Genomic DNA, 67,599 nt, shown 5'->3' on the forward strand with positions numbered 1-67,599 from the left:
AAGAGAGAGACAGTTGCATGCCTCTTAATTTCTTGTGGAAGACTGGACATGTCACATGATATATTGTTGCAACTCTGAATTCTGATTTCCCCAGGAGGGGTGGTTGTTACTGCTGTTATTTGGTTATTTCCTGGATTTGGCTGGATTAATTCTGTGGAACCTCTTTCCCTAGCACTGGGTGAGGGCTGATGTCTCTGTGGGTTTTTTTTGGTTTTTTTTTTTAATTCTTGTTTTTATTATTGTCTGACTTCCTAGAAGTCACCCCTGAATTAGCATATGATTAGTCAGAGGTTGTGCTTAATCACCTTGAGCAAATAAGCTTTCCATCCTTTGGTAGATTTTCTTAAATTAATGTTCCTCGATTTGTTGTGTGTAATTAATAAATCCAAAATGGAATTCCTGATTCTTGTCCCCTTTCATTGTCAATGAAAACTCTATCACTTTAGCTTTTTAGGTCAAAACCCTTGAATTATTCTTTATCCCTATTTTTCTCCCTCACCTCATTAAATCCAACTTCAAACCCTGCCAGTTTGACCTTCAAGAGGTACCCAGAATCCATCTGTCTCTCAACACCACCACCAACCCCAGCCTGATCCAAGCCCCCATCATCTGTTGTTTGCAATATGGCCGTAGCCTCCTCGCTGGTCTCACCGCTCCTGCTCCTACCTCACTTTCTGTCCCTTCTGCTCCTTTTAAGCAGCCACAGGGAGCTTCTGAAAAAATCTAAGTCACATCATATCATTCCTTTGTTCAAATCCCCTCCATGGATGACCCCTCTCACTCAATGTCCTCCAGGAACCCTAGCTCCTCTCTGACTTCATCTCCTACCCTTTATTCTCTTACTCCTTTAATGCCAGAGTGACTGTATCAGTCAGGGTCTACTAAGATAGAAACCATACAGTAATTTGTGGGAGAGAAATTTAATATACAGAATTATTTACCATAACAGGGGGTTGGAAGAAATGCAAGGTGTTGAGGTCAAAATAAAAATACAGAGATGAATCTCTACATTTAAAACATTTTATTTGGAAAGCAAGAATTGCAACTCAGTACACACACATAGACCAGGGTGTCTTTAGTATGTCCAAAGAACAAAGAGAAGGTTGGGAGTTTAACTGGAAAAAGTAATGTTGCGTATTGTTTTGAAAGAAAGTTCATTGGCATTAGAGGAGCTTTTGGGAGCTGGCAAGCTCTGACTGGTGAGTGGCGGCTGTGGGTAAAACCAGTCTTAGAGGCATGGCATGTTGTTTCACCAGCTACTAGGTAACACTGGTCTTAGGGTTACAATAGGACATTTTAGCAGCTGGGTGTGTGGAAAATTTAATTCTTGGAGTACGTGCTATGTGCCCAGTGTGATTTTTTCCCCCTGGCCCCTCAACTCAGATTTAGCTGGATATGACAAGAATGGCCTCAATTTGTATAGTCAATTTTCACAGGGGTGAGCTAATAAGAAATAAAGAGAATGCCAAAGAATGCAGGAATTGCAGAATTAAGGAACATCTACTATCCCTAGAGTGCCCAAGGCAGAGCATACTCCCCTCACCCCAACAAGGTTGAGGGCCAGGCTTCGTTGGACAGGGCATGCTGTGGTTCAGTGGATCTCAGAGAAGTCACTGTGGTTCCTCACTGGTGGAATTGCTGGAAATATGCCCAAAGGGATAGCAGGGAAAGCCATTCATGGTAAGCCATTTCCCCAGAGGCACTCTGTTGCAAATATTATCCCAGAAGGTGCCAAAAGCAGCTGCTGGTTGCTGGGTGCTGATGGCCATCGTGCATTGCAAAAGCCAACTTCCTTACAGAAGTCTGGTGCTGGAGAAATCACTGAGGCTGTGAGCCAGGCCCTGGGGAAGCAGGGCAGGCTGCAGAACTGCTAAGACCTGGAACTCTAGACTCCAGAACCTGGAAAGAAAGCCTGTCTTCCTCCAATGTCTCTCCAGCACCCTCTACCGGCCAACCTTAACATTGTGCCGGCTGGCAAAAACTATTACGAGGCTTACATATTAGCAGAGCAGGCGCTGAAGGGTGGATTTGGAGCTGAGATGCAATAAATTGGTAACTAACATTGTGACCTTCTTGATAGTCTTTGAAAAATAAAGCTAGTTCCCACCTCAATGCCTTTGCCGTTGGTCTACTCTCTACCTGGAATTCTTTTTCTCAATTCCCAAACATATCTGTGTGGCTTTTCCCCTTATCTCCTACAGGTTTCTGCTCAAGTTGATCTTTATCACTAGAGCCTTTCCTGACCACCCTAATGGAATAGATCCATCTTGACAGCACTTTCCATCTCCCTCTCTGTTTACTTTTCTCCATAGCGATTATTACCATTTGACATCGTTTATTTACATGTTTATTGTTTACTGTCCATCTCCCATTTCTAGAACGTAAACTATCAAGGACAGAGAATTCTTCTATTTTGTTCCCTCTTATACCCAGGAGAGCTGAACAGAACAGTACCTAGCACATAGTAGGCATTTAAATATGCCTTGGATTAATGAGTGAATTATAGTAAACTGGAAGCATACAGGAAGAGAAGGGAAACCCCCAGCCACAGTCTCATCACCTGGACACTACCACAGCTAACATGATGGCAACTTTTCCTTTAGGTTTTTCTCCACTGAGGAAGTTTGCTTTTCTTTTTTTTTTTAAGACTAGTCAAGATCAGTAGTGAGAAGGGGGGAAAAAGTAGACCAAAGAATTCGATCTTTGTGAACAATCAACGGAGATATCTCACTACCTTCAGACTAGTTCATTTTAGCTTTCTTTTGTTTTTTTAATTTTTATAGGGGCTTAACATATACACTGAAATGTATTTATATCAAAAATGTGCAGCTCACTGAATTTTTTCCACAAACTGAACCCACCCAGGGAACTAGCCCTCAGATCAAGAAATAGAACATTATCAGCACCCTGGAAGTTCCCTTTGTGCCCCTTCCAGGGTAACCATTATCCTAAATTATAGAAGCAAAGATGAGTTTTTGTACTTTATATGAGTGGAATGACATAGTACGTATGCTTTTGTGTTTGTCCTTTGGCTTCTGTCATTGACATTTTGTATAGTATATTCATTCATATTGCTGTGCTAACGTTATTGTGGACCTTTTGTGCTCTTTGATGTGTAATATTCCATTGTTGGAAACACTATAATTTGTCCATTATACAATGCTGTTTGGGCAGTTCCCAGTTTGGAGCTATTATGAATAGAGTTGCTACACATATTCTTGTACTTGTTTTTTTCGTGAACACATGTCAGTATTTCTGTTGGGTATGTATCTAGGAATGGAATTGCTGGATCACAGGATATGCAAATGTTCAGCTTTACCAACCAATGCTTCCCCCAAGGATATATTCTTTCCTTCATGTCAACTAGTATTTGCTGACATAACCTACATGAAGCATTGTGTGTGGCCTTCAATACGAGGCATCACTCCCTCAAACCATTTTGGACCTGCTAGGGAGCCTGCCCTGCTCTCCCCAGAAAGCCTCATGATGTCAGTCTTTTCATGCCTCTTGGTACATGTGTAGAATCCTCCGTGGCAGATGACCAACCACATTTGGATGGAGAGGGAGGGTCAATGCCACCCTCGGGTGAGGCAACTACAAGACACGCCCCCATTCTACAGCTGAGGAAACTGGAGCTCAGAAAAGTTATTCATCATTCATTCATTCAACAATATGTATTGTGGGCACAGAGCAGTGGGAGCAACATAGACAAATTCCCTGCCCTCCTTAGAGTGGGGGAAGTAGTTCACAGAAAAATACTGCTTTTTAACTGCATAAAAACATAATTAGCCTCCTTTATAACTAAACATATACAATTAAAACAAGGAGTTTTTTTTATCAGATTGAACAAGATCTAGCAAAATAACAATACACTGTATTGGCAAGGATGTTGGGAACAGGCATCGGTATACACTGTTATCAATAGCATAGAATAATACAACTAGAGGGCTGTCTGTTCAGCGTAGCTACCAATATTTATTGTATTTTATTTATTTATTTATTTATTTATTTATTTACTTTTTATTTACTTCGAGATGGAGTCTCGCTCTGCTCTGTCACCCAGGCTGGAGTGCAGTGGCACAATCTCAGCTCACTGCAACCTCCGCCTCATGGGTTCAAGTGTTTCTCCTGCCTCAGCCTCCCAAGTAGCTGGGATTACAGGCATGTGCCACCATGCCGGGCTAATTTTTGTGTTTTTAGTAGAAATGGGGTTTTGTCGTTTTGGCCAGTCTGGTCTCAATCTCAAGTGATCCGCCCGCCTCGGCATTGCAGGCGTGAGCCACTGCGTCCGACCCTCTACCAATACTTTAAATGTAACCCCGCCCCCGCTCCTCAGAATTCTACTTTTAGGAATTTAAATACAGGGGGATGGCTACATGGCTAAAGAGGGACAGGGCCTGACACTTCCTCCTCTCTTTAAATAAAATGTATTTTATTTCTATATAGGTCTTAGTAGAAAATGGGGACAATACAGAAAATAGGAAAAAAATGTAAGTCACGATCCCAGCACCCATGCTAAGGCGGAGCCCACGCACTTGCGGCTTCCTTCCTCCCTGCAAAGCAATGCTGCCCCCTTGTGGATTTGATGGAGGTTTTTAAAAACACATTATTTCACACTTAAATTTTTTTAATGCAATTAATTTTTTTAACTAGGTAAGGCACTTAATGGTTCAATATTTATTTATTTATTTATTTATTTATTTATTTAGAGATGGAGTTTCACGGTCTCGGCTCACTGCAACCTCCACCTCCCGAGTTCAAGCGACTAGCCTCAGCCTCCCAAGTAGCTGGGACCGCAGGCATGCGCCACCACCCCCGGCTAATTTTGTATTTTTAGTAGAGACGGGGTTTCTCCATGTTGGTCAGGCTGGCCTCGAACTCCCGACCTCAGGTGATTCCTCCGCCTCGGCCTCCCAAAGTGCTGGAATTACAGGCGTGAGCCATCTGCACCAGGCTCAATATGTAAAAGGTTCTAACTGGTATTCCGTGAAAATTCTCCCTATCTTTTCTACTCCTTTCAAACCAGGTTCCTTTCCCCACAGGCAATCAAACTGGCCAATTCGTCATATACAGACTTCCAGAGATAGGTCATGCACATGCCTCGGTTCAATAAATGACAGTTTTCTTCTTTCCAGCCCCTGCCTTTGAATCATGACTGTTGCTCCTAAAAGCCTAGAAACGCCAAATAAAAAATACTTTTATGCAAATTATCCAGCATTGCCTGATTTACAGTTACGAAAAATCAGAAATATGAATTCCCAAAATAAGAGCAATGCCCAAGTTAGATTGCATTAAGTAATCATTAAGACTTGTATAACAACATGGAAAAATGTCTATCACAAGTTTTGTGTTTTTTTTAAGACAATATACAAAAGAGGACATAGGTAATTTAAAAGTAGAAACAAGAAGCCTGGGCAAAAAAGTGAGACCCTGTCTCTACCAAAAAAAAAAAAAAAAAGAAAAGAAAAAGAAAGTGAAGGGAAAAGAGAAAAGAGGAGGGGAGGGGCAAGGAGAAGAGAGGAGAGGAAAGAAAAGGAAAAGGGGAAAGGAAGGAAGGAGTCAGGGAGGGAGTGAGGAAGGATTAGCTGGGCATTGGTGGGGTGTGCCTGTAGTCCCAGCTATTCCGGAGGCTGAGGCAGGAGAACGGCTAAAGCCCAGGAGTTCAAGGCTGCAATGAGCTAAGATTGCACCACTGCACTCCAGCCTGGGTGACAGAGTGAGACTCTGCCACTCCATTTCCTGCTGCTCCCACCCCTGGAAACCTCTAATCTGCTGTCCCTACAGATTTGTCTATTATGGGTAGCAAATATCCCCATAAAAGCAATTATATAATAGGAGATTTTTCGTGTCTGGCTTTTTTCTACATGGTAACATGTATCAATATTTCTTTCCTTTCGGCTCTATTGTAGTCCATTATATGTATTGTGAAAGTTGTCAGAACCAAAATGGAGTCACCTGTATGTCTTTTTAAAATCCCTGACAAGGCCGGGCGCGGTGGCTCAAGCCTGTAATCCCAGCACTTTGGGAGGCCGAGATGGGCGGATCACGAGGTCAGGAGATCGAGACCATCCTGGCTAACACGGTGAAACCCCATCTCTACTAAGAAATACAAAAAATAGCCGGGCGAGGTGGCAGCGCCTGTAGTCCCAGCTACTCGGGAGGCTGAGGCAGGAGAATGGCGTGAACCCGGGAGGCGGAGCTTGCAGTGAGCTGAGATCCGGCCACTGCACTCCAGCCTGGGCTACAGAGCGAGACTCCGTCTCAAAAAAAAAAAAAAAAACTAGCCGGGCGTGGTGGCGGGCGCCTGTAGTCCCAGCTACTCGGAGGCTGAGGCAGGAGAATGGCCTGAACCTGGGAGGCGGAGCTTGCAGTGAGCCGAGATCGCGCCACTGCACTCCAGCCTGGGTGACACAGCGCGAGACTCCGTCTCAAAAAAAAAAAAAAAAAATCCCTGACAAAGCCTAAAAAGGCTATGGAGGATTCTGATGCATAAATAACAAAAACTATCACAAAAGACTGTAAAAACATAATCTTGCACAAAGACCATTGCAACCTTATATACATACAAAAATATTTCTGCAAGGACTTCTGCCTGGCCACCGCTTGTCCAACCTCAGACTGGTGCCACCAGGACTTATTATTAATCCTTGGAGTTAAGGTTATCCCAAGACAATTACATAATCCTTGTTTTTCCTTTTAATCTGTCTTCTTTTACCTCCCTGAATACGCATAGTTTACTATGGCACACGGACTCCCATTGCAATGCCCTGTTCATGAATAGGTATCATTTTCTTTTACAGCCTCTGTTTATTTAGGTTGACAGTATATACCACAATCTGTTTATCCATTATATGTTGAATACTTTGGGTTGTTTCCACCTTTGGGCTGTTATGCATAATTCTGCTATAAACACTTGTATACAAGTTTCTGTGTATGGAACTGCCTTTGCAAAAGTGACAGTAAGAGAAATCTGACATGGCTGACTCTGTCTTGCTTCTGAACTCACAGGCCTGCATCTTAGTACAATTCAGGCCCCTCTCATCCTCCTAACTTTAGTGCCTTTCACTAGTTTTAAAAGGGCAGTTTAGCTTTTGGGAAGAGCTCATCAAATCTCATTGTTGATGAGTTTTTATAGAGCTTTGTCTCCAGCCACCTCTACTCCAGGAGGCTGGGGGTAGTTGGGAGTGAAAGTTCCAACCTTCTCATCACTGGGTCTTTCTGGTGGCTGGCCCCATCGTGAGGCTAGCTAGGGGTCCCACTCTAAGTCATCTTATTAGCATGAATTCACGTGGATTACAAATAACAGATACTCCCATTACATAGGAAATTCCAAGTGTTTTTTAGGTGCTGTGACAGGAACCAGGAACAAAGGCTAAATATATTTCATATTATTACCACAGATAAAAATACCTAGGAGTGGAACTGCCATATTATATGGTAATTCTGTTTAGCCTTCAGGAACTGCCACTGTTTTCCATAGGGGCTACACCACTTGACATTCTCACCAGCAATGCATGAGGGCTCCTGTTTCTCCACATCCTCACCAAGAGTTGTTTTTTTGGTTTGTTTTTTGTTTTAATAAATGAGCCATCCTCTTGGGTATGAGCTGGCATCTTATTGTAGTTTTGATTTGCATTTCTTTAATAACCAATGATGTTGAACCAGTTTTCATGTACTTTTCGGCCATTGTATCTTCTTTGGGGAAATACTTGTTCAATTCCTCTCATTTTTGAAAAGGGTTATCTTTTTACAAGAATTCTTTTCACAGTTCACATAGCAAACTATAGATATCAGACTATCAGATCGTTTGCAAAAATATTCACCCCTTCTGTAAGTTGTTTTGCACATTCGTCACCGCATTCTTGGATGTACAAGTTTTCAATTTTGATGAAGTCCCATTTGCATATTTTTTCTTTTGTTGCTTGTTTTCAGTGTCCAATCCAATAATCCATTGCCAAATCCAAGGTCATGGGGACTTACTCATTTTCTTCTAATAGATCTAGCTCTTATAGATTGTTTACCAATTTTGAGTTAATGAGTGATAAACAAAGGTATATGAGGTAGAGCTCCAACTTCATTCTTTTACCTGTGGTCATCCAGTTGTCCCAGTACCATCTGAAAAGACTACTCTTGCCCCAATAGATGGTTTTGGTACCATTGCAGGAAATCAATTGACCATTTATGTAAAGGTTTATTTCTGTACCCTCATCTATCCATCATCTATCTTTGTCAGATGCAGCTTTGATTAGTTTTCTAAGTTTTGTGAGACTTCTACTAATGTGATCAAGATTGTTTTGGCTATTTGGGGTCTTTTGCAGCTTCATATATATGAGGATTAGCTTCTCCAATTCTGCAATGACCACTGCAATTTTATAGGGATTACATTGAATGTCTGGAGACTATTATTTGCTACTATAATAGTAAGTCTGGAACCATGAACATGTTGTCTTTCCTCATCTACTTAGTTTTCTTTCAGGATTTGTAGTTTTCAGTAGTCTCATTACCATGGTTTGATTCCTGGGTATTCCAGTATTGCTTGCTTTCTTAGGTATTCTTTCGATTGCTATCCCAACTGGAATTCTTTTCTATTTCCTTTCAGATTGTTGGTGGTGTATGGAATAGTTTTTATGTGATCTTGTACCCTAAAACTGCTGAATTCATTCATTAGCTCTAGTAGCTATCTTGTAGATGGTTTCCTATACACAGGATATCTTCCGCAGAGATAGTTTTACTTCTTCCTTTCCAATTGCAATTCTTCTTTTTCTTGCCTAATCGCTCTGGTTAGAACTTCCAGTACAATGTTGGAAGTGGCCAAAGTGGGAACCCTTGTCTTATTCCTAATTGTAAGGGTAAAGCTTTCAGTCTTTCACTATTGTTAGCTATGTTTCATAAATCCCTTAATCTTGTTTAAAAACTGCCTTCTGAGCTGGGTGCAGTGACTCATGCCTGCAATCCCAGGCAGAGGCAGGATACCTTGAGGGCAGAAGTCTTGAGACCAGCCTGGGCAACACAGTGAGACCCCACTATCTCTTAAAAAAAAAAAAATCCCTTCTATTCCCAATTTGCTGTGTGTATTTATCATCAAAGGGTATTGAAATCGTCTCAAATGTTTTTTCTGCATCTGTTGAGAAGATCCTATGGCTTTTTCTTCTTCTATTAATGTGGCAAGTGCCGCTGACTGCATTTACAATTATCTCCCCCCTACACAGCAACTTTAGAACAGTGTTCACCTTATTTTTGTACCCTTAGAGCTTGATGCACTAAGTACTAGAGTGCTGCTCAGTGAACACAGGCTTTGGGTGGAAGAAATCATGAAGATACCACAACTCAAAAGTTATGTTAGGCTATATGTTATGTGTGTGACCCTGGCAGAAAGTTATGCCAAAATTCCTCTCCCAGTAGAATTTTCATTGTTAGCATTTGCTTCATGGAGGAGCTATCCAGGTAAGTGCCTTCCCAAGAGGATATTATGGGTACTGATTTCAACAAAACTATCTTTGAATTTGATTAAGTGAAAATGTCACTTTTCAATTGAAAATGTTCAATTTTTAATTATCTTAGTGTACAAGGATGTACAGATGCAAATGGGTAGTAAAATGTTTTATAGGGAAGAAGCTGAGGGATTTTTCCAAGGCAACCCTTCTTGACTCTATTAAGCACCCAATATATCAAAGATTTTTCTAAAAATAAAGACACATAGGTGCAATTATAATGTTCTCTTAAGAGTTTATTATAAACCAGTTACATAGGCCACAAGGAAATAAAAGGACTATGTACAGCCTTACGGGAAACAGGCAGGGAGCTGAGGAGGGCCAAGATGAGTCTAGGGCCTTGGTGGGCGCATTCCCGGGGGAGGGGGCCCTGTAAGGGAAACCAGACAATCCCATGAGACTCCGCGAACAACAGCATAAGAAACAAACAGGTCTGTGGTAACGTGGCCCTGAGGAATCGAGCCCACGCCTCTGCGGAGCTATTTCCATACTCTGTGGCCAAGGGTCAAAGAAGGCCTGAAGTAAGAGTAAGAAGTTTAGTCAGTGCCTGATCTGCAACTTGAATCCCCAACCCTGCCCCAGCCTCCCAGGCCCTGCAGTAATCAAGTGAGGAGAGGGGTATACATGGCATATGTGCTAACTAGGGATTTCCCTGAGGCTGACTGGGTTCCTATGCCTATAAAAACCCATAGAGGAATAACCCAGACTAAAGAAACAGGGGTCACCAAGTTTGCCAATGGGTTATTTTATGGGGAAAGAACACTGGGCTTGGAGTCCAAACTCTCTGGGGGCCTATTTTCTCATCCATGTGGGGACTGATCTCAGAATTTCTCCAACTGAAGTTAAAGAGAAATCCATAATAATAATATAGCAAAGCCCAGAGCCCCCTCTTAATTACTAGGCACTGTCAAACCAAAGAGCAATAAGACAATCTCATAACTTTTGTTAGGGATCCTCAGAATGCATTATTTCATAGTGTCCTGAGGCCACTGCCTCAGATAATGAGAAACACTTTGGGTACAGGGATGCTCTAACTGTTCTAAGAGGGGTGGTAAGCCCAATTTAAGAAATGCATGTTCCCTCTTCTCTTTCCTTTCTGGATTTCCCTAGACTTAAGGCTTGAAAGCCCATGGGATATGGTCTAAATGCAATCTTCCCTCCATTTCCTATCCCACTAGGCTCTAGGGAAAGAAGCCGAAGTTTTACCACTGCAGGCACTTACCTCGCATCCCAGGGGGAGGAGGCCGCATTCCCGGAGGGGGCATGCCCATTGGAGTCCCTCTTCCAGGGGGGATCCCCATTGGGGGACCCATAGGAGGCCTCATACCAGGAGGTGGGCCCATCATGCCTGCAAGAGAAAAGCCCCAAGAATATAGCTCAAGTGTCTATCTTGAAAAGGTAGCAAAAAAACTACCAAGCTTTCAACCAAGTTCTGAGAAACAGGGACCATTCTACCCTCTCAGCAGCTCCCAGAAACTGACATTGGGAGCACCTAGGGCTCCCAATGGTTCTTGTCCTACTAGTTTCATCAGTCAGCCACGCTGGATCTCAGAGTAATCCTGCTTAATTATATAAACTCATCATCAGTTTCAGTGAAGTTATATCTCATCATTAATCCAGCTAAGGCATCTTCTATCAATTAGCACTGGTCTCCTTATGGGCTCCTCACCTGGAGGGGGTGCTCCTCGGCCCATTGGTGGGGGAGGACCCCCACGGCCAGGTGGGTACTGGGTCGGGGCCCCGGCAATACTGGCTGTGGCAGCAGCTGCAGCGGCTGCAACAGTACCTCTTCCTTGTGGGGTCATCACCTAACAGGATATAAGAAGAAAGAGTTAGAAGAGTCCACTACAATGCAGCTTCCCACTCTCCTCCCCAACCGGGGGAAGGACAGAGGGAAACAGCAGACACCAAATCCCTTAATGCCGCAACTCTCAGCACCAGACTTCCTATCCAAAACCATATGTCAGGAAAGATCAAGCTTGAATGCCCAACTCCCATCTTCTAGACCTGAATGTAAGGATGTCCAATCCAAGTGAGAGAAGGCAACTGCCTTTCAAATATGACTCATGATTTCAAATGTTGTCATGAAAATATTTTCCTTAAATAAAGTTGGCTAATTCGTACATCTCTTTGATAGCATCAACATAATTTACAATGGCAAATTATCATTTTTCACTTGATTCTAGGGCCATGTAGAAACCACAGTGAAACACTGATAGTCTGACAATCATAGGTTGGTCACTCTGGACCCTTTTGAAACTATGGGCCCTCCCCTTTATCCTTTATTTTAGCCACCAGGAGGTGGTACCCTTTCCCCAACCCCTCACCTGTTGGGATGGCCCGCCAACCCCACGGACTGGCCCAGCAAGTCCTGCAGGAGCCTGAGGCATGGGAACCCCAGCCGGGATTCCTCTGCCAGCAGCCCTGCCGATCCCTGGGCCCCCAGCAGCTCCAGCAAGCGGCACTCGAGCAATACCAGTCTGAAAAATAAACAAACACGCTCTGACGCCCAGTGGCCTGAAGATCAGAAGCATACTTTGGAAAATCATTGCCAAGAGAGCCCCTCAGATTTAGAGGGCATCGAAACAGCTTATAAATACTACCTCTCCATGTGTGCCAACACCACTCTTCCTCCATCAAGACTACGAGTGATCCCTGAAGCAGGGTAGAACTTAAGAGTAAGTCTAGAGAAACATGCCACAACTCAACCACCTATATGCACTCCTGTGAAAGTTCAACCAAGAGCAAAGGGCCAGGGTTCTACTCAGGGTTCAGCAGGCAAGGCATTAAAGGGACATGAGATCCATTCCCAGCTGATTCTAATCCGCTAGGTGACAATGGGCAAATAATCCCACAATCCCAGGCTGAGTTGCCTCATCTGCAAATGACATGGTTATGGTAAAACTGGTTGTGATCACAAAGGTTTACAATGGGTTACGTTAGACCAGCCAATTCTATTGGAAGTAGGTACTAAGAAATTTGAATATGTACATGGGCTTTGAACCAAGATATGCTAACATCCCTTGCAGACATTTATAACTGGAAAAGGCAGAAACGTAAAAATCCCCAAAAAAGAAAATGATGAGGATAAACTACTCTGTACTCACTTGAGAAAATCTTTCGGTCGTTAACTTGACTTGGTGTAGAGCAATTAGAAAAATGCTAACATTAAGTGAAAACACAGAACAACATAATATATGCATATTATGTGTTAAGTACAAAAAAATTCAGATAATCTATGTGGACTTGTAAAAAGTTAAAAGGATTATTCTCTTTTGATTAAAATAATGTCTTGGCAGGGCCCGGTGGCTCACACCTGTAATCTCAGCATTTTGGGAGGCCAAGGTGGGCAGGTCACAAGGTCAAGAGATCGAGACCATCCTGGCTAACATGGTGAAACTGAAACTAAAATACAAAAATTAGCTGGGCGTGGCGGCGCACACCTGTAACCCCAGCTACTCGGGAGGCCAAGGCAAGGGAATCGCTTGAACCCAGGAGGCAGAGGTTGCAGTGAGCCAAGATCACGCCAGCCTGGCGACACAGCGAGACTCCGCCTCAAAAAAAAAAAAAAAAAAAAAAAAAAAAGCCTTCAAATGCAAAAGGGAAAGGGAAAACAAATTTCACTAGGTCTCTAAAGCCTGTTCTATTTCTATGTGTAGCTTGGTGTTTACAGAATCAAGATTGTCTGAGATCAAATGTCAGTTTCACCACTCAGTAGCTGTGGCACCGTGGGCAAGTTACTAAGCCCTGTTTTACTCTATTTATAAGGTGAGAATGTATCTCTAAAGACTTACGAGGATCAAATAAAATACTGAAGTGGTTGGCGCAAAGCAGATTCTCAGTAACTATGAACTGTAACTGTACAAAAGACTGTACACATATTCTACTGTTTTGGAGTTACAACTTTTTAAAGTCCACCTAGGCTTTATCATCACATTAAGGACTGACCCAGATGGCCTCAGGTGCTTCCTCCAATGACTCACTATGTACATCATCTGAGAAAGAAGTAGAGCTTTAAAGTCAGAGATACCCAAATTCTAGTTCCCTTTTTCCACTTCTTTCTTGCAGGGTAACCTCTTTAAGATTCTATTTATTATCTGAAAAAGGGGGCAAAATCCAGAGGATGCCTGTAAGAACCACAGTGAAACAGAATCTAACACAGAGCCTGGCTCACGGTAGGGCCTCCCTCCTCCACAAGGCTTCCTGCTCTGACTTACATCTTTGGGAGGAGGTCCCTCTACTGTCATTGAGACCAGATTCTCCCCTCGCAGCAGCACCAGACCGAGGACTCGCTTCTCTTCCCTTTCTGCTTGTTTGGAGTTCTTTGGCCTAAAGAGAGGTTTAGAAGAAACAAAAAAAGTGTTAGAGGTAGGTAGTTCACCTGCCTAGTGGCCTCCAAGATTTGCTTACACTGCATCTCCTAACAAATAGTACACAAACTTTCCCAAGATAGCCCTCCTGGATAGTCTCTGCAGGCTGAACACATAACCTCTTAGGTGGCTATCTACCTGTTTCCTACCACAAGAGGACACACTGACCAAGAGATAGGACAGGGCCAACAAAGCCCAGCTCTGGCCCATATACTATTCCACAGCAACTGTGAAGGCCCTTCCCTCAGCTAAGTCTTCTTTCTTATGACCCTATTACCTCCCTTCAGCTTAAGGCCTTGCCAACATCAGGAGGCTGCCTAAACAATTCCAGTCCAATGACTCCCACCCACCTCACGTGCAGTGTCCTTCCAATATCAATTCAACCTCACAGGCCTATAATTCTGCCCCTTATCTTACATCAGAAATAGAAGCCATAGAAGGAAAAGGTTAAGAGAAATTTCACATACACAGAAATTGAAATTTCATATCTGTTCCTCAAAAGCACAAAAACAGAAACCCCCAAAAAGCAACAACCAGAAAAAGATGAACGAAATATAAATGTGAAGTAGGAAAAATAACTGCAACAGGATAGGAAAGTGGGGGAAAAAAGCTAAAGCTAAGATCCTAAAAATAAAAGGGAAAAAATAGCCTGATTTAAAAAAAGAACTCAAAAGATTTTGTTCTGATATTTTACAGTACATCAACTGGTTGTCTGCGGATGGACAGTTTTTCCCTTTCTCGGCTCACATTTTCTTATTTTTTAAAATAACAACCATGTATTGTCCTTTCATAATTAGAAAAAAACCCTTCTGGATATTTTAGTTTCTACTCATAGACTTCTTTGTATTTTCAAAAATATTTTCCAATAAATTTTTTATTATCAGGAGGGAACTTTGGAGTAGCTCCACACTCATCTGTTGGTCCCTCTAATATGTACCTGGCACCCAGGCATCCCTACCACATTTTTAAACTATACTTCTTGACCTTGGGCCACAGAAGAAATCAGCCCCAAGGAGAATCAAAGGGAATTCAAAGCGAGGGACAACATAATATGGACACTGCATATGACAAAAGAGCTGATAACCACGGAAGTCACATCATCTTTTAGTGCCTCAAGTAGCCTTGAATGTAAAACATGATGGGAAGCTAGATCTTATCTTTTAATGGGCCAAAAGCTTAACATCTGTGAGACTCAAGACAAGGGAGTTAGCCAATAACTTATGTAATTGTAGCGAAGTAGAAAATATCTCCAATTGTTTGTATAAATGCCAACAAAAATCACTGGCCCCAAACCCACATGGGGAGCTGAGCACTTACCCTGAAGAGGGTCAGAGGCTTCTTAAAGCAGTTTCAGACCAGGCTGCATTGGGAGAGCCCTTTAGGCTACAGCTTTACAAATAGGCAATGAGGCCAGAAACTCAAGCTCTCCCCCCTCACACACCTGTGGGGAGAACATGAGAGCCCTTTACCCCAGTACCCAGGGGCACACAAAGTCAGAGAAACAAAAAGCCTAGCAGCCCTTCACAACTTGTACTTTGCTAGACCTAGAGGGCAAGGTTTGCTGGACTGAAAAAGATTTCTTAGTGTTCAATGTCCCCATTTAAGTCTGCCCTCTAAAACTGGAGAATAAACAGAGAAGAACCAACTAGCTACATCACCACCTCTACTGCTTGGCCCACCCACTCAATCCATTCCCATCCTCCAGTCTCCGCCCCCCACAGTCCACTCCTCACTTGATCTTCCTGAACTCATCACAGTCACAGAGGATCAAATTCATGTGCTTGTCAAAAGCCTTGAAGGTGCCGATGAAGATCCGGCCGTCCTGCAGGATGCACCTCATCCTGTAGTCAATATGCTGCAGCATCTTGCTGCTTTTGCCCACCGTCTGCAAGGAGAAATAGACAGGGATGAGACTCTGCTCTTTTGGACAAAAGCACCTCTGGCCCTCCCCAAAACTTCCCATGGCCTTCTTGTCCATGTGTCCATCTTTCTCAACAGATTCTTAGCTCAGTCTTCTACCCACAGCCCTTTCCTTGGAATTCTCCCATGCCACCCTGTTTTAGGCCTGACCTCTACCCAGTAATCTGCTATTCTCTCTTCCCTTAAAATAGGTCTTTCTCATATTATAATCGCCTTTGTCTATGTCGTGTCAGTTGCAGGGATGAGAGTATATAGTGTGTCCCCAAATGAATCCAATCCATACATACTAGAGCCATTTACCATTGTGCAGATTATAGGTATGTGACTCAAGTGCTATGGAATATCCAAATCTCATTAAAAAGACTGAGTAAAGGAGGAGCTAGAATGGGGCTAAAACTAAAAATCTAATCAACAAGAAGCTTGTTATCAGGAGGGAGATGAGCTTCAAGGTGAAAAATGAAATCCACAAATCAAGAATTTGTTAGTGTGCCTCCAAGACTACATTTGGCAGACGGAAACTCTGGTGGTTAGGGTGCTAATCGGTTTGGACATATAATGGTCTTTAACCCAACAAACATTTGTCTTTATAACCTGGGTTCCAATGTGCTAAAATAAAGAAGTAACTATAGAGGTATCACTTTGTGAACTGTCAGGTACCCTAAGCAGTTGTATTTCTCTCTATAAACAAATCACCTGGCATTTGATCTGTGTATCATCCTCCCATCAGTCTGACTGCCATACCCCAGTCCGACCCCCAAGTGCCTTCTATGGACCTCTGTTCATCTCTGTGAGCTCAGACAACAAAGTTCCGAACCTGCAAATATGCAGATCAAAACTTTGACTCCATGGCTGAGCTCAGTGGCTCACTCCTGTAATCCCAGCATTTTGGGAGGCTGAGGTGGGCAGATCACCTGAGGTCAGGAGTTCGAGACCAGCCTGTCTAACATGGCGAAACTCCATCTCTACTAAAATTAAAAAAATTAGCCACGCATGGTGGCAAGCGCCAGTAATCCCAACTACTCGGGAGGCTGAAGTGGGAGAATCGAATCGCTTGAACCTGGGAGGTGGAGGTTGCAGTGAGCTGAGATCACGCCACTGCACTCCAGCCTGGGTGACAGGGAAAGACTCCATCTCAAAAAACAAAAACGAAACTTGACTCCACACAAAGATACTGGAGCCACCCTCAGGTTAGGTGGTTCAGTTTCCCTTCAATGACCATTTTAACCAGCTTTTAACCACAAGGGATCTGAACCTTTAGGGCAACATTCACCGGTCCAGTTGAACTAATGTTCACTGTGTACCTGGCACTGTGATAAGCACTGTAAATCTCATTTAATCCTCAAAATTGGACCCATTATTATCCCTATTTTACAGATGAGGTCACTGAGGCTGGGAGAGGTTAAGTAACTTGCCCAGTTTCACAGCTGGAAAGCTGTGTTGGAACCTAGACAGAATGAATCCAGTGCCTATTCTAACCAATTATCCAAACAATATCCTACCAGGTTTTCCTGCTTCCAGTCCCATCGAATATACATGCCAGAGCTAGAGCAATCTTTCTAAACACCACTACGTTTATGTCACTTTGCTGGTTAAAATCCTTCAGTGGGCAGGGCAAGGTGGCTCCCGGCTGTAATCCCAGCACTTTGGGAGGCCCAGGCGGGTGGACTAACTGAGGTCAGGAGTTTGAGACCAGCCTGGACAACATGGTGAAACCCCGTCTTTACTAAAAACACAAAAAATTAGCCAAGCGTGGTGGCGGGCGCCTATAATCCCAGCTACTCGGGAGGCCGAGGCAGGAGAATCGCTTGAACCCGGGAGGCAGAGGTTGCAGTGAACCGTGATCGAGCCACTGCACTCCAGCCTGGGAAACAAAAGCAAAACTCCCTCTCAAAAAAATAAAAATAAATTAAATTAAATCCTTCGATGACATGCCTCACCACCACCAAGGTAAAATAACATGCAAGGTCTTTAGCCTCCTGCCAATTCTTCCCGTCTTCCCTACTCTTTCTTCCTTCCTTCTCCAGCAACTTTTTCTCAGTCAACAGACGCAGAAAAATCCAGTAACTTTTTAAATCTTGCTACTCTTCAGCCTTTGTTCCTTCAGTTCTCCGGGTTTGTAATACTGCCCCCATTTTCGCCGCGTACATTCTTGCTAATCTTTTAGGAATCTGCTCAGGAACCATCTATTTGAGAAAACATTCTTACCCCGCCCGCCGCCGTTACTTTTACCGAATGACCATAAAATTATATTATGTGTCCCCAACTACCTCTGTGAAGGAAGCAAACATATTTCAGAGAGCAGCCCCAGCGCCTGAGAAGTCAGGCACAGGCAAACACAGAAACATGATGAACAACTGAGTGGAACTCTTCCTCCAAACATTCCCTATCCCCTCCTCCTCCCTCCTCTCCATCAAGTAGACCTAGCAAGACTCTAGCGTGGTCCACAAGCCCCTTCCTTCCACCCACGTCCGTAACTCTTTCTCAGACTCACAACCTTTCACAAGTCTGAGCCGTTTACCGGGTCCCCCTGCGGCTCCAGAGCCTGCTCCGAAGCCCGGGACATATATTTATTCGGCAAAAGTTAACTTAGTACCTACGGGGTCCCAGGCATTATGGCTACAGCAGTGTCGAGAGCCGCGGTTCTACCCTCGCCCCTGCCGAACGACCTCGGCCTCCGTTCCCGGTTCCAACCTTTTCCTCGACCCCATGCCTAGCCGAACCGCCAACGTCCTGGTCTTTCCCGCCCAGACCGAGCGGCCAAGGCCCAGGCCTTCACCGCCGTAAGTAGCTCTAACCCACGGCTTCCTCCCCGATCAGTCGCGGTTCCCACTCCACAACAGACTCGGAAGTTCCCGCGCCGCCAGCCTGTGCCCTCCTCACCATGGTGGCGGTTCTGATGGCTCTGATCCCCGCCGGATTCGCCTCCACAGAGGCCTAGCCTCTCTCCTGCAGCCGATTTCCCGCCGCCGCTACCGGAAATGCAGCAGCACGTAAAATGCGGTCGGCTGGAAATCTACTTCCGGTCCGGACACTGAGCTCTAGAGTTCCGGCCCCAGAGCGGAGCTTGTGCCGAGCAGGGGCGGGGCCTGGGGACTGGGCGTTAACATCCCGCTTTGAAGTAATAGGAGAGCCTTAAGTTCCTGTTTGGACACCTTCCTAGCTTAAATCCGTGCTCAGGGCTGCTCTGTGTCACACTCATTTCTCTTCGCCCCACCTTTCCCATTACACGCTCGGTCCTCATTTCCCCATCACCCTCCCCGGCTGTCTCCTCTACAGCCACTATTCTTGCTTTTCCCTCCACTGGCCGGACGTGCTCCTTTTCAGCCCCTCTGCATTTGCTTTTGCCTCTGCCTGGAATGCTAGTCCTCAAGGTATACCAAAAGGCTGCTGCCCTCACCTCTTTCAAGACTTAAGCTTAAATAACACTTTCCCAGTGAGGATTTCTCTAGCCATCCTGTAACCTTCCCACCCACCTCATCCTCATCTCTCCTGTATTTCCCTCTTGCTATCTCACACGCTGTATATTTTTGTTATTTTATTATCCCCTCCCCATTAGAATGTAAGATTCATAAGGGTGTGAATTTTTCTCTTTGTGTATTACTCATTGCTGTAGTGCCTAGAATACTTTAGTAGCACAAAATAAGGGCTCTACCCATATTTGTTGATAATCGCATCCAGTCATATGACATTTTTTTTTCTATGACTTTTTTTTTCTTTTGAGACAGACTCTTAGTCTGTTACCAAGGCTGGAGTGCAGTGGCGCAATGTCCGCTCACTGCAACCTCCGCCTCCCCGGTTCAAGCGATTCTCCTGCCTCGGCCTCCCGAATAGCTGGGAATACCGGCATGTGCCACCACACTCGGCTAATTTTTGTATTTTTAGTAGAGACGGGGTTTCGCCATCTTGGCCAGACTGGTCTCTGAACTCCTGACCGCAAGTGATCCACCCGCCTTGGCCTCCCAAAGTGCTAGAATTACAGGCGTGAGCCACCACGCCGGGCCCTTCCTATGACTTTTAAATACAACATATACACCCAGGGTTTTCAAGTTTGTTCCTCTAACCTTGGCCTCATCATTTAACTCTTGGCGCTTTATATCCAGCTGCCAGCGTGATGTGAATGTCTAATAGGTCTACCAAATTTAACATGTTGAAAACTGAATTCTTGATTCTATTCACTGTTTCTAAAACCACTTCACCAGTGTTCCCCATCGCCGAAGTTTCTTGGATTAAAAAAGGAAAAAAAGAAAATGACAAATTTGAAGCATATTTCATTCTTCCCTTTCTCTGCCATCGAATAATCAAATTCATCAGCAAATCCTGTGGCCCCCACCTTCAAATTATCTTGAATATGACTGTTGTCACCCACTCCATTGCTTCCACTCTAGTCATAGCCACCATCATCTCTGTCTTGGATCATTGAACAAGCCCATAACTTGTCTCTTTGCTTCCTTTCTTGTTCTCACAGCAGCCAGAGGGATCCTTCTAAATGTACTGGGATATCAGATGATGTCATGCCCTGGTCTCCACTTACCAAAAACTTCCCAGCACACATGGAATAAAATCTAACTCGGCACTCCTCTCCAACCTCACTCATCTCCTTCAACATTCCCCTCATTCATCATTCTCCAGTCACACTAATCTCCTTGCTGTTCCTCAAACCCAGCAAGGAAAGCTTCCACCTTGGTGCTTTGTCATTTTCACACTATCTCAAAAAGGTATGTTCTGTTATCTGGTTTCTGTCACCTGTAGATGAAGAGGTGAAGCCTCATAGAAATGAATTATATTGCCCAAGGTGGCAGAGTCAGAGTGGGAATATAGGTCTGTCTGGCTCCTCAGCTGTTCATTTGCCCCCACCTCACCCAGCTGCCTAACTCATCATTCATGCATGCATTTAAAATAATTTTTATTTAGCATCTACTAAGGCCATACACCTTATTGGGATAAAGTCCTTTCCCTCATGGAACTTTACATTCTAGTGAGAAAGACATAGTAAATCAAATAAATAAGTATGCAATGTAACATTAGAGTGATATGAAAAAAATAAATAAAGGCAGAGGACTGAGAGGGATGGGATACGATTTTGGCTAGGTGGTCAGGGAAAACTTCTTTGAGGAGTGGTATGTGAGCAGAGACCTGAACCTACACTCAGGTCTATCAGAAGGGATGAATATTATGAAGGACATTCTAGAAAATGTATATAAAGGGAATCATATAATAATATGTGGTCTTTTGTGACTACCTTCTTTCACTAAGCACAGTGTTTTTAAGGTTCATCCATGTCATGACACGTATCAATACTCCATTCCTTTTTATGGCCAAATAATATTCCATTGTATGGATGTACAGTAGTCCCCCCATATCCATCTTTCACTTTCTGTGGTTGCAGTTACCTATAATCAACTGCAGTATAAAAATGGGTGAGTAGAGTACAAGATATTTTGAGACCACATTCATGTAACTTTTAATACAGTATATTTTTATAACGGTTCTATTAGTATTGTTGTCAATCTCTTACTGTACCTAATTTATAAAGTTTATCATAGCTATGTATGTATAGGAGAAAATTGTATATATAGGGTTTGGTAGTATCTGTCATTCCATGAATCCACTGGGGATCTTGGAATATAACCTCCTCAGATAAGGAGGGGACTATCATATTTTGTTTTTCAGTTCATCAAATGATGAACATTTGGATTGTTTCCACCTTTGGCTTTTATAAATAATGCTGCTGTAAACATTCATGTACAAGTTTTCATGTGGACATGTTTTAATTCCTCTTTGGTATCTAGCTAGGAGTGGAATTTCTGAGTCATATGATAATTCTTATTAATCATTTGAGGAACTGCCAGACTGTTTTCCAAAGTGGCTTCACCATTGTACATTCCCACAAGTGGCGTATGAGGGTTCTGATTTCTCCAAATCTTCACCCATATTTGTTATTATCTGACTTTTTGATTCAAGCCATCTTAATGAATGTGAAGTGCTATCAATTTCATCGTGGTTTTGATTTGCATTTCCCTCATGACTAATGATGTTGAACATCTTTTCATGTGCTTGTTGGCCATTTATATATCATCCTTGGAGAAATGCCCATTCAGATCCTTTGCTCGTTTTTTAATTTGGACCATTTGCCTTTTATTATTGAGTTGTAAGAATTCTTTCTACATTACAGATACAAGTTCCTTGTCAGATATATGATTTATACAGGTTTACTCCCATTCTGTGAGTTGTCTGGGGTTTTTTTGTGTGTTGTTTTTTTTTTTTTTTTTTTTGAGACAGAGTCTCGCCCCATCACCCAGGCTGGAGTGCAGTGGTGTGATCACAACTCACTGCAGCCTGACCTCCAGTGCTCAAGCAATTCTCCCACCTCAGCCTTCCGAGTAGCTGGGACTACAGGTACATGACAGCACACTGGCTAATTTTTGTATTTTTTTATAGAGACAGGGTTTCGCCATGTTGCCCAAGCTGGTCTTGAACTCCTGGGTTCAAGCGATCCACCCACTTCAGCCTCCCAAACTGCTGGGATTACAGGCATGAGCTACCATGCCTGGCCTTTTCACTTTCTTGATAATATCCTGTACAAAAGTTTTAAATTTGGATGAAATCTAATTTATCTTTTCATTGTTGTTGTTGCTTATGTTTTTGGTGCAATATGAAAAATCTCTTTTGGCAAATCTAAGATCATGAAGATTTACCCCTTTGTTTTCTTCTAATAGTTTTATAGTTTTAGCTCTTACATTTAGATTTTTGATACATTTTTAGTTCATATTTTATATATGGTATAAGGTGGGGTCAAACTGTATTCTTTTGTAAGTAGATAGACAGTTGTCACTGCATCATTTGTTAGAAAGACTCTTCTTTCCCCCACTGAATAATCTTGGCACCCTAGGGGAAAATCATTGACCACTGACACATGGTTTTATTTCTGGACTTCCAATTCTATTCCTTTGATCTATATGGCTATCCTTATGCCAGCACTATACTATCCTGATTGCCATTTGCTTTATAGTAAGTTTTGAAGTCAGAAAGTGTGAATCCTCCTCCCTTTTCTTTTTCAAGGTTGTTTTGGCTATTCTAGATGCCTTGCAACTCAATTAGTTTGCCAGTCTACAAATAAGAGAAAAGAGGTCATGAATTCAGAGCCGGGGATTAAACAGGCAATTCATTTGGTCTTTACTTGATAAAATGGTCCCAAGTTTCAGTCTAGATCGGGGCGAGCCAACTTTTTTTAAATATGTATAAGACTGGTTAGTTTCCAATACATTTTTTGTTAAGGGCCAGAGAGCATTTTAGGGTTGGCGAGCCATTTGGTCTCTGTTGCAATTACTCAGCTTTACCATGTAGCATGGAAGCAGCTATAGACAATACCTAGCAAATGACTGTGGTTGGGTTACAACAAAATTTTATTTATGGATACAAATAGATGTCACAAAATATTATCCTTTAAATTCTTTGCAACCATTTAAAATGTAAAGACCATTCTTAGCTCAAGGCCACACAGAAACATGTGATCAGCAAGGATTGGTGTTTAGGCTGTAGTTCGCCAACCTCTGATGTAGACCATCAGATTTCTGTGTCTAGATTCAGGATCACAGCCCCAGCTGAGTATTCATAATTAATAGTTTTGACTTGTATTATTTCTTTGGCTTATCTCTGGGCTTACTAAATATATGCAGTCAAAATTCATGTCTTTGCCCTCATTTTAAAAACACACACATATACTTTCACACCTGTATCAATCTGTGTTCGACAAGGAGACAGAAACCATACAGTAATTTAAATTAAAGAATTATTTTGCTGGGGATGGTGGCTCATGCCTGTAATCCCAGCACTTTGGGAGGCTGAGGTCAGGAGTTTGAGACCAGCCTGGCAACATGGTGAAACCCCATCTCTACTAAAAATACAAAATTAGCTGGGTGTGGTAGTGGGTGCCTATAATCCCAGCTCCTTGGGAGGCTGAGGCAGGGAGAATTGCTTGAACTGGGGAGGTGGAGGTTGCAGTGAGCAGAGATCATGCCATTGCACTCTGGCCTGGGCAACACAGCAAGCCTCCATCCCAAATATATATATATAGAGAGAGAGAGAGAGCGCGCGCGTAAACATAAATATAAATATGAAAAGAAAATCCTACAGCTGAGGGGGATTACCCAAGGATAAACTTGGAAAGAGGGTTCCCTCCCCAAGGCTAGGGTTCAGTCCTTCTTGGAGTTGTGGTTGCAGCCTATTGGATAGCAGAAAAGTTTGAGGGGGAAGGTTGTGCAGGCCAGAGTTGGTCCACAGCCACTAGGCAAGCAGGAATAACCCTCTGGGGCACAAGCAAGCCAAAGCTGGCAAATAGTACACAGAGGGAATTGGGAATACAGAGAGAGCTGGGGTGTTGATGTTGATACAAGGCTTGGATCACATGGTGTCTGTGTGGGGAAGGCCTAAGGAAACAACAGGAGCCAAGGTTAACGGGTGGATGAGCAGAGGTGGCCAAGGCACTGCTGGAAATGGAGGCTGGAGAGCTGCAAGAACCTAGTACACTTCTGTGCACAGCTTGGGCTGGGACAGCCAGTGGTGGCTACTGGGGCCCTGGTGTGCATGCACTAGAGCTGGGGAGAGGGTCAGTGTGGACTGGGGAGGCTCGAGCCTCTGCACAGGAGGAGGTCAGGTGGTCTGCTTGCTAGACAGCCAGTCCTGTGGGGCCCCCAGCATATGTACCAGTGGGACTACAGAGAGGGTATAGCAGTGGCCTGGGCTGGGGCACAGGCCTGTGCTGTTTCGGCTCCCAACTGAGCCACCAGTGCCTAAGTGGAGAGCTGTAGAAAACGTACTCCTTTGGTGGCCAATTGGTAGAAAAAGCTGTGTCCTGCAGGCATTTAGCATGGGAGAAAACTTCACTGGCCCTGGAGTGGAGTAAAAATGGGTACTCTCACAGAGGTTGCAGTGAGCCGAGATCGCGCCATTGCACTCCAGCCTGGGCAACAAGAGCAAAACTCTGTCTTAAAAAAAAAAGAAAAGAAAAGAATAAAACAGGTACTCTCCAGGGACCTGGTGAAAGAGCCACCTAACCCAAGAACGAGGGCCCTTCCCCCTGCAGTGTTGTTCTGGTGCCCTCTACTGATAAACCTTATGCCAGCTGGCAAAGGAAACACATAAAGAGCCCAGATCCATTTTCACAGACCAGGCAACAAAACGAGAATTTGAAGCTCAAACAATAAATGGATAATTGGCACAATTCCACATACACACACAGACACACTCTACCACATACAGAGGCATAATCCTGGATGCAGATGGGAAAAAGAGGAGACCCAGTTTGACTTACCCTCTAGAGAAGAAACTATTCTTATGGTAAACACAGATAAGAGGGGTGTTGACTTTCTGCTTGGATTCCTGGAGTGGTGAGAACTTTTTCTCTTTTGCAAATGTGTTTACTGTTCGAAAGCTGTGTTTGTGGGAGTATTCTTTTACATTCTCACCTGTCTTCTACATTCAGGCAATCACCAAGTGCTTTGGAGACAAACCCTATGAAGTCTATCTTCTCTTTCAGTCCACTCTGCTATTGCCATAGCTTGTTATAAATTTTGCCTGGACAACTGCAACTTTTGCTATTGCCATAGCTTGTTATAAATTTTGCCTGGACAACTGCAATTTTGCCTGGACAAGCCAACTTCTGGCTTCCCAAATTTATACTGGTCTCAGTGCTGTTTATCACACTTCCTTTCATTCTCTTAAGTTTCCTCTCGGATTCTCTGCAATATCTCTTCCAGATCTCCAACCCCATATGAAATTCCTTTGTCAATATATTCAGCAGAAAATCTGATTGGAAATGTTTTCATATTCTTACTAGCTATGTCAAGTGTACCTCCAATACTGCACAATTTATTTACCCTAAGATTTTTACAGGTTGAGCCTTTCTCTCAAGACAGGTGATCAGATACAATGGCTCATGCCTATAATCCTAACACTTTAAAAGGCCAAGGTGGGAGAACTGCTTGAGCCCAGGAGTTCAAGACCACGACCACCTGGGTAACATAGTAAAAACTTGTCTCTATTAAAAAAAAAAAAAAAAAAAAAGACAAATAAGCTCTTTTAGTGGCCGTGACTTAGGAGAAGGTACAGGCCCTTCTTCTTTAACCTAGGTTTCAAGTTACTAGAACAGACACAGAAGAGAGGAAGCTAAGACAAAAACAATTTTAAGTAGCATTAAAATGGACAAAACTCAGCTCTCTTTCTCCCTGCCAAAAAATCGCTTTCTAGTTCCCAAAGGAATTGGAAAGCAGGGAAAAGGTAAGAACTGATGGCTGGCAGCAGCAAGGGCGCTGCTGAGCCAACTGCTCTGCCTGAGAGCGGGCCGAGCTGGGGAAGCTGGACTCGGCCTTGGGGTCTGCATCAGTAGCAGATAAGAGCATCACCTATCGTCATGTGTAACCTGGCTTTGTGAGATTTTTCTAGTCGTCAACTATTGCCCCATAACTCACAGAAGGAATGCTTTTACCCTTTAAGAACACTGGTTAGGTAGAACTCTAGGAATCTTGTTTCGCTATTTTTTATTTTTATTTTTTTTTTAGGATTATAGAACGTCATGCTTCAACCAGTCCCAAATTTCTCTTTAATCAAAGAGCAGCTGACTGTTTGGCTATTCTCCAAAATGATTTCTAGGTTAAAATTAATGAGTAAGATATGGGGCTAGATAAAAATAATCTTTCCACAATTAGAATGTAGATTTTATCCCTTACACATTTCATGCATATTAGAGAAAATAAAAAAGCATAACATGATATTTACTCATGGAAAAAGATTATGCAATGAGAGAATCTCATGTCTGTCAAGAATCCTCTACCACTTGCTCTCTTTTAGAAAAAATGATTTTAAAAATTATATGTGCTTACTCTGTTTTTGTTTGAAATGGAGTCTCACTCTGTCGCCCAGGCTGCAGTGCAATGGCATGATCTCGGCTCACTTCAACCTCCACCTCCCAGGTTCAAGCAATTCTCCTGCCTCAGCCTCCCAAGTAGCTGGGATTACAGGCATGTGCCACCACACCTGGCTAATTTTTGTATTTTTAGTAGAGACAGGGTTCCACCATGTTGGCCAGGCTGGTCTTGAATGCCTGACCTCAGGTGATCCACCTGCTTCGGCCTCCCAAAGTGCTGGGATTGAGCCCAGCACTTTGGGAGTTTTGGATTTGAGCCCAGCACCAGGTATGAGCCACCACGCCTGGCCAGCCTACTTTGGATATATGAGAAATATATGCACAGATATTTTGAAATTAGGTTAGATTGCATGTATACATTATTTCACCTTTAATCTGAATTACTTTACCTAATTTCACAGCTGGGTGCTGTCAGATTGTCTGCCATCTTGAAAGTCCCTTCAACCCAAATCCTTTCTGTGGACTCATCACACAAGGTACCACCTTATGACTATTCCAGGTAGTCATATTTCTGTAAGTTTTTTGATCAGATTTCATTGTTTCTGCTCATTGCGATTACTGGGTCAAATGTTTCCAAACTAAAATTGATCTTTTTTTTTTTTCGCCAAAGAGACAAGGTCTGACTATTTTGTCCAGGCTGGTCTCAAACTCCTGGGCTCAAGTGATCCTCCCATAATGGCCTCCCAAAATGCTGCGATTACAGGCATGAGCTACCATGCCTGGCAATCCACTACCAATTTTTCAGAAAACTCAGCAAAAATCAATATGAAAAAAAAAATTCTAAAACTAAAAGTGAGGAAGAATGATGGTGGGTTCTGAACTCAAGATCATGGTTTGAAGAAATGGGTAGGACATTTGGATAGCTAAATTAAAAGGCCAAAAAGAGGTGCACCTCAAGACTTCTTGGAGTGAGGCTTAAATGGTGAGGCCAGGAAGGATGCAGGTAGCAATTTGACTTTAGTTTGAGTCCCCCAGTTCTCTAAAGTACCCCCCACCCCACCCAATCTGGGCTTGGTCCCCTCATTAGTAGGACTTGTTTGGATGCTGCAGGCATTTGAACACCCATCTCATGTTGGAAATAAGCTGATACATAAAGACTGAACTCTTCTTTCTTAGGCACCAAAGCCATAGTCCTAGAGTGGAGAATCTGTACCTCTCTTTCATCTGAGAGAAACTCTAGTACATTTCAATTCCGTTTCCTGCTGGGATGGAGTAGAAAGGTCCTGATAGTGACCCTTCCTAGAAACAAAGGAGGGGAGTGAGCATACCCTGGGGAAGCCCCTTCCAGGGCTGGAAAGATGACATCTTTGCCCCTCTCCCTTTGCTGGGCTAGGGGGAGCAGTCCTTTCCCTGGGCCATGTCTGAGGTCGCTACAGGTTATGGGGGATTTCAGTAAAAATCAATAATAATTCTGCATCATTTTTTTTCTTTCCACTCCTTTTTTCAAAGGTAAGAGCTGGTTTTCTTGTTTGTTTTTTCTTTCCCAGCAGTAGGAGGAATGTTGGGATTGTCTGGAATTGGGAGGGCCTACCCTTCATTCTTCAAAATCCTAGAGACTATATACCTGCATATACTTTTCCCTCAGTGGCCTCCAATTCTGATCAGAAGTTGGTGTTATAGGGGTAGTTCTGGCAAAGGGTGGGGGCCCACACTCCCAGACATGCACATCCTTTTCCCCCATCAGACCTGACTCTAAGGAGCCATTGGAAAATTGATGCTCTGGTGTGAATGTCTCCTCCAAAATTCATGTTGAAATTCAATTGCCATTATGATGAGATTTGTGGATGGGACCTTTAAGAGGTGTTTAGGTTATGAGGGCTCAGCCCTCACAAATAGATTAATACCAATATCACAAGAGTGGATTAGTTATCTTGGAGTAGGTTCCTGATAAAAAGGGTAATTCCAGCCCCCTTTTTCTCTCTGTCTCACATACTCGCTTGCTCTACTGTCTTCACCATGGGATGATGCAGCATAAAGGCCCCCACTGGATGCTGGCACCATGCTCTTGGACTTCCCAGCCTCTAGAACCACGAACCAAATAAATTTGTGTACATTATAAATCACTCAGTCTGTGACATTCTGTTATAACAGCAAACAGATTAAGACCGCTAACCTCATGCCTGGGGCAGGCAAGTGGGGAGAGGCCTTGGAGCCAGTAATTCTTTCTTTTTTTATCCTCTCCTTGAATGAGGTGTCCAAAACACTTCGTGCTGCTTCTGATTTTCCAAGCCTGATATGCATTTTATGGATCTTGCAAACTCCAGTTGGGCAAACAAATTTGCTAGAGCCTAGGAAGGCCCTCTCCAGTGAATAGTTATTGACCCAAGACAGAGAATCAGAGCCAGAGCATGCGAAGTTTATTCAAAAGTCTGGGCAATTTGGGCTCTGAGGGAGGAAGATTAAAAAAGGGTGTGGGTAAAAGATCCTTGGCCTGAAAAACAATGGACAGAGTATGACTAGGTTGTCTCAGACCAGTTATTAGAGGGATGATGTGTGGGTATCATTAGCAGGACTGGGCCCTAGAATTAGAGGGCCAAGGGGACATGGTATCGGAGCTATGTTTAGGAGTCTTTACATCTATTATTGTTGATCTGACATGGGGAGGAGCTAAGAGGCCCAAAGCAATGACTCATGACTCAAGAACAGTGTGGGCATGGTTAAAGGACCTGCCCCTGCAATCTAGAAGGCTGCGGGGGGGATGTGGTTAAAGGGTCTCTAGAACTGGAGGACTGAGCAGATCATTAAGGACTGCAAAACTTCAGTGGAGTAGAGAAGTATTCAGCAAAGACACCTGCAGAAAAAAAGAAAAAGAGACAGGGCGAGGTGGGGAGAGAAAGAGAAAGACACAAAGAGAGAAAGAGAATACCTAGGGAAGGAAGCTTTCACAGAAGCTGAAGAAAGTGACCAGTCTGGAGAAGAGGCAACCCAGCCCCTGGAGACCTGGAAAATCCCCTCCCTGCAACTGGCCTGTCTCTAGAACCTAATCACTCCTCCACATGAAAAGGATCAGATTCTCCAAAAAATCTATTAGATTGATTCTCAAGGGTTGAATTCATGCAGGAAACCCTGACTGTGAATTTGAATTCCTTGCACCTTTCCGGTCAGCTGAGTGGCCAAGCCACACAGCCTGAACTTACTAAAGAAATTTTGAACTAAAACAAAGGGATAAGAAAACATGGGAAAGAACTGGTATATGAAAATAAAACGAGTTGATCATTTTTTGATTACTTAAATAAAGCCTACTTTTTTATTCCGATTCCAAGAAGTAGAAAAGAATGCTTATTTAACAGTTACTGCCATCTTCGCTCACATTCAGAGTACATGGGGGAGTCAAGACATCTCCTGAAAACCCCTCAGAGGTGAGTGAGGTAGTGACTTGGGGTAAAGACTCTGTCTTCCTAAGTCAGTTGAGGAGCGACATCGGGATGAAGCTCCACCCACAAGCCCTGCACACACAGGTCTTCTCCCTGAGTGTGTCCTCCTTTAGTACAAGATGAGGTTGAACTTATTGCTAGTGTGTTTCACATTTTCCCTCCCCACCCATGTAAAGCTTGTCCCAAAAAAGCTGTTCTTTGCTGAGGTGTGCCTTTTTACTAAGTCCTTGTCCATTCTCCCGACATGTGCAGAATTTCTATTCTATATACTCTGGGGCTTATTGAGGGGTGACTTGTGGCTGAAGCCTTATCTACACCCCTTATATACCTAATGTGTCTTAGAATCAATTCTCTGGAGAGACAATGAGATGGAAAATTAAGGATTCATTGGGGAGTGAGGGCAGGACTGGGCAGAGGAAGAGCTGATGTGCAACGTGTCTGCAACCCAGTGATCCTTCAGTTTGATGGGGATCTCTGGATCTGGAATGACCTTCTGGAATTGTCCGCATTGAGTCAAGGGTTGGGGCCAGAAGCTATCCCTGCAAAGAGGCATAGCCCCTGTGGTGTGTGCAGTTCCCTGTGGCTGAGAGCGAGTTCCGGAGTGGAATGCATCACTGCCAGCAGCAACGCTGTTCTCTCAAGCAGCCGGGGTGTTAGCCATGAAAAGGTCATCTGGGCAGAGCTCCACAGTGTCCCCACATGCAGAGTCTCCCTGTGGTGTGTGATCACAAAAGCTTTGCCCATACATCCTGCAAACAAAGACCTCCTTCCGGAGGGCCACCTTGTGCCTGACTGTCCATTCTTTTGCTGATGCTCACCAACACTCCCCAGACAAGGGTGCCCTCCCCTGAGGCGGTCATTGGATGTTTGGTAAATGTTTGATTATTGCTAAAGCCTTCCCACAGTCCCTACACATAAACTTCTCTCCTAAGTGTGTCTTCTTGTGCATGCTGAAGGCTGACTGATGGCTACAGTTGCCCATACTGTATACTCATAAGGCTCCTCTCCTGAACGTGTCCCTCCCATGCCTGATAAAGGTCGACACATCTCTGGAACTTCACTCACAATCTGCATACACAGGGTCTACTTCCCATGTGTGTCTCTGGGGTAACATGAGGCTTGACTGAGGACTCAGGTCTTGTTCACAACCCCTGCATACACAGGTTTCTCCCGTCAGTGTGTCCTCTGGTGTCTGACGAGATTTGACTTATGACTAAAGCCTCGCCCACACTCCCTACAAACATAATGCTTCTCCCCTGAGTGTATCCTCTGGTGGACAAGGAGGAGTGATTTCCGGCTAAAGCCTCGGCCACACTCACTGCACACGTAAGGCTTCTCTCCTGAGTGTGTCCTCTCATGTACAATGAGGGTTGACTTGTCACAAAAGCCTCGCCCACATTCCCTGCAAATATAAGGCTTCTCATTTGAGTGTGTCCTCTGGTGTCTGATGAGATTTGACTTCTGGCTAAAACCTCTCCTACACTCCCTGCAGACATAATGCTTCTCCCCTGAGTGTGTCCTCTGGTGGACAAGGAGGAGTGATGTCCGACTAAAGCCTCGGCCACACTCACCACACACATAAGGCTTCTCTCCAGAGTGCGTCCGCTCGTGTATGATGAGGGTTGACTTGTCGCAAAAGCCTCTCCCACACTCCCTGCAAACATAAGGCTTCTCATCCAAGTGTGTCCTCTGGTGTTTGATGAGATCTGAGTTCTGGCTAAAGCCTCGCCCACACTCCCTGCAAACATAAGGCTTCTCCCCTGAGTGTATCCTCTGGTGTTTTCTGAGGGTTGACTTGTCACAAAAGCCTCGTCCACACTCCAGGCACACATAGGGTTTCTCACCAGAGTGTGTCCTCTGGTGTCTGATGAAGGATGACTTCTCACTAAAGCCTCGCCCACAGTCACTGCAAACATAGGGCTTCTCTTCTGAGTGAGTCCACTGATGTCTCTTGAGGATGGAATTATTTCTAAAGCTTTGCCCACACTCCCTGCACAAGTAAGGCTTCTCTTCTGAATGTGTTTTCTGGTGTCTGCTGAGGTTGGACTTCTGGCTAAAACCTCGCCCGCACTCACTGCACACATAAGGCTTCTCCATCGAGTGTGTACGATGGTGTCTGATGAGGGCTGATCTATCTTTAAAGCTTCGCCCACAATCACTGCAAATGTAGGGCTTCTTCCCTAAGAGGGTTCTCGGGTTTGTAATAAAGTTTGATTCCAGGCTACGGTCCGGTTCACACTCTCTACAGTTGATTGCTCCAAATCTCAAGGTTTCTGATTCCTTCAAGCCTTTATCTGGCTGCACAGGGTTTGGTCTTTGGGCTGAGCTGGGCTCTATTTCCACCACCATGTTGCCTTTTCTAGGACTTGCTGACTGTCTTTGGAGTGGGCTGGGGAATGCCCTTGAGGTTTCTCTCTCCTCTGTCCTTGGAGACCAGGGTTTGGAGCCACCTCCTCTTTCCTGACCTTCTGCATTTTCATACCAACAGCTTAGATGGGAATACTGCTGCCTCTGCTGTTTCCAATGCCTTGGGCTAGAATTCCCTGGATGGAAGTGATTTTCTGCACATAAGCCCAGGAAGATCTGAAGTACATGCTGGCTGAGGAATTGCTGACAGGAGAAGGCCAGAAGGCAGGAGGAACAAGGGTAGATTTCTGGCTTTGGTTCTGCTGAAGAATGAAAGTTTTCAGTTAGAGTAGCCATAAGTAGGGCTGCTGAGTTGTTCTGCCTTGTCTTAGGACAGAGAATGTTTTACTGCCATACCTGTAATTGATAATATAAGTACAACACAATTTGCTTCTGAGCAATGATTCCTTTACATTCCATCACATTTTCTATTGAGATCCAGAAAATCCACACCAAAAATATCTTGAGAAACCAGGAACCTCTCAAGTGAGTATTCTGCTCTGTAAACAACTTCAATTATAGTTAGCCTTCTCCTAAGCCACAGACATTCACGTTGATATATACTGTCCACAACTCTTTGTTCTGCTTGGAGATAGTGGTCTCTATGACACATGTGGAAATCCCCTTATGACTTTTCTTATTATATAAAAAAGGGTCTCATAGACATAAAAAGTCCCTCAGTCTGGTGGGCTTCCGAATGTAGGAGAAAGTGTATGGAATACTGGTTAAAGAAATTATTGTATATAAAACAAATATAAATTTCAGGCTGCCCACCTGTAAACAAAGACTTATTAGAAAATGTCAAAGTATTAGGTTCTCTACTAAGTATTATGAATTCAACAATGAACAAGACAGACATGGTCTATGATTTTAGGATTCTGGCACCAAGCCAAAACAACAAAATCTGCCTTTCTTTCCACTTTTCATAAATCAGTAAAAAGAAAAACTTTTCATTTACAGCAGCACCTGCCTACAAAATATCAAAACCAGATGTTGCATTTCATCACAACAGGATCTATCCAATTGATGCTGAGAAATGACCACGTACTTGGCCCCAGACCCTACTGGGCCTAATTGAAGACTTCTGCCTAACTAAGGAACACTGGAATCTTTATAATCAACTGTATCTGTCCCTAAAAACTCATCCTATCCTATCTAGAATGCTAGTTTTCAAACCTTATTTAGCATAACCATCATGAAACTGCTCCCTAAGAGTAAAAACCTTTTATTTTTTCCCCTTCACCAAACTATACAGTGAATTTCTTCACTGCTGTGTCTCCTTGCCTGTTAAGTAAATGATTTGTGCCATTTGATTTTTTGACCTTTTGTGGTCTTTTAGTTTTTGACAATGTGTTTTCCCTTTGGTTGCTTTGACAGGGCACTCACCAGTGCTGGAACTGCTGGACTGCCAGAGGAACATAGCTGTGTGTAGACTGCTCCGTAGGTGCTCAAAGCTGCTTCTGGCAGCCTTGCCATGGGTGAGGCTCTCAGCAGCCGTCAGGCTCTGCTTGCTGTCACTGAGCACTCCCTGGGTTTATTTGGTTTACTTGGATTCTCAAAGTAACTCATTATTTGCTTCTATTTCTGGCCAGTCATCTCTTATAAGACTTGTGGTCATTCTGGTATTTTGTGACATGAACTTTTTGTCTTGATATTTTGACTGTGATTTGCTGCCATCTTTTTGGCTTATCTAGAAGCATACCAGGTCATTCAGACTACAGTCTGAATATATATATGGCAGTGACGTAACACCCCACATCACTGAGAAGTATTTCAGTAGGAGAAGAAATCTCATTTGTGTCTATTTTGTGTTAAACACTGGAACAAAAAGCTCCTTACACTTAACACCCTGTTAAAGGGACCCCGTGTATACTCATTAGGATTCTAATCCCTACGCCTTACTAGCAAAGTGTCATCATTTCACTAATTTAGATTTACTGAGGCCATTTTGAGGAACTCTGTTTTCTATCATGCCCCTTTGCTGTATAATAATTCAGTATATATATCTTTTTTTTTTTTTTTTTGAGACGGAGTCTCGCTCTCTCTCCCAGTCTGGAGTGCAGTGGCCGGATCTCAGCTCACTGCAAGCTCTGCCTCTCAGGTTCACACCATTCTCCTGCCTCAGCCTCCTGAGTAGCTGGGACTACAGGCGCCCACCACCACGCCCGGCTAATTTTTTGTATTTTTAGTAGAGACAGGGTTTCACCGTGTTAGCCAGGATGGTCTCAATCTCCTGACCTCGTGATCTACCCACCTCGGCCTCCCAAAGTGCTGGGATTACAGGTGTGAGCCACCGCACCTGGCCAATAATTCAGTATGTAGTTCTAAAGAACTATATAGTTGAGAGATCTGGCTTGCATCATCAATATATTTACTCATTTGCTTAATCTTAGAATGCAAGGAATAAGGCCAGGTGCAGTGGCTCACGCCTGTAATCCCAGCACTTTGGGAGGCTGAGGCAGGCAGATCACCTGAGGTCGGGAGTTCCAGAACAGCCTGACCAACATGGAGAAACCCCATCTCTACTAAAGATACAAAATTAGCCAGGTGTGGTGGCATATGCCTGTAATCCCAGCTACTTGGGAGGCTGAGGCAGGAGAATCTCTTGAACCCAGGAGGCAGAGGTTGTGGTGAGCCGAGATCGCACCATTGCACTCTAGCCTGGGCAACAAAAGCGAAATTCTGTCTTTAAAAAAAAAAAAAAAAAAAATGCAAGGAATATAGTTTCAGAATTGTTGACCCACATCCTTACAAAACACAATATACAAAATATAGTCCATATGGCTCAAGATTTGTATGCAGTTCTTCTTTGTCAATAGAGAAGGAGTTGGCCAATTTTTTCTGAAAAGAACCAAAGAGTAAATATTTTAGGCTTTGTAGGTGACGTGGTCTCTATCATACTGCTTAACTCTGCCATTGTATAACAAACGCAGCCATAAATAATTCATTGTTCCAAAAAAACTTTATTTACAAAAACAGGCAGTGAGACAGATTTGGCCTGTAGGCCCTAGTTTGCCAATCCTCATTTTCCTATGGAGTATGGGCAAAGCTCTCTGTTAAATGGGTTGTTTTCCCCTGTTACCTGTGGTCGTGTTATTATTTTGGAACAGTTAGGTAGATTTGTTTCTCTTGGTATTCCATTTTAGGGATTTTCCCTCTCTTTGTTGATTTAATTCCTTTCTTTGAGTATTTAAACACTAATATGCTCCAAAAGTGCAAAACTATTCAGAAAGGACATGCCTCTCCTTTCCATAGCCTTCCAGCCAAATTCCAATATAACCTCACAGCTAACCAATCTCATTAGTTCCTGGTTTATTAACCCTGTATTACTTTGTGGGGGGGCGGGGGGGGGAAGAAGAAGAAATAGATATGCATATGCTCATAATTTCTCACTTTTAAAAATACTCTTTGCACTTGGCTCTTTTCACCTAATATATCCTAGAATTTACTCCCTGTCAGTTCAGAGGAGCTCTTCCGCATTTTGGAAGGATGTATCATAACTTCTTCAACCAATTTACTACATAAGGGCAATTAGGTTACTCTAATATTTTATAAAGAAACAATGCTATAATGAATAACCTTGTGCAAGTGTACTATCTTTGAAGATGAATCTTCAGGGTGAATTCCTATAGGTAGGATTGCCAGGTCAAAGCATATGCATATATAGTTTTGTTACATGTTGCCAAATTTCCCTCCACAATAGCTGTAGCATTTCTGCATTGCCATCTGCAGTGTATAATGTTGCCTATATCCCTCAGCTCTGCCAAGTGTTCTGTCAACCTTTCGAAATGCTGCCAATGATAAGAATGGTGTGTAGTTTTAATTTGCATTAATCTAATTAGAAGTGAAATTGAACACCTTTTCAAACATTTAAGGGACAATGTTATATTTTATTTTGTGAACTGTCTATTCAGGTATTTTGCCTATTTTCTTCCTATCTGGTTTTAGGGTTCTTCTCTTTGAATTTTAAGATTCATTCTATATTATGGAAAATAACTCTTTATATGTGATATACTGTATGTGGCAAATATTTCCTGGAAATTTGTCCTTTCTTTTGACTTTGCTTACAGTGTCAAACTTATCACTCTTCTCCTCTAGGCATCTAGGTTTTTAGTCAAATTTAGAAAACCTTTTACTATGTCCAGGTGATAGAATATTTACCCCCATTCTATCCTAGTATGTTTACGGTTTAATTTTTTACATTTAGATCTAGTCGTTTGGGATTTTTCTTGTATATGGTGTGTGGTATATGGTCCAATGTTATATTTTTCCAGATGGATATCTAGTTGCCCAACCCCATTTATTAAAACGTCCATCTTTGCTCCAGGGATTTGAGATGCCACCTTCATCACATACCAAAGTTCCATAAGTACTTGGGTTGACTTGCTGACTTGCTCCCTGATTCCACTGGTCTATTTGTCTAGTCATGGGCCAGCACCACAATGTTTTCTTTCTTTATTTTCTGCTTGCAGCTTCAACTCAAAGGACACATTTTAATTCTAAAGGTTTTGTAGCATACGTTAGTGTCTGATAAGGATAGTACCCTGTTATGGCTTTTATTTTTCAGTGTATTCTTGGCTATTTTTCCACCTTTATTTTTCCATGTGAATTTTGCAAAAGAATTTCACTTTTTTTATTGGGACATGTTAACTTTTTGAATTACCTTAGGGATAACTGACAACCTGATTTTAATCTATAAAAATATCTTTTGAGGTCAGGCATTGTGGCTCACACCTGTAATCCCAGCACTTCGGGACGCCCATGCAGGTGGATCACTTTAGACCAGGAGCTCAAGACCAGCCTGGGCAACATGGCAAAACCCTGTCTCTACTAAAAATACAAACAATTAGCTGGCATTGTGGCATGCACCTGTAGTCCCAGATACTAGGAAGGTTGAGGTGGGAGAATCACCTAAGCCCAGGAAGTTGAGGCTGCAGTGAGCTATGATCATGCCACTGTACTCCAGCCTGGATGACAGACGTGAGACCCTGTCTCAAAATATATATAATTTCTTTTAATCAAAGAAATTTTAACACAGATTTGGTATTAGATGATACCATTAACTTTGTTGAATGTAGTAATGGTATTGTGGTTATATAAGAATCCATTTTCACTTTTTAGAGAAATGTGGCATATTTAAGGGTGTCATGATATTTAGAATTAACTTTGAAATAATTTGGCCAGAAAGGGAGAAGCGAATGATAATGCAAGCGGGCAATGTGTTAGTAACTATTAAGTCTAGGTAATTCGTGTTCCTCCTTGACCTATCAGCCCTACAAACACTTATTTCTTTTTTTTTTTTTTTTTTTTTTTGAGATGGAGTCTCGCTGTCGCCCAGGCTGGAGTGCAGTGGTGCGATCTCAGGTCACTGCAAGCTCCGCCTCCCAGGTTCACGCCATTCTCCTGCCTCAGCCTCCCGAGTAGCTGGGACTACAGGCACCCGCCACCTTGCCTGGCTAGTTTTTTGTATTTTTTAGTAGAGACGGGGTTTCACCATGTTAGCCAGGATGGTCTCGATCTCCTGACCTTGTGATCCGCCCGTCTCGGCCTCCCAAAGTGCTGGGATTACAGGCTTGAGCCACCGCGCCCGACCACGAACACTTATTTCTAAGATTCAGCCTAAGCTACCCTCTTGCAGCAAACGGTATTTTGGTCACAATATCTGCTGTTCCTCCCCACTGAGCCCATCTCTGAAGAAGGATTATCTTTCCCACCACAGTGACATCAGACTTAGCTGTGGGATTTGCTTTGGCCAATGAAGGTTAGCGGAAAGTCAGTGCACTTTCAAACAAGTTTTAAGAGCCACGATGTGGTCCCATCATTGCTCTTTTTCCCTATACCTTGAGAACCCCACGATCCAGACAGAAACTGCTCCTTTTGCTTGGATCCCAGAACCAAGAGAGTTGAACCACACCTGAAGTAACCAAGAGGTAATGTAAGTGAGAAATGAACATTGGCTATTATAAGTACTGGGGTTATCACAGTATTATCTGGTCTAAGCTTATTAAATTATCTCCCCTGTGAAGGCTTTAAAGATTATTTCAGAAAGAACTGGCCCATTTATTTCTAACAATGCCCTTGAAGAAAAGACATTAACATGAATATGTGAAGAAAGAGAAAAAAACAGATTTGGGCTGAGCAACATGGCTCACACCCGTAATCCCAGCACTCTGGGAGGCCAGGGGGGGTGGATTGCTTAAGCCTAGGAGTTTGAGACCAGCCTGGGCAACGTGGCAAAACTCTGTCTGAAAAAAAAGAAATAAAATAAAATAAAATAAGGAAAGAAAAGGAAAAGGGAAAGGGGAAAAAGGGAAAAAAGGGGAAAGGAGAAAGAGAAAAGAAAGAAAGAAAGAGAAAGAGACTGGTTTAGGAGGAAAAATGGTATGCTCTCAAGTTTTTATAACTTTAAGAATAAACTTGTAGTTGCAGGCAAGGAGAAATATGGGGATGAAGCACAGGTGAGACAGCGGTAGATAATGGGTTCGTTATAATATGTGATGGGGAAAATCGTTAAAGTTCACAAATTGTTAAAGGGTATAAATATAAACACGGAAAAGGAGTATGTGACACTAACTCCTGTGGACCCCTGCAGTCCAAAGAAAAGAAAAAGAAGAAAGAGAATAGCCCAAAAGAGAGACGTAAGAGGCTGGAAACTGTGGAACATTATGGTGTCAAGCAAGACAAAGCAAACAATTTCAAGGAATGCAATTGGGATCCAGGTTTTCAATATCAAGATTCATTTGAACTAGGTCATTTGTTTGTTTGTTGTTTTATGGGTTTTTTGTTTGTTTGTTTGTTTGTTTGAGATGGAGTTTTGCGCTTGTTCCCCAGGCTGGAGTGCAATGACATGATCTCGGCTCACTGCAACCTCCACCTCCTGGGTTCAAGTGAATCTCCTGCCTCAGCCTCCTGAGTAGCTGGGATTACAAGTGCCTGCCACCACACTTGGCTATGAACCAGGCCATTTTTAACATTTTCCTCTGAATCAGTTATATGTATTAACAGTGGGAGAGAAAACAGTATGACCAGAGAAAAATAAAAACAAAACCTAGTTGGACTAAGTAGCTAAGACCAAATCAAAACACACTAAACCATTCACAAAAATTATCAATCTTTTTTTTTTAAAAGAAAAACACAGCCCACACAGAACCAGTCCGAAATGGATGAATCTATACTGATTTAGATGGAGCCAGGTCAGATGGGAGCTAGTTCAAACCAGAGGGAATCAGATCAAAACACATCAAAGAAGATGAAAATGGAATAAGGTAAATCTGATTAAATCATATCAGGGAAACAGCCGTGCCATTTGGAGCAAACTCCTGAAGAAACTCCTCCCTGAAACTGGTTTGTGTCTCGAAAAATGTGATTCTTCTCTACATGTTGTATCTAGAAATATAGGAATATCTAGAACAGTAAGCTCCAGTATAGCAGCCACTGGCCATGTGTTTACTGAACACTTGAAACGTGGCTAATCTGAACTAAGATGTGCTCTAAGTGTAAAATACAACCAGGTTTTGAACACAGGACAAAAAAAATAAGTAAAATACCTAATTAATAAGTTTTTAGGTTAATTTCATGTTAAAATGATATTTTAATATATTGGGTTAAATAATATATATATTCTTAAAGTTGATTTCACCTGTAGTTACACTTGTAAAAATGTGGTTACTAGGAAATTTTAAATTACCTATGTGGCTCACATTATATTTCTACTAGACAGCACTGATCTAGAACAAGGAGTGGAAAATGACTGCCCACAAGCTAAATCCAGTCCTCTGTTTTTGTATCACCTACAAGCTAAGAATGGTTTTTACATTTTTAAGTGGCTAGAAAAAAGTAAAAAGAGTAGTCATATTTCATGATACATAAACATAATATTAAATTCAAACTTCAGTGTCTATAAAGAAAGTTTTATTGGAACATATCCACGCTCATTCGTTTGCGTATTGTTTATGGCTGCAACTCAATGGCAAGTTAAGGGTTGTTACAGAGGCCTTATCACCTGCAAAAACAGTTATTGTTTGGCCCTTTACAGAAAAAGTTGGCCAATCCCTCATCTAGAGTTATGTTGCAATTGATATTTATCAACCCAGATTTAAATAATTTTTTTATTTTTATTTTTTATTTTTTCAGACTGAGTTTCACTCTGTCACCAGGCTGGAGTGCAATGGCACAATCTCAGCTCACTGCAACCTCCGACTCCCTGGTTCAAGCGATTCTCCTGCCCCAGCCTCCCAAGTAGCTGAGATTACAGGCACATGCCACCACACTCAGCTAATTTTTGTATTTTTAGTAGAGACGGAGTTTCACCATGTTGGCCAGGATGGTCTCGATCTCCTGACCTCGTTTAGGTTTGCAAACAAACGAAAAAGAAAAAAACATGGTTTATGAAACCCCCAAACCACAATAAACTTGACTCTTAATTTTAACTTACATCACAGAGCTGCATCTCTCCCTACTCTCCCCCTTGCAAACCATGCCCCCAGCCTCACTGGCCTCCTTGCAGCTTCATGTATTGGGCAGGTACATCCCTTCATTAAGGTCTGCGTGTCAGTAATTCCCTCCACCTGAAATGCTCTTACCCTAGATACCTACAATTCTAACCGCCTCACCACATTATGTCTTTAGCCAAATATTACTACTTCAGTGATTTCAAATACCCAGTTTTAAAATTCAGCCAGTCACCCTATCACACCCAATACCCCTTTATCCTGCCTTATATCATTATTTTTTACTAAGTTGCACTTATCACCTTTTAACATACCGTATTATAATATCCCTGTATATGAAGCTTTTGGTTTGTTGTCTGTCTCCTTATACTAGAAAGTAAGCCCCATGGAGGCAGGGATTACGATTTTGTTTACTAATGTGTTGTAAATATCTAGAACATTTTTTTGTGGTACATAGTAGGTGATCAATAAATCGCTACTGAATTAATGAAGGAAAGGAAAGAACACAGCCTCACCCAATGAGAGAAGATTCCTATAATTCTCCAGCATCACTTCTTTGTATAGATTCCTCTGCTCTGGACTCAGTCTCTTCCATTCTGCTTCTGTGAAGATCACAGCCACATCCCTGAATGTAACTGGTACCTACAAACAACCAGTAAATTAATGTATAGCAAGCCACCATCAATCTTCCCTGTGTGTGGAGCACAGTTGGTGACCCTGGAGAGCCTGGATATGCAAGTTGATGTAATTCATCAGAATATATGGTTCTCCCTATGAAGAAGTTCTGAACACTACTGTGTGCCTAGTTTTCTGTTAAAATCTGTGAGGAGCATAACTGAGCACAGAACACATTCTAGGCCCTTGACATGTATGATTTCATTGGAGAAATGATTTGTGAATTACTTTGTAAACCTCAGGCTGTGTTTAGGACAGTGACCTTGAGAATTCATAATGAAGGAATTCAGAGATAAAACAGCAGAGAATGGGCTGCAGAAGGAACAAAAGCATCACAGACTTAGGGCTTGTGCTGGGCAGCAGGCAGTGGTAAAGATTTAGAAAGAATGGAAGAAAACTTTGATTACAGAGAAAAATGGGAGTGAACAGATGGGGTCTGGAATGAGCATTTCTTAAAAGCTCAGGTTACTAAATGGGATCTATAAAATCCCTGTCTTTGCTATGTGCTTTAACAACTTTTTTCAAGAAAGCCTAATGCTTCACTCATCTACCCAGATGTTGACCGCCTTTTCCCTTCCCAAGAAAGAGAATATATATCTGTTCTCTGGGAAATGAGCCAGCACTTCAGAGGAAAAAAAAAATGTAATCCCAACTCACCACTATTTGGGCCTTTCCCTCCTTTTCCTGGGGCCAGTCAGTATCATTAGAAGGCAAGCCTAGTGAAAGAAAAAGAAGCTATGGGAAACCAGAGCCCCCGCCCCCCAGGCTCCCTGAGCAGCTCTTTTGAGCCTTAGGATGAAGGAAGGAGTCACTTTACTCAGAGGTGACCTCTGAAGCATTTTCAGGTGAACCTGGAGACTTGGCTCCCTCTTCATCTTTCTGGCCCCTCAACAATTCTCACCTTTCGCTTTATGATTTTGGATCAATTTCTTCATGGTCTCTACATTTTCCCCATTCTTTGAAAGCAAAATCTCTTCCCAGTATTGATCTCCCAGTGCTGAAGGATGAGGCAACATCATGGCCCCAGAGTCAGCCCAGTGTGAGCCTTGAAATTCTGCCAGAGGTCCAGGTAGATGTTATTTCATCTCAAGATGGAGTTCTGCTGCCTGTGGTGACTTCTACCAACCTTAATTGTAAAAGCTCATCTTGTTTCCATGCAGCCAGGACCTGTGGGATGAAGAAGCAATTTGCTATTGCTGGGGCTTTTATTGTGGGCCCTAGGCTTATGCCTCTTCAACAGGGATCCTGTTCTCTCACACCCTCCTCATTGAACAAACATAGAGTCTCCATCTACAAGGGTTCCCTGGATTTTCTACCTTCATTCACTCTACCTTCATTTCTAGGCCCTCATGCTTATGTTCTGCCACTCTCCCTTAGCTCTCAAATCTTACTTCTTCTGCCTCTGTACCTCAGATTCAAACTCTATGTTTCAGATCAGTCTCTGCTACTACCTGAAGCCTGAGTCAGAGAGAAGACAGAATATAACATAATGCCTATGGAGAAAGAGCCTCTGACTGTTTCCTGCAGACCAATCAAGGCGTGCAGAACTCAGCTTCTGATTCCCCTGCCCCAACCCCAGGTTCCATCTATATTCAGTTACTTATGTCTTGGATGGGCACAGTGGCTCACACCTGTAATCTCAGTACTCTGGGAGGCCAAGGCAAGCTAATTGCTTAAGCTCAGGGGCTCAAGACCAGTCTGGGCAACATAGCGAAATGCCATCTCTACAAAAAATACAAAAATTAGCTGGGCATGATGGTGTGTGCCTGTAGCCCTAGCTACTCAGCAGGCTAAGGTGGGAGGATCACCTGAGCTCAGGGAGTCAAGGCTGCAGTGAGCTGAGATCGTGCCACTGCACTCTAGCCTGGGCGACAGGAGTAAGACCCTATCTCAAAAAAAGGAAAAAAAAAAAGATCCCTATGTCCCTGGTATTCTGAGGAGTTTAGGAGATCAAGTCAGTCCTTCTTACTTAAGGCAGAGCTCCAGGTCTCACAATTACTCTAAAGTAATAACCTCCTAGCTTCCATTTCTATGCATGTCTACCACATGACCTTACCAGAGATGTGCATTTGTGTATCCTGATGGGCCCAAATCAAAGTCCTACACTGATGTGGTCCCAGAGAAGGCAGGTGGTATTAGGAGTTACGCCACCTTCAGTAGCTCCTCAGACACTGTCCAGGATTTCAGCAAAAATGACTACAGGCCTATTGTTGCCTAGTACCCTTCTGAGACTAGCTGGGGTCTCTAAGCAGCTCTTGTAATTCATCCCTCAACACCATAGGCAGAGATGACCACTCCGTCTTCTGTCCAACCTGGGCATCATACCATATTGCAATTTCTCTATTTACATGACTGTCTTGACTAAACTGTGAAGCTTCTTGTAAGATGAAATGAATCTCAGTCTTTTTGCTAATCTACTTTTAGTGATTAGGATAAAAGAGGCCTTTGTGGTAGATTTTATCATCATTCCCAATTATTTGTTACCCTATAAAAAGATGGTACTTCCCTGTCCCAGACATCAGGCTTGACCTTGTAACTTGCCTTGGAAAATGAATGTGAGTGAAAGCAACGATGCCGTTTCTAAGCATTGCATAATTCCACCATTTCTCTTGTTCTGAGAACAGCATGTCCCCAAAGGGACTGTGGTTCTATTGTAAAAGGTCATGGTACAAAGCTAAAGCCAACCTATAATACCTGCAGTACAACGTAGCTGAAGCTGACAAAACCTTTCTCCTAGTAACACTAGTATCTGTAGCTAACATTTATAAAGCAAGATCTTTAAGTGCAGACTTTTTTTTTTTTTTTTTTGAGACAGAGTCTCGCTCTGTTGCCCAGGCTGGAGTGCAGTGCCGCGATCTCGGCTCACTGCAACCTCTGCTTCCTGGGTTCAAGTGATTCTTTTGCCTCAGCCTCCCAAGAACCTGGGATTACAGGTGCCTGCCACCATGCCTGGCTAATTTTTGAATTTTTAGTAGAGACAGGGTTTCACCATGTTGGCCAGGCTGGTCTTGAACTCCTGACCTCGTGATCTGCCTGCCTTGGCCTCCCAAAGCACTGGGATTATAAGCATGAGCCACCATGCCTGGTTACTAAGTACAGATTTCCGGTAATCTTCACAACACAGCCAAGAGGTGGATGCCGCTATTCTTTCCATCTCACAGAGGAGGAAACTGGGGCACCAAGAGGTTGGTTTATTTGTCTTTAAGTTTACACAGCTACCAAATGTGTTCTAGGCACAGCCACAAATCTTAGCACGTTGAAGGCCCAATCAATAGTGGGGACTAGGGCTGGGTGAGAATGGGTTTATGGGCTTGCGTCCTTGTAGTAGCATGTTTCACTCTCCATCCCCAAGTGTGTGCCACTCCTTATAGGTATACACCCTATCACATTGAACTCAGGAGTGACCATGTGACTTGATTTGCCAGTGAGCTATGAGCAGAATTGTCTCTTTGGGTAGAATCTAGTGATGGACACTAGAAAGTCACAGTTTTCACACTATTTATACTGGAGCTTTGGAATGGCTTCAGAATGCTGGAGAATGCTGGAACCCTATAAGTGAAAAGTCAGCTAAGCTACAAACGACTGTCTATAGTTATCATTTTGCCATTGTTTGTTTTTTCTAGGAATCCGAGAACACCCCACATAGCTCCCAGACCATGTTTCCTCCTGCCTGCTGGACATCTCACTTCAGCAAACACTTACTGAACATCTGCTACAAGCTAGGCACTGGGATGAGCTTTGCAGATATCAGGGAAATATGACAGCGCCCTGTCACGGAGAGCCCAGCTGAGGTGTGCAGCGCCGTGAGCAGGGCAGTCCGCAAGCTGTCACATAAACACCTAGTCTCCTTTCCTTCTCTTCCTAACCTGCTACTCCTTCTTTCCTCAGCTTCTTCACTTCCAAGACTCCCAGTTCCATCACCACACTTGACCTCTGGGTCATCACTGACTCTATGCCTCCCTGCCACGCCTAACCAATTACAAAGGCCTGTAGATTCTGTCCACCTCAGAGCTGCCTCCCATCACCCCACACCAGCTGGGAAGCTCAGACAACAGCAACAGCCTCCTGACAGAGGTCTCTGCAGATCTCCCCCACACCCCGATACTCCTTATCCATGCCTCCCACAGCTGGCTCTACGTGCTGCTGATTGAGCTATTCAATCGTTCCATAATTACTAGTGCCCACTGTGTGCTAAGGACTGTTCCAACATTTGGGATACTGCTGCAAATGCAACAGAAAAAATACCAGCCCTCGTGTAGCTGCCATTTTAGTGCAGTAGGGGCAAGGAGATGGATAAAAATAAAATATAGCTCAGAAAAGACACGAGATGTCAGATGGCGATACGCACTGAGGGCACCAGAAGGATCCAGTGGTAGAGACTGGAGGAGTTGCAATTTTAAATTGAGTATTTAAGGAAAGCTTTTTAAAGGTGATTACTTGAGATCTGAACAATGTGAGGGAGTGATTCATGTGGGCTACTGTGTCAACAGAACTATAAGGAAAGAAACCAGCCCATTGAAGGTCCTATGGCAGGAGTGAGCCCTGCTGTTTCAGAAATACGTTCCCTGTGGCAGGAGGGTGTGAGACACTGGTGGCAGTTAAAAGCAGTCAAGGACAGCAGTACCAGGGCACAGGTCATGTGCAGTCTTGAGCATGCTGGTTTTGATGTGGAGGGAAATGAGAAGCCATGGGAGGATTTGGAGCAGAGGAATAACAAGCTTGGATTTACATTTTAAAAGATGTCTCTGGCTGGTAGACTAGGAACAGACAAACGGGACAGGGGACAAGGAGAGAGGCAAGGAAATCCCATAAAGGCTGTTGAAATAATTCAGGTGGGAGAGAATGGTGATTTGGACAAAAGTGGACACAGCGGAGGTGGTGAGTAGCAATCACATCCTGAATTTCTTTACTGTATGTGATTTGCGAGATGAAAAGAAAAATCAAGACAATTCTAAGATTTTTGCCTCGAGCAGTTGGAAGGATAAGACTTACCATCAGCCATGCGCGGTGGTTCATGCCTTTAATCGCAGCACTTTGGGAGGCCAGGACGGGCGGATCACCTGAGGTCGGGAGTTCGAGACCAGCCTGACCAACATGGAGAAACTCCATCTCTACTAAAAATACAAAATTAGCCAGGCATGGTGGCGCATGCCTGTAATCCCAGCTACTCAGGAGCTTGAACCGGGAGGCAGAGGTTGTGGTGAGCCGAGATCGCGCCATTGCACCCCAGCCTGGGCAACAAGAGCAAAACTCCATCTCCAAAAAAATAAAAAGTTGTTTGGTGCTAAAGAAGAGGCTGAGGACAATTTTGCCTGAGAAAATCAAAGCATGCTTTGCAATGGAGTAAATGTGTGACTAAATCAATAGGAGTTCAATTGCCAAGTAGAAAACCACAGAGGAATAAAAGAGTACAGAATGGAATCTATTCCCATACAGCTACAAGGGCACAACTACAAAAGGAGTAACTGGTAGGGACAAGACTGAAAAGGTGAGTTGAGAGATAATTCAGATATTAATCAGATATCAATATTAACAATCACAGTTCATATTTACTAAGTATATACTATGTACCAGGCACTACCTTATAGGAATTATCTGCCAGGCCTTACAGGAATTACCACATTTCTTCCACACAACTCCCTGAGATGGGCACTATTATTTTCCCCATTATACAGATGAGGAGTAGAAGACACAGTGAAATAATGTCTCCAAGGTTACACAGCTAATGTGTGGTAAAGACGGGCTTTGAATCTAGGCAGTCTGTCTCCAGAGCCCACACCCAGGCTGGAGTGCAGTGGTGCGATCTCGGCTTACTGCAACCTCCACTTTCCAGGCTCAAGCCATCCTCCATCTCAGCCTCCTGAGTAGCTGGGACCACAGGTCTGCACCACCATGCCCAGCTTATTTTTCTATTTTTAGTAGAGACGGGGTTTTGTCATGTTGCCCAGGCTGAGTTCAAGCGATCTATCCCTTCAGCCTCCCAAAGTGCTGAATTACAGGCGTGAGCCACCACACGTGGCTTCACACTGTAATTACTGAGTTTGGACAGAGTTGAAGGTAGGTAATAAGAAATGGCCCGCTTGAGTAGGTGAGTGGCATGATCTTTATTTTTTCTTCAGAGGAGCAACTTAAAAGGCAGGGTGGAAGGTGAACTAGTGGTGGAGAAGAGATGAAAATTTGGGTAGCACAGCACTGAGATGAGGGGAAAAGAATAAAGGGGTATGCCAAGGTAGAACTGAGAGGACTCCATCACTAATTAGAAGGATGAGAATTTCAATATCAAAGTTATAAGCTACATAAAAGTTCAATTGTTCAAAAAAATTTACTGGGCTAGCTTTCTATTATAGGTATTGTTAGATTATAACAATATAGGTATTATTAGATTATATTGCTCTGATAAGATTACTTTTTAAAAAGTTTGTACTTTTCTGTAAATTAAAAGAATATGGAGTCATAAAATGGCAAGTGTTTTAGGGTTAGCCTGAAATTGGGCATTGTCATCGATTTCAAAGAAGGTATGAACTAGCAGGCTTAAACAGCCTAATTCTTCTTTGGACTGGTCCTTGGCAGCAGTTCCTTTTCAGACTCAATAAACAGAATTCAGACAGATATAAGTCAAAACAAAACTTTACAAAGCCAAACGTATTATCTTTTGCATTAACCTATTTTTTTCCATCATACACGCTACTAGTATGTGTATTAGCATGATATTCTAACATACATTGCATTAAAAATTAAAAGGTGGCGCCGGGTGCGGTGGCTCAAGCCTGTAATCCCAGCACTTTGGGAGGCCGAGACGGGCGGATCACGAGGTCAGGAGATCGAGACCATCCTGGCTAACATGGTGAAACCCCGTCTCTACTAAAAATACAAAAAAAAAAAATTAGCCGGGTGAGGTGGCGGGCGCCTGTAGTCCCAGCTACTCGGGAGGCTGAGGCAGGAGAATGGCGTGACCCCGGGAGGCGGAGCTTGCAGTGAGCTGAGATCCGGCCACTGCACTCCAGCCTGGGCGACAGAGCCGGACTCCGTCTCAAAAAAAAAAAAAAAATTAAAAGGTGGCAGCTCAGGGTGAGCTCTTCTGTTATTCATTTCTTCCTAAATTTTTAAGGGCTTTTTCTCGGTCAATAGTTTGTACAAACTGGTTAGTTTAACTTCAATATCCATTTCATTAAAGTTGATGGATCGTGATGAGATGCATTTAAGGCAGATAGTGATCAATGTTTTTTTATCTCTTGAACACAAGCTTTGTCTGAATGATGTTCTTTTATCTCTTGAACATAAGCTTTGAATAATAACTACAGGTTTTAAGTGCTGTTACATTAATACTATAACGTATGTGTTAGAAACAAAGGGATATTTCAAAGGTAGATATTTGAAAATTCTCTAGTCTCAATGTATATGTGTATTGAATATACTCTAAAAATAAATGTGCAATTTGCCAGTAGGACAATGCAGTGATTAGCATTAGGTATGTCTCTTTGATATCCTAGCTATGTCCTACTTTCTTCTAAGTGCAATCCTTTCATGTTCACTTGCTGTTTCACCCCATCTACTCTAACTTCATTTGGAAGACTTGTCTAGAGGATAGCATGTATTTTTACCTTTGCAGTGAATTGTATATGCTAATTGTAACCACAGCTATTTTTATGTTAACATAACTCCAAATGTTATATTAAATGTTCTATTATATATCAGCTCTAATCCCTTAAGTAAATTTTAAGAAATAAGTTCTTGTTCAAAAAAAAAAAAAAGAAGGATAAGAATTTCAGAAATAACAAGGTGGCAAGAAAGACTCAGAGCTCCCGTTGGTGACCAGGGGTGGAAGACACAGTCATTAACAGAAATCAGCAACAGGTAAAGAGAAGAGGGAGAGGGAGAATTGGCCTTGCTGAATTCCAGATACTTCTCCCTCTTATACTTCTTACCTGAATTGTTAAGTGTGTACAGTGTGCACTAAGCAATGGCACTTTTTTAGAAGAAATGAGCAGATTTTAAAACAATCTAGAATTAAGACATTAAGGAATTACTGTCGGTTTTGTTGAATGTGGTAATATTATGGTTACATTTTTAACAAACAGTCCTTCTCTGTTGGAAATGCATATGATAGTATTTTTAGGTAAAATTATGTGATGTCTGGGATTTCCTTCCAAATACTCCAGCAGCAAAAACAAGAAAATGAGGGGGCGGGGGGCTCAATGAAACACGGATTATAGAATGTTGGTAACTAAAGAAGTTCTAAATCCTAATTCTACCCAACCCAGTCATATTACACAAGTAAATTTCTTAACCTCTGTAACATGACACTTCTATCAATTCAGAGTTTTGATTCCTAACTTTCAAATTGTTGAGAGTTTAAAATATTATGGAGACCATAAACCCAGTTGCCTGGCAGATAACAGTGGCCCAATAAATGGTAATTACCATCATTTTTTATTTCACAGTAGCTGACAAATCCCTGGGAATCCAGCAGCCAGGATGAAATATGCCTGGGGCAAAGATGGTGGTTACCTCAATGAGAGTACCAGTCTGGGGTAATATTCCCTGTGGAGATCCTTGCCCTTAAAATCGCCCCACTATTGTAGAAAAACAAGCAAGGCCTTGAGCCTCAATTTGGACACTTCAGGGTACAAGATGTCAGATGGGCAAAGGAAATTCAGCCATGGTTTCGAGCAGAAAAGACACTATAGGAATGTGAAAGGTAAGTGGTACCTACCTGAAAGGAGGTTCTCAGGAGCACAGAAGTCCTTCCTTTCTCAAGAGATAGTCCTCTCCCAGCAGGCAGGTATTGGAGAAGGCGAACCTGAGGATGAAACAGGCAGTGTGAATTTCAGGATTGTCTCCTAGCACCCAGATATGGAGGCTAGAAATCCCCAAGTTTAAAATGAGTGGGCCAGCTGGGAGCGGTGGCTCATATCTGTAATCCCAGCACTTTGGGAGGCCAGGGCAGGTAGATTACCTGAGGTCAGAAGTTTGAGACCAGCCTGACCAACATGGAGAAACCCCGTGTCTACTAAAAATACAAAATTAGCCAGGCATGGTCGCGCTTACCTGTAATCCCAGCTACTCGGGAGGCTGAGGCAGGAGAATCGCTTGAACCTGGGAGGCTGAGGTTGTGGTGAGCCGAGATCGCACCACTGCACTCCAGCCTAGGCAACAAGTGTGAAACTGTGTCTCAAAAAAAAAAAAAAAAAAAAATTGAGCAGGCCTCCTCTTCCTTTAACAAGAAAACCTCAGATCTGTCAGAGGAGAGAATAATGTAAAAAGCTTCTAGGGCACAGAGCCACATGGGGACATCAGAATACAGTCTGCCCTGACAAGCTGCTATTACATATTTATCCCTTTAATGCCTATGGGCCTCAAGTTGTAATATTATTAGTAATAGTTAACACTTACTAAACTCTGACTGTATACCAGAGACAATTCCAGGCACCATACAAGTTTTACCTACCCAAAGCTCCATGAGTTACATACCTTCCTCAAATTGACAATGCTAAAAAGTGCCTAGATTTGAAGTCTAGCTGTGGAGCACCACACCCTTAGCCAGCTGGGCCAGTAATGATGTCAGCAGTGACCAATCCCTATGGGGTCTGACAATTCTCAAAGTGTATCCATACATAGGGTTTAGGGGATGTAGATGAAACAGAATTGGCCATGAGTTAACAAATGTTGAATCTGGTGACAGGTCCGTGGCAGTTCACTGAATGGCTCTACTGGGTAGGTTTAAAATTTGCCCTTACGAAAAAATTAAAAATAAAATTAAACGCCTGATATCCAGAACTTGCCATATGCCAGAAGTGATTTGGATTGCCGACCAGAAGGCATCAGAGTTCTCCACCATACCTAACCCTTCACAGCCCCAAACCAGATGTTTGGCCCTAACGTGTGAGGGAAAAGCAGTCCAGGAAAGAAGGAGTCAGCCAGATGGGCCACCCAGATGACGACCAAACCCAGGATCTCTGCCACAAAGCACAGGGGGCACCTTCCACATGACACGCCTTGAGATAACAAGTCCCAGAGAAAAGGCCTGTCCCCATTAAAAAAAAAAAACTACCTAGATGTATGTCAGAGTCCGCTATTATTAGAGGACAAAACCTCCCTCACCTCCCTAAAAACCCCAGGGACTCCAGACCCAAGACACTCGCCCAGACCCTCTCAGGATATTCTGACCACGTCTAGCTCACCTCCACTTCCACCCCTGCAACCCCTAACAAACCAAGGCCCATCAAGCATCAGGGCCTGAGATGGCCTCCCCTAACCACCCTCCTCACCACTTGGGACATATCCAGCCCCACCCAAAACACAGAAAAACTCGGAGATGTAGGACTCAGAACGCTCCCCAGCCAAAAACCACACAGGGATGTGCGGACCTAGCCACGTCCCCATTCCAGCCTTGGGGATGTTGGTCCATTTGGCCCTGGCAGAACTCAACCCCACAGCCCAAATAAACCCCAGGACGCACAACTGGGGCCGCCCTTCCTATTCGAAAACCGGTTGACCCAGAATAATCCCGCCTGGCTCAAGACAGACGTTAGAATTCCAGGTCACTCTCACAAGACAGACGATAGAATTCCAGGTCAATCTCGTCCCCCCAGGGGAAAAAAGGTCCGCAGAGGTCCCGGCAAGCAGGGGCTCACCCCATCGCCCAATCCCAGGGAGCACCGCGAGCCGCGCCCCCTCCTCCAAAAACCAAGTATCTCCAACCCGCATTCCCCTTCGGCCACACTCTACCCTGCGTCCTAACCTACACCCGGCCTTTCCCGAACCTCCTTTCCCCACGAGAGAGGGCATCCTGGGGCCAAGGAGCCGCAGAGGCCGCGCTCACCCGAGCCAGCGGGCCCGGGACCTCGGCCGTCGACCTACGCCAGAACTACAGTTCCCAACATCCTCGCAGGCTTCAGCTCCCATTGGCCGTCACGTAGCCGCTTCTGGGCCATGCAACAGTTAATTTTCCAGGACATTGGCTACTGCAGTGACATCCTCTCCGTCTCTTCTTAAAATACCCATGCTGGGCTGGGCGCTGTGACTCACGCCTGTAATCCCAGCACTTTGGGAGGCCGAGGCGGGCGGATCACGAGGTCAGGAGATCGAGACCATCCTGGCTAAGACGGTGAAACCCCGTCTCTATTAAAAATGCAAAAAAAATAGCAGGGCGTGATGGCAGGCGCCTGTAGTCCCAGCTACTCGGGAGGCTGAGCCAGAATGGCGTGAACCTGGGAGGCGGAGCTTGCAGTGAGCCGAGATCGCGCCACTGCACTCCAGCCTGGGCGACAGAGCGAGACTCCGTCTCAAAAGAAAAAAAAAAAAAAAAAAAAAAAAATGCTGAAAACAGATTCTGGCTCCCGAGTGAAGTCTCTGTCCTCTAGGCCCATTCTGCCAAAAAAAAAAAAAAAAAAGAAGACTACACTGCCCACAAGCCTCTGCGGCAGCTTCGGCAGGCGCTTCCGGAAGCTGGGGTGACCGAGGGAAGTCATTTCTCATTGGCGAATCTAGCCGGAGCAGTGCGCGAACTGTCAGGTGTGCATTGGGTACAGAGTTTCCTGCACCGGACCCACTGAATTCCCTGGGCTGAGGCTCCATAGTATGCGAACTAGCTTGTGTGAGCACTATGTAGATTCGACTTCGTGCTGCCTGTGGGACACAGGCAGGGCAAAACCGCCTTCCAGCGTCTCAGTTGAACCCTTACCCTCAACACCAGTGCACTCCTGTGGGTGGCCTGTAGTCACCTTCCTCTTGTCGAAGTCCTCAGAGTTAGTGACAGACTCTCATCCAGTTTCTGGAGGAGGGAAGCCTCACTCAGGATGGAGTCTGGCTCTGTGGCCTCTTATCTAAGATCCCGATTCAGATCTGTGCTACTGGAGCCGGGCGTGGTGGCGTGCGCCTGTGATTCCTGTAACGCCGAGGGAGGCTGAAGCTGGAGATGGCTTGAGGCCAGGAGTTAAATATATATATTTTAAAAATAATAATATTTTTAAAACTGGGCTACGCTGATACCTTGTGCAACACGGCAATTGGAGTTTTGCAGATCAGACCTTCAGCTCATAGGAGGAGCGTTTAAATCTTAATGGCAAATACAAATTGAATTAAATTTTATTTGTTACTGAAAGGGAAATAAACCTGACCTCCCGCCCTTGGAGTATCTCCGTAAGAAATCTATGTATAAATGCCGCTTTGATATGTACCTGACACTTGAAACGCTGAATAAGCACCGGCCAGCTTTACGAAATAGGAATGTTTCCCCTAAAGGTCTGGTGAGCCATCTCTTTGAAATGTAAACAGTGACGAAGATAGTGCCCTTATCTCCCTGTCACCTTGGGAGTTTAGCTTAGGTGCCTAGCTCCAAACTGGTAACCGCCCGTTTGTCATAGATAAAAGTTTTATTTTTTATTTTTGATAAAGGCAATTAAAAGATGGCTACTCCAATTACCAGGTGAATTTAGGATGAACTGTGAAAAATTGTACAGCAAACAATGTCAAATCCTCTTACAAGGGGGCAAATTACCATTAATTTTGAGGACATGTTTGTAATAGATTGTATCTGCCCAACTAGATAAAAAGTAAGATCTCTTTCTGTCTGGCATCTGATTAGCAGATTGTATATGATGTGCTTCCCAGTCCAGTTCAATATTATTTGGTATTAAAACTTATCTTTATTTTCTACGTTTGTGTAGGGGATTTTCTGGGTTAGCAGGAGATTTTGTTTTTATTTTCTCCAACACCCCCTTCCATCCTTACTTCTTTTTACCTTCCCAATGTCAGCCTTCTGAGACTTCTCTGTTCTCCAGTACTCAGGAGATAGAGAACAAGGCCCCAAGGCCATTGTGAGCCAGAAGACAGACAAACAATTCTTGATATTCTGTCCTGGCTCTCACAGAAAGGACCAATTCCCTTCTCTTGTCTTGGAGGCTGCCATGTTAGTACTGGGCAGAATCTGTTACTGAAACACCAGGGGTTGGGTCTAGGTCCTGCTGCTTGCCAGTCAGAAAGCCAATCACTGAGACAACGAGTATTGCAAGAGAAGAAGGCTTTAATTGAGTGCTGCAGCCAAGAAGATGGGAGATCAGTCTCACATCCATCTCCCTGACTGACCAAAATCAGGGGTTTGTGTAGCAGGGAAGAAACCTAACTGTGGGAAAACAGAACTTAGGGAGAGATAAGAAAGAGGATTTGGAACAGGAATCAGGTGATTGGTTAGGCAATCATGACTGATGAGGAGTGTGGGTTCTCATTGTCCAGATGCAATGATCTGGTAAGTTGCAGCTCCTTGATACTATCTGGGAGGCCTGATGGTTGGTTTTCCTGAGAAAGGAACGCAGGACAAATGTGACCTTCTCAAGTTTTAAGACTGGGGGAATCCATTTCTTTTCTTTTTTCTTTTTTTTTTTTTCTGAGACAGGGTCTTTTTCTGTCACCCAGGCTAGAGTGCGGCGGCATGATCACCACTCACTGTAGCCTCAACCTCCTGGGCTCAAGTGAGTCTTCCACCTCAGCCCTGAGTAGTTGGGACTACAGGTGCATGCCACCACACCTGGCAAATTTTTTTATTTTTTGTAGAGATGAGGTTTCACCACATTGCCCGGGCTGATCTTAAATTCCTAGGCTCAAGTGATTCTCCCACCTCAGCTTCCCAAAGTGCTGGGATTACAGGCATGAGCCACTGCACCTGGCCTGGAAGGACCAATTTCTGTTTATCCAAAGAAACCATAAACATCAGTTCTGTGGGACAATTGGGACAGTTTCAAATCCAGCCCCTGATCTGGAGCCCTCCCTCAGCATCCCTCTGTGCTCCATGTGACTGTTATTCATCACGTGAATAAAATCTATGGAACAGTTTAATTAAAAATACAAGGAAAGAGGTGACATCAATGGGAAATCTCTGTCCCTTCTGTTTAATTTTGCCGTGGACCTAAAATTCCTCTAAAAATGAAGTCTATTCATAAAAGAGAAAAATTAGGAAAATTTTGCAATGTTTTACTTGCCCCTCACCCTGCTTTCCTCCCTGGCTCTTCAGCAGTCTCGAAGCCTACATTCACAGCATGGGATACAATTATGACAGACCCACAGCTAACATCATATTCAGTGGTGAAAACTGAAAACTTTTCCCCTAAGGTCAGTGACAAGACAAGGATGCCCACTTTTGCCGCTTCTATTCAACATTGTACTGGAAGGTCTGTTTACAGCAATTAGACAAGAAAAAAAAAGCCATCCAAAGGGGAAAGGAAGAAGTAAAACTATCTCTATTCACAGATGATGTGATCTTATATATAGTAAAGCCTACATTTCTATAACTAACAAGCAATTTGAAAATAAGAAAATAGTTCCATTTGCAATAGCATCAAAAATAATAACATATTTAGGAATAACTTTAACCAAGAAAGAACAAGATTTGTACACTGAAAATTATAAATCATTGCTGAAAGAAATTGTATAAGCTCCAAATAAATGAAACTACATACTGTGTTCATGGGTTGAAAGACTTAATATTGTTAAAATGGCATTACTCCTCAAAGCAATCTACAGATTCAATGCTATCCCTGTCAAAATTCCAATGGCCTTTTTGCAGAAATGGAAAAGTTGATCCTAAAGTTCATAGGGAATTTTAAGGGACCCAGAATAGCCAAAACAATTTTGAAAAAAACAAGGTTGGAGGACTCACTCTTCTTAATTTTAAAACTTAACACAAAGCTTCAGTAATTAAAACAGTGTGGCGGCCGGGCGCGGTGGCTCAAGCCTGTAATCCCAGCACTTTGGGAGGCCGAGACGGGCGGATCACGAGGTCAGGAGATCGAGACCATCCTGGCTAACACGGTGAAACCCCGTCTCTACTAAAAAATACAAAAAACTAGCCGGGCGAGGTGGTGGGCGCCTGTAGTCCCAGCTACTTGGGAGGCTGAGGCAGGAGAATGGCGTGAACCCGGGAGGCGGAGCTTGCAATGAGCTGAGATCCGGCCACTGCACTCCAGCCTGGGCGACACAGCGAGACTCCGTCTCAAAAAAAAAAAAAAAAAAAACAGTGTGGCACTGCCGTAAGCGTAGACATAGACCAATGGATAGGATTGAAAGTCCAGAAATGAAACCATAGAGAAAGGGTTAATTGCTTTTCAATGAGGATGCCAAGACCATTTAATGGGGAAAGAATAGCCTTTTCAATAAATGGTGCTGGAACAACTGGATAACCGCAAGTAAAAGAATGAAGTTGGACCTCTACCTCCCACTATATACAAAAATTAACTCAAAGATGATAAAGATCTAAATATAAAAGCTAAAACTCTTAGAAGAAAGCATAGGGGTTAATTTTCATTACCTGGCATCTGAAAAGTTGTTTCTTAGATATGACACCAAAAGCAGAAGCAACAAATGGAAAAATAAATTGGGCCAGTCGTGGTGGCTCACCCCTGTAATCCCAGCACTTTAGGAGGCCAAGGCAGGAGGATCATTTGAGCTCAGGAAGTCAAGACCAGACTGGGCAACACAGACCCTTCTCTACCAAAAAAAAAGAAAAATTCCCCCAAAAATAGCTGGGCATGGTGGCAGGCACCTGTAGTCCCAGCTACTTGGGAGGCTGAGATGGGAGGATAGCTTGAGTTTGGGAGTTCCAGGCTGCAGTGAGCCATGATTGTACCACTGCACTCCAGCCTGGATGACAAGAGTGAGACCCTGTCTCAAAAAAGAAATAGAAATTTATCAAAACTTAAAAATTTGTGCACCAAAGGACACTACTGGAAGAGTGACAAGGCAACCCATAAGAATGAAAGAAAATATTTGCAAATCGTGTATCTGATAATGGTCTGGCATCCAGAATATATTAAGATGTCTATGACTCAATAACAAAAAGACTAACAACCCAATTTTTAAATGAGCAAATGACTTGAATAAAGGTTTCTTCAAAGAAGTAAGTGCATACAAAACAGCCATCAAGAACACACCAAAAAAATGCTTAATGTCACTAGTCATTAGAGAAATGCAAACTAAAACCATAATAAAATGCCACTTCACGCCCACTAGAATGGCTATAATATTTTAATGGAAAATAACAACTGTTGGCAAAGATGTGGAGAGATTAGAACCCTTATACTGTACATTGCTGGTAAGAATTTAAAGTGTTCTATCCGTTGGGGAAATCCGTTTGGTGGTTCCTCAATAAGTTAAACATAGAATTAGCATTTGACCCAGCATTTCCACTCCAAGCTGTATGCCCCAAAGAATTGAAAACAGGTGTTCAAACAAAAACTTGTATAGCATGTTTACATCAGCACTATTCAGAATAGCTGAAAGGTGGAAACAATCCAAATGTTCATCAGTTGATGAATGGATAAGCAAAATATGATAAATCCATACAATCAAATAGTATTCAGCCATAAAAAGGAATGAAGTATTGATACATGGTATAACATGGATGAACCTTGAAAGCATTATGCTAAGTGAAAGAAACCAGACACAAAAGACCATATACTGTATCATTCCACTTAAATGAATTTATATGTCCAGAATAGGCAGATTCATGGAGACAGAAAGCAGATTAGTAGCAGGGTCTAGTGGGAAGGTGAAATGCAAAATGACCACTTAATAGGCACAGGATTCCCTTTTGGGGTGATGAAAATGTTCTGGAATTGCCATAATGGGATGTCTTCATTGAAGAATCACATAAAAGGAAAAAGAAATTTAAAAATAAGAAAATAAATACAAAGAAAAACAACAACAACAAATGAAAATTTTCTGGAATTAGATAATGGTGATTGTTGGGCAATACTATGAATGTACTAAACGCCTCTGTGCAACTTAAAATGGTTAAAATGGTTAAATGTGAAATTTCTTCTATTAGAATGAATTGAGATAAATATCACCTTTACATGAGCTAAAAGCCAAGGATACACACTTGCCTCAACTGCACTTTTCTTCTTCAAGTAAGACCAAATTAAATTTAGCTAGGGAGCATTTATGGAAATCAGCTTGAATCGCCTGTGTTCTCAAAAGAATCTTCAAAAGGATTCAAAAGTACTTAAGATGCTCAAAACTTCAAAGATCTTAGAATTTCTCTTATTGGGAGTTATAAGCAATTATAGTGAATCAAAGCAGTATTTGTGTAAATGAGCCCATAACCATACATGTTCTCAAAGAACCTTCTTGTTGCTAGTCAAATCAAAGTAAGATGAATCCAATCAGTATTTGTAAAAATAAGCAGTCTAAAGAAGCTCAATATTATATATATATATATAAAATATCTTTTGAAAAGATTTTTTTAAAGACTAATACTGTGTGTTTAATGAATCAGAAGCCAAAGTGGGCCAGGCATGGTGGCTCACATCTGTAGTTCCAGCACTTTGGGAGGCCAAGGCAGGCAGATCACTTGAAGCCAGGAGTTCAAGACCAGCCTGGCTAATATGGCGAAACCCCATCTCTACTAAGAATATTAATACAAAAAATTAGCCGAACTTGGTGGCATGCGCCTGTAGTCCCAGCTACTTGATAGGCTGAGGCACGAGAAGTGCTTGAACCCAGGAGGCGGAGATTGCAGTGAGCCAAGTGAGTTGAGATTATGCCACTGCACTGCACTGTAGCCTGGGTGACAGAGCGATATATTGTATCAAAAAAAAAAAAAAAGAAGAAGAAGAAAAAGAAGAAGCCAAATCAGAAAAAGGAAGGAAAAAAAGACTAATACTGCAGTATTAGTAAACACAAGTTCAAACATTCTACTCAATTTATTACTGATTAGAATACATTGATATTAATGTAAACTTTAAACAAACCAGGTGAGAAACACACTTTCATCTCACTTATTATTTGTCAGAGTTATTTATGATATTTGTGAAAAGGAGTTCTGAATCCCATATTTTTTTTCTTTTTTAGCCTCAATATATTACCACATTAAGAATCCCATATTGTTCTTAATAAATTTACAAATGTAGTCAAAAGCATTCAAAATATGTATTGTTATATGGAGGAGTTACAATGACTCAGCAGGATTTGTGAAATCAACTTAGAATTGTTCTCCAAAGAATCATAAAAAATATTCTAAAAGCATTCAAAAGTACTCCAACTCTAACTTCTTTTTTGAACTACTATTGCTAACTAGATAACTAGTGATAACTCGAGACACATGTATGTCCTGGAGCCTCTCTTTTACATACTCTAGTTATTCTAATTATGTCTAGTTACCTAGTTAGTCTGGGTTATCTTGTTATCTCTACTTGTCAATAGTTCTCACTAGTTGTATGAACAAGAAATAAGCTATAGTTAACAAAATGTATGGTTGACATTCTTTGCTTAAGATTTGCCCTTATGGCTGGGCGTGGTGGCTCAAGCCTGTAATCCCAGCACTTTGGGAGGCCGAGACGGGCAGATCACAAGGTCAGGAGATCGAGACCATCCTGGCTAACACGGTGAAACCCCATCTCTACTAAAAAAAAATACAAAAAACTAGCCGGGCGCGGTGGCGGGCGCCTGTAGTCCCAGCTACTCGGGAGGCTGAGGCAGGAGAATGGCGTGAACCCGGGAGGCGGAGCTTGCAGTGAGCTGAGATCCGGCCACTGCACTCCAGCCTGGGCGGCAGAGCGTGACTCCGTCTCAAAAAAAAAAAAAAAAAAAAAAAAAAGATTTGCCCTTGACTTTGATCTTGGGCATGAACTTCAACCTTAGACTTCGAGGTTCAATATGAGGGTGAGAGACAGGCTCAGGTGATGGTACCAGAGTAAGCATCACACAGTCAGGGCGATGATCCGTATCTGCATCATCAAGAGGATCAGAGTAAGGGTGACTGTCAGGGTCAGTGGCTGTGAAAGGAGAGGGGGGAGTCAGACTCAGAGTGAGACTGAGGGTCAAGGTCAGAGTCAGAATGGGGTGAATGTGAGGGTGAATGTCAGGGCCAGACTGAAAGTGAGAGTGATGGTCAGACTGAGGTGATGAAATGAGAATGGGGGCTAGGATGAGGGTGAGGTTGAGAATTAGGGTGATGATCTAGGTTGGGGTTTGGGAGAGAGCAGGCTGAGCGTTTGATTCAGGTTAGAATCAAGGTGAGGATGAGAGTCAGGGTCACAGAGATGTTAAGGATGTGATGTCCTAGTGCGTGCCTGTAATCCCAACTACTCAGGAAGCTGAGGATTGCTTGAGTCCAACAATTAGAGGCCAGCCTGGGCAATGTAGCGAGACCCGGTCTCAAAAAAGGGAGGGGATTGTGATTTAGGGTAAAGGTGGGGCCAGAGTGAGGGTCAGAGTCACTGTTAATGTCAGGCTGAGGGCTGAGGGCTGAGGGTGAGGGTTAGTGTTTGATTTAGGATCAGAGTAGGTCCCAGTGAGGATTAAAGTCAGAGTGAAAGCAGGTGCACAGTGAGTGTGAGCATGGGTGTGAGAGAGAGATCAAAGTCAGTGTCAAGGTAAGCGTCCACCTGAGGAATAAACTCAGAGTGAGGATGAGTGAGCAGGGCAGGGTCAGGGCAACAGTGATGATGAAGGTCTCGTTTAGAGTCAAGGGCAAGTGTCAAGATGAAGCTGAAGGTCAGGGTGAATGTGAGAGTGAGGGAGAGTGAGGTCTTGCTGAGGATGAAAGTGAGAGAAAAAGTGAGAGTCAAGTGCAATTCAGGTCCAGTGTATGAGGCTTAGGTCAGGTTTAAGGCAGGGGTCAGGATGAGGGTTATGATCACAATGCGGGTCAGGTTGAGGATAAAGGTCAGGCTCAAGGCCAGAGAGTGTTAGGGTAAAGGTGGGCATGAGGTTCAGGGTCAGGGAGAAGATGTGAGTGAGTTGACATTGAGGATGTCCTTCATGATAAGTGTCAGTGTCACGGTCATTACTTTTTGTGCCTTACAACAAATTCGGATGAACCTAGTCAATTTAAGTCAGAATCATACATTCATATCTAAGGTAACTTACTATGGTGAATTCAATCAAACATATATGAAACTAAGCAGAATAGTTGAAAACAGGTTGAAAACAGACAGGAAACCATGCTTCCAACTAAGGTTCAGGTCCAGGTTCGGGAATATTTCAAATGAAATGTCTCATTGTGCATTAGAGCATATTTAAATGAAACCAAGCTGTTTATGTCAAACGAGCTCAGAATCTGTCATTTTTCCTGAATGAGACTGAGTGCTCCAGAGAAATAGAACCAACAGAATTTGTGTGTGTTTATATATTTGTGTATGTGTACACACACACAGGTATATATACAAATACACACACACATATATACACACATATACAGCCGATGTATATGTGGGTATATATGTACACATATACACATAGTAGGAGAGCCGATAGTGCCGTTCCAGTCCAAAGGGACAGCCTGCTGAAGAATTCCCTCTGGTCTTCTTTTTATTTTTATTTTTGAGATAGGGTCTCACTCTGCACTCTGTCACCCATGCTAAAGTGCAGTGGCATGATCATGGCTCACTGCAGCCTCGACCTCCTGGGCTCAAGCAATCTTCCCACCTCAGCCTTCCAAGTAGCTGGAACTACAGGCACACACTACTATGCCTGGCTAGTTATTAATTTTTTTTTTTGTAGAGATGGGGTCCCTCTCTGTCACCCAGGCTGGTCTTGAACTCCTGGCCTCAAGTAATCCTCTCACCTCAGCCTCCCAAAGTGCTAGGATTAAAGGAGTGAGCCATTGCCCTTGGCCTCAAATTTTTATTGCTTGTTAGAATAAATTGACATGAAAGTAAGCTTTATCTAATAATAGTAATTTTAAAAAGGTGAGAAACACACATCATCAAAACTGTACTTAGAGCTAAGACAAAGGGAAACATTATATGTGAAAGACATCTCAAAATCACCTATTGTCCTTAATAAATTTTTTTAAGTACTCAAAGATTTATTTATTTATTTATTTATTTATTTATGTATTTTGAGACAGAGTCTCACTCTGTTGCCCAGGCTGGAGTACAGTGGCTCGATCTTGGCTCACTGAAACCTCTGCCTCCCAGGCTCAAGCGATTCTCCTGCCTTGGCTTCCCGAATAGGTGGGATTACAAGTGCGTGCCACCACATCTGGCTTTTTGTATTTTTTGAGTAGAGATGTGGTTTCACCATGTCGACCAAGCTTGTCTCGAACTCCTGAGCTCAGACAGTTTGCCCACCTTGGCCTCCCAAAGTGTTAGAATTACAGGCGTGAGCCACCTTAAAGATGAGAGCCTTAAAGATTGATTTCTATTTGGGAGAATTATAATGAATCAAAAGCAGTATTCATGTAAATGAGCTCATTCTCACATTGCTCTTAAAAGATCCTTCTTATTGCCAGTTAGAGCAAACTAAGTAGAATCTAGAATTCTGAAGCCAACATAGAATCACTAACTGTTGTCAAATAATCTTTTGTACTCCAAAGTACTCCAAAATATACAAAAGTATTCAAAAGTGCCAAACTCTAACTTCTGATTGCTAAATAGCTACCCTTCCAGTTCCACACTCACAACCTACAACCCTCCCTTATAGACACTGCCTTCCAACATACCAGGTGCCCTCAGCCCCGTGTCCACTTCCCTACACCACTTGCCCCACATCCACTCAATATCTATGCCCTGACGCTCACCCACACACCACCTACCTCTGCCCTATAAACCACTCAGTGCCTACCCTTGCAGCCCATGCCCACTGATATGGTTTGGCTCTGTGTTCCCACCCACCCAAATCTCATCTCGAATTGTAATCCCCACATGTCAGGGGAGGGACCTGGTGGGAGGCGATTGGCTCATGGAGGTGGTTTCAGCTATGCTGTCCTCATGATAGTGAGTTCGCACAAGATCTGATGGTTTAAAAGCGTTTGGCAGTCCCCTGCCCCCCTCTCTCTTTCCTGCCACCATGTAAGACATGCCTTGCTTCCCCTTCACCTTCCACCATGATTGTAAGTTTCCTGAGGCCTACCCAGCCATGTGCAACTGTGAGTCAATTAAACCTCTTTCCTTTATAAATTACCCAGTCTTGGGTAGTTCTTTATAATAGTGTGAAAATGGACTAATCCACCCATTCACCACCTTCTGACCCATACTCATTCTCTACTTACTCCCTCAAATACCCCGTAACCTACCCCACATTACATACCAACGCCCTACCCACACCCTGCCACAAACTCCTTTACTACACTCTCATAACGATTCTGACACTGACACCCTAATCCTGACTGTGACACTGACCCTCCCTCTGACCCTGTACCTCCAGCTCACTCTCATACTCACTCTGGTCCTAACAATGAGCCTGACCTTCACACTCACACTGACTCTGAACTTCGCCTTTGGATTCGCCTCACCTCACTGAATAGAACAAAAAAACCAGCCTCCTTGAACAGAGGAAACTCTTTAGCAGACTGCCTTTAGACTGGAACTGCACCATTGGCTCTCCTGGGGCTCCAGCCTGCCAGCCTCCATAATTGTGTGAAGCAATTCCTTATACTAAATCTCCATATGTGTGTGTGCATGTGGTGTATACGCATATAAATACACATTCTATTGGTTCTTTTTCTCTGGAGAACCCTGACTCATTCAGGAAAAATGACAGATTCTGAACCCGTTTGACATAAACAGCTTGGTTTCCTCTAAATATGCTCTAATGCACAGTGGACATTTCATTTGAGATGTTTCTGAAGCTGGACCTGAACCTTAGTTGGAGTGTGCTTTCCTGCCTGTTTTCAACTGTTCTGTTCAGCTTTACATATATTTAATTGAATTCACCATAGGGAGATGATTCTGATTTAAATTGTCTAGGTTCATCCTAATTTGTTGTAAGTCACAAAAAAATAAGGAAATTTAGAGAACAATGTGTGATTGTAGGATTATTTTCTCTAATACTGATTAGATTCACGTAATTTGGCTCTAAGTTATTTTTATCTGCTCTATCTCACCATTTCATACTTATTAAGGGAGAAAGTCTGGTTCTTAGCTTGTTTACTGCTTGGTTGTACGTAATTTAATCTATATTTCTACTAACTTAACATAATAGAGTACTTTGGAGGATAATGACTGCTTCTGAACTAGGTTTCACTAATACTGCTTAGATTCACCTTAATTTAATGCACTTTAAGATTCTATGTTTGTATTCTATGTGCATGTTATGAGCTAGCTTGTATATATTATGAAGTTTACATATCATTTATTAAATGTATAAATTTCATTTATAATGGATGAGTGATTTTGAACTTGACTTCATTTATATCACCTAATTTATGTGCTACTAGCCAGGTGTGGTACCTCACACCTGTAATCCCAGCACTTTGGGAGGCCAAAGTGGGAGGATCTCTTGACCCCAGGGGTTAGAGATCAGCCTGGACACCATGGCGAGACCCCATCTCTATTAACAAGAAATAATTTTTTAAATTAAAATATGTATTACATATGCCTAGCTACACTTTAATTATTCCTAAGAGGTTACAATCACTTTTCAGAACAATGTCTGATTCTGAGCTTGTTCATTAATATACTGCTTATTTTTTAATTTTAATTTTTATTTTTACTAGATATGCTCTAACTCATCTTAAAGAGGAGAATCTGTGGGAAATGGGTCTGGGAAGATCATTGGTCAGCTCTGGTCCCAGAAACTTGGGCAGGCACCCCCTGTAAAGCACTTGTCAACATGGGGACTTGTCTTCTACGCAGAAAAGTGGTGACTCACACCACGGGCAAGTGGCAGATATTCAGCCTCTGGAAGAGAATACTGGGGACAATTGCTGGCAGCACAGGTTGGCACTTGGACTCTGAAGCAAAAAATAGGGACTTCACTTCTGGAGGGAGAGGTGGGGACACAGCCCCAGGGCAGGGGGAGGGGACTTAGCTTCTTCAGGGAGATGCAGGGAGGAAGCTTCTGGAGTGGGAAGTCTGTAATGAGTGGCATGGATTTAGTCTGTAGAACTGAAATCAAAACTCATCTAGTAGAAAGGTTAAGTGTAGACGTAGCCTTTGGGACAAGTGGTGAGGACATAGCGTCTGGAGGGAGAAGCAAGAACGTAGCCTCTGCTGAGGGAAATGAACATGTAATCTCTGGGGCAAAAGATAGGTACTTAACGTCTGGCATTGAAATCCAGACCCAGCCTCTGGAAGAAGAGTGGACTTACCCCTCGACAGATGGTGGAAACCTTGCTTATGGGACAAGCATTGGGAACTCAGCCACTAGAGTCAAAATCAGGGCAGGCATAGACTCTGGGGCAAAAAGTGGAAACTTCACCTCTGGGGTGAACAGTGGGGGCTTCTTCTCTGGAGTCAGATGGGGACTCAGCGTTGGGAAGAATACAGTGGACTTTTTATATTCTGGAGACAGAAGTAGCCTTTAGGGAAAGAGACAGCGATAGCCTGTAGAGCCCAAATCCAGATGCAGTCTCTGGAGGGAGAAGTAGGGCCCTCCCCTCTCGGGAGACCTCTAGGAACTCAGCTTCCAGCTCTAAAAGCAGAGCCCTAGACTCAGGTGTGGGTAGTGGGATGTAGTCTCTGAGGCAAGAGATGCCTTCTGCAGTCAGAATTGGAGCTCAGCCTCTGGAGAGGGAAGTGTGGACCTAGCCAGTGGGTATATGGTGAAGACTCTTAGCCTTTGGATGGAGAAGTAGGGTCAGTCTCTGGCGTGGGAAATGGGAATTTAGATTCTGTGTGGGAAGTGGGGATTTAGCTTTTGAAGTGGGAGATGTGGTCTTAGCCTCTGAAGCTGAAGATCTGGACTCAGCTTCTGGAGGGAAAAGCTGGCACATAGTCGTGGGTGGTCGCGGTCAAAATCAGTTCCACAGAGGGGCCTGTATGCCAGGCTGGAGGAGCTCCCCCTAGTGAGTGAGGGAAGCAGGACACTTTGAAATGAATGTTTCTCAGCCTGTTTGCACGTGTAAAGTTAACAAAGCACTGAAGAAGCGTGTAAGGTTTGTTTAAAATGAATAAGTTATTTTGAGTTTGATTTAACATAAACTCTTATATATCTCTTATATACTCTAAGTTACTCTAAGAAGGTCCTTTTGAGAATGCTTGAGTCTGCACTTGTTTTAATATCAACTGTTACATGTGAATTATCTCTAAGTAATAAAAGTGTGGTGGAAAATGAATGAGTAATTTTGAGCTTGATTTCACCTAAAATGCTTAGTATTGACTACATTGAGTCTAATTCCACATAACAAGTTAGGTTAAGGACATATTCCTTAATAGTGCTTAGATTTATCTAAATTAGTTCTGATTCATTTTATTTACTTTCTCACCATTAGAAGTTTCCTTAGAGGGGAATGTCTGATTCTTAGCTTGTTTGCAAACACTCTACTTGTTTGTAAACATACACTTTCGTTTCAACATAATAAGGTACTTTGGAGTTACCTTAGAGGTGATGCGACACTGTTTTTATTTAACCTACTTAATTTGTTCCAACTTGCACTTAGATGGTACTTTTCAGGTAACTGCATTTCCTTTTTTTCTTTTTCTTTTCTTTCTTTTCTTTTATTTTCTTTCTTTCTTTCTTTCTTTTTTTTTTTTTTGAGACAGAACTTCACTCTTGTGGCCCACGCTGGAGTGCAGTGGCACGATCTCAGCTCACTATGACCTCTGCCTCCTGGGTACAAGCAATTATCCTGCCTCAGCCTCCCAAGTAGCTGGGATTACAGGTGTGTGCCACTACGCCTGGCTAATTTTGTATTTTTTTACTACAGACGGGGTTTCACCATGTTGGTCAGGCTGGTCTTGCATTCCTGACCTCAAGTGATCCACCCACCTCGTCCTCCTAAATTGCTGCGATTACAGGCATGAGCCACCATGCCCAGCCAAGGTGACTGTGTTTCTGAACTTGTTTGCATATGTGCAATTTACGCAGCACTTACAAAGCTCATACATTTTATTTTAAATGCCTGCTTTTGAGTTTGTTCTCACATAGATGTCATTTGTCCTAATTTACCATATGAAGTTGAGTTTGGGAATACTACTTAGATTTATCTTCATTTGTTCAAACTTACAAAAAGATACTTAGTTGGAGATGAGTCTTTCTGAGCCAGTTTGTTAGTTTGTCTTTCTGAGCTAACATGCTCTAGTTCACAATAAGTCAATCTAGCTCAGTTTCAAT

General features: G+C 43.1%; 2 protein-coding genes and 1 long non-coding RNA gene across 8 annotated transcripts; 1 reads left to right on the plus strand and 2 right to left on the minus strand.

Moving 5' to 3' along the window:
- Positions 1–9,709: 9,709 nt before the first annotated feature.
- Positions 9,710–18,851, minus strand: SNRPB (small nuclear ribonucleoprotein polypeptides B and B1). Of its 3 annotated transcripts, none has more exons than XM_025400326.1 (7): positions 18,662–18,851; positions 15,595–15,746; positions 13,709–13,820; positions 11,819–11,971; positions 11,161–11,299; positions 10,714–10,839; positions 9,710–9,861 (listed from the first exon to the last, which is right to left on the minus strand). In XM_025400326.1, the coding sequence occupies exons 1-7, from the start codon at positions 18,662–18,664 to the stop codon at positions 9,824–9,826; spliced, it is 723 nt and encodes a 240-aa protein (XP_025256111.1). In that variant the 5' UTR covers positions 18,665–18,851; the 3' UTR covers positions 9,710–9,823. The 3 variants fall into 3 exon arrangements, with proteins under 3 accessions (XP_025256111.1, XP_025256112.1, XP_025256110.1); XM_025400327.1 differs by having other exon boundaries at positions 9,710–10,007; XM_025400325.1 differs by having other exon boundaries at positions 9,710–10,007; positions 10,710–10,839.
- Positions 18,852–29,918: 11,067 nt separating this feature from the next.
- On the minus strand, positions 29,919–52,511 carry ZNF343 (zinc finger protein 343). Of its 4 annotated transcripts, none has more exons than XM_025400322.1 (7): positions 52,349–52,511; positions 50,321–50,407; positions 42,509–42,774; positions 42,265–42,323; positions 41,448–41,574; positions 35,046–35,168; positions 29,919–32,742 (listed from the first exon to the last, which is right to left on the minus strand). In XM_025400322.1, exons 3-7 carry the CDS (start codon positions 42,624–42,626, stop codon positions 31,250–31,252), a joined length of 1,920 nt encoding a protein of 639 aa, XP_025256107.1. In that variant the 5' UTR covers positions 42,627–42,774; positions 50,321–50,407; positions 52,349–52,511; the 3' UTR covers positions 29,919–31,249. The 4 variants fall into 4 exon arrangements, with proteins under 4 accessions (XP_025256107.1, XP_025256106.1, XP_025256108.1 ...); XM_025400321.1 differs by having other exon boundaries at positions 29,919–32,745; XM_025400323.1 differs by lacking the exon at positions 35,046–35,168 and having other exon boundaries at positions 29,919–32,745; positions 52,430–52,511.
- Positions 47,975–49,347, plus strand: LOC112633576. The gene is made up of 2 exons (XR_003121548.1): positions 47,975–48,348; positions 48,663–49,347. It is a non-coding gene; the product is annotated as an uncharacterized LOC112633576 (long non-coding RNA).
- Positions 52,512–67,599: the final 15,088 nt, after the last annotated feature.

Source organism: Theropithecus gelada, chromosome 10 (genome assembly GCF_003255815.1).
Source record: "Theropithecus gelada isolate Dixy chromosome 10, Tgel_1.0, whole genome shotgun sequence".
Lineage (NCBI taxonomy): Eukaryota > Metazoa > Chordata > Mammalia > Primates > Cercopithecidae > Theropithecus > Theropithecus gelada.

Bases quoted from the DNA above. Each gene is read 5' to 3' on its own strand.
- SNRPB (XM_025400325.1), bottom strand. The intron at 11,972-13,708 runs GTAAGTCAGAGC...TTTATTTTTCAG, and splicing joins AGGGACCTCCTCCCAAAGAT to ACTGGTATTGCTCGAGTGCC. The intron at 10,008-10,709 runs GTGCCTGCAGTG...CTCTTACTTCAG, and splicing joins CCCCCTGGGATGCGAGGTAA to GCCTTCTTTGACCCTTGGCC.
- ZNF343 (XM_025400321.1), bottom strand. From the start codon at position 42,626: ATGATGTTGCCTCATCCTTCAGCACTGGGAGATCAATACTGGGAAGAG. The intron at 41,575-42,264 runs GTGAGTTGGGAT...GGTTGTTTGTAG, and splicing joins AGGGAAAGGCCCAAATAGTG to GTACCAGTTACATTCAGGGA. The intron at 35,169-41,447 runs GTGAGGCTGTGT...TTTTTTTTAAAG, and splicing joins TAGGAATCTTCTCTCATTGG to ACAGAATTTCGCTTTTGTTG.